Source organism: Schistocerca cancellata, chromosome 6 (genome assembly GCF_023864275.1).
Source record: "Schistocerca cancellata isolate TAMUIC-IGC-003103 chromosome 6, iqSchCanc2.1, whole genome shotgun sequence".
In the NCBI taxonomy this organism is placed as follows: Eukaryota; Metazoa; Arthropoda; class Insecta; order Orthoptera; family Acrididae; genus Schistocerca; species Schistocerca cancellata.
Genome location: NC_064631.1, coordinates 18,658,748 through 18,730,836, shown reverse-complemented (window position 1 = coordinate 18,730,836; position 72,089 = coordinate 18,658,748). Strand labels below are relative to the sequence as shown.

The following is a 72,089-nucleotide window of genomic DNA, read 5'->3' as shown; positions in this document are numbered from 1 at the left end:
TTTTATTTCTTCTCCATGGATTTTAATTCCTACTCCGAATGTTTCTTTTGTTTCCTTTACTGCTTGCTCAATATGCAGATTGAATAACATCAGGGATAGGCTACAACCCTGTCTCACTCCCTTCCCAACCACTGCTTCTCTTTCATGCCCCTCAACTCTTATAACTGCCATCTGGTTTCTGTACAAATTCTAAATAGCCTTTCGCTCCCTGTATTTTACCCCTGCCATCTACAGTATTTGAAAGAGAGTATTCCAGTCAATATTGTCAAAAGCTTTCTCTAAGTCTACAAATACTAGAAATGTAGGTTTGCCTTTCCTTAATCTATCTTCTAAGATAAGTCGTAGAGTCGGTAAAAATATATGATATTTTGTGAAAATATTGATTGAAAATGCTACTTGGATGTTATAATCATTTGCAATAACAACAATATGAACCATATTTTCAATATAGGAAAATAGCCTGTCATAAACTAATTCACCTGTTACAAAAATTAACAAAATTATTAAATAAAGTCGGTAACCTTCTGAATTTTTCTTAAGTCTGCTTTCCATCACCATAGGAAATATAACCAGACACATAATTATGTTCTGCTTGGTTTTTTAATCAACTCAGACCCATATGTTTCATCTTTAGGCCAGTTGCTACATTTTCTTTTAGCTGACTAATACCAGGACTTAATTTCACAAAACTTGTGACTGGTTTCTCAAATCTATGCCTGTAACTACTGGGCTATGGTCCTGTCATGGTTACCATCTACCAACAAAACTCTTCTTTTCCTGTCTTTTTTTTCTCTTGACATATTTTTAGAAGTGTCAACATTGTGTTCCTGCACTCTCCATTCTTTTGCATTCATAAGAGGTCCTAGTTTCTCTCACTCACAAGCCAAGTCATGAGGTTTTTATCTTTTACCTGCATCCCTTCTCTTTCCAGATTAACTATCATCTCCAGTTTCACAATTTTCTGTTATTGAACAGAGCATTGCATTTTATCTGTCAGTTCCAGTTTGACATCTCTGACAGTACTGTGGTCAGCAAACACATATAGAAACATAAACTTTGCAGATTAAGTAGCATCTGACATCAATTGTGACAGGTGGCTCATTACTATCCTTTCAGTGATAGGGCCATCAATAAGAGAAAATGAACAATACATGAGAGATTGTGCTGCTCACTTACAGTATCCAGTCACAAGGTACACGCTACAGCATGATTGCTGCAACCTTGGTGACTACCCAACCATGCAGGTGATTTGGATCTTCCTCCTCACACCAGAATCAGAGTACATACATGGAGAATTTACTCCATTGCATTAGCTCAGGTCGGTCACACTCCTTGTCTCGTCTGATTTTGCACTAATCTCCACTGCTGCCATTCATCACCTTCTCAAACCTTGTCCTTACAGCTTCCTCCCCCACCCCAAGCCATTTGATTGATTGCTATTGCTGTACTTCAGCCCAGTTCCTGCTTGTTTATTTTCTGTAATCCTTGCATTTTTTTCTGATCTATGCTCCTAGTTATAGCTTCTAGCTTCCACATCTCTAATATATCAACTGCTCTTTCTGACACAACTCCTAAAATTTTCAAATCTTATACATTTATTGTTAACTTGTCTCTCATATTGTCTGGTGGTGCGTCCCTTGACCTGTGATCCTGTGTGGCTTTTCTAATTAACAGCAGAATAAAATAGTTGTCTCCAATCATTTTCTCTTCCTCCAAATGAAAAACAACTGATTCCTCCAAAAAAAAAAAAAAAAACCAGCATCGTGATTGTAAAGTTCTTTCCACTTTCAGAAGGGTAATAGGACAAATAGCAACAGTGTGCCCACTGCATTTGCTGATACTTATTGAAGTTTCTGAAAAAAAAAAAAAATATATATATATATATATATATATATATATATATATATAAAAATAGAGGGAACCATTCCACATGGGAAAAATATATCTAAAAAGAAAGATGATGAGACTTACCAAACAAAAGCGCTGGCAGGTCGATAGACACACAAACAAACACAAACATACACACAAAATTCTAGCTTTCGCAACCAACGGTTGCCTCGTCAGGAAAGAGGGAAGGAGAGGGAAAGACAAAAGGATTTGGGTTTTAAGGGAGAGGGTAAGGAGTCATTCCAATCCCGGGAGCGGAAAGACTTACCTTAGGGGGAAAAAAGGACAGGTATACACTCGCACACACACACATATCCATCCGCATATACACAGACACAAACAGACAAACTCTTTGCCTTTACAAATGTCTGTTTGTGTCTGTGTATATGCGGATGGATATGTGTGTGTGTGTGTGTGTGTGTGTGCGAGTGTATACCTGTCCTTTTTTCCCCCTAAGGTAAGTCTTTCCGCTCCCGGGATTGGAATGACTCCTTACCCTCTCCCTTAAAACCCAAATCCTTTCGTCTTTCCCTCTTCTTCCCTCTTTCCTGACGAGGCAACCGTTGGTTGTGAAAGCTAGAATTTTGTGTGTATGTTTGTGTTTGTTTGTGTGTCTATCGACCTGCCAGCGCTTTTGTTTGGTAAGTCTCATCATCTTTCTTTAGAAATATTTTTCCCACGTGGAATGTTTCCCTCTATTATATTCATATCATTAATTTGAACCCAACAATCACGTTTGTTATTGTTATCGTTATTGTTATTGTCACTGTTACATTTCGTAGTCTTTTCTGTCGTCTTATTTCCTCCTTTTGTTTTTGCCAGCAGTTTCACTTTCTATTCACCTTCTCCTTTTTTACCGTAATCCAGTATACAATTTTATCCCGCCGATATATACTCAATAATACGTAATAATACATAACCCACTTCCAAACCATAATCAAAAAAATTTTTTCCGCTTTGCTGCTGTAAAATCCACCGTTTCCAGTTCACAAACAGTTCCTTTTAGCTATTAAACAACCTTTTCGGCTAGTTTTAATAACTTTTGCTTTATTTCCATTTCCGTTTTTCTCACATCACCGATCATTTTTAGCCGCTTCCCACAGGTTTTAACTTCATTATTTCTTCTTCAGACAATTGTTAGCTTCATTTCCATAATCTGCCACCACCAAACCACTCCTTTTAATACATCCTCACGTAGTTTTTTCGAAATTTTCCCGTATTTCTCCACCCTTTAACGTGTTTTGGCGGCAACACAATCACCTAACCTTTATGCACATCATTATCTACCTACACAAGTTCACCACAGGATCAACATAGCCCAGCTCTAACCAACCCTTTTTCGCCTTTTTTCACACCAGATCTCCATTTGCTTTCTAGTTTTACCTTTATCTCTCCCCATATATTTTTATACTTATTTTCATTTTCATTTCAGCCTCGTGTTCCACTTTCCACCTTCTAGTACCATGTCACCCTCACAACACCTCCACAAAGACCCCATTAAGTTTTATTTACATTCCCTCCGCAAACATGCCTTCGCCCTAGCCAGATTACACTCCCATATTTTATTTTCTCAGGCTTGTCTGACATTTGGCATCACCCCCAAAGGCCTCACACTTAAAGTTCCCATCTCTGGCTGCAACCCTTCTTTCCATCAGTCCCTATACCAGTTCCAAACCGAACAATCCATTGCCCTCACCCACCTAATCCTTCACCTACACATCCACTCAGCCAATCAACACACCCATCAACTCCTATCCTTAATAAAAGTCCTCAATCTTTCCTCTCCCACATCCACACCGGTTGTTCAGAGCATCCTCCTACAGGCCAACCGCAAATTAGAACAGCATGCCACCCTCCACCTTAAAAAACTATCCAATCTCCTGGTTTCCCACCTCCGAAAAGGCAACTCACTCACCCTTCACAACCTTTCCAGCAAACCTCAACCTCCTCTCATTGCACACAAACCCAGTCTCTCCCACCTACTCAATCTCCCACTTCCAGCTCCACTCCCTCCAAAACCTCAAAAGTCCAATCAACACAATCTGGAACCACAACACCCCAATTCAGTAGTTAACCTTTCCTCCAAACCTCTCTCCCAATCCGAAACCTCTGTCCTATCCAAATGTCTCACCTTCAGCCCCACTCCCAGATTTAACCAAACAGCCCTCGTCAAAGATTTACTGTCCTACACCCGTACTCTCTGCTGGAAATATCACTTTGCCACGAAGAAAAATGATCCTAATCCTACTCCTAATGATCCAACTCCCCAAGACACTATCCAAATTGAACCATGCCTGGAACAGTTCCGTCCTCCGTCACAGCGGGACCCACCTCCTCTTCCTCAAAATCACCCTCTCCTAACCTTCCAGGAATTTCTGACTTCCAGCCTTGCCTCTCAATCCTTCTTAAAAAACCTTAATCCTACTCCCAATATCACCACTGCTGAAGCCCAGGCTATCCGTGATCTGAAGGCTGACCGATCCATCGTCATTCTTCCGGCGGACAAGGGTTCCACGACTGTGGTACTTGATCGTCGGGAGTATGTGGCTGAGGGACTGCGACAGCTTTCAGACAACACCACTTACAAAGTTTGCCAAGATAATCCCATTCCTGATGTCCAGGTGGAGCTTCAAGGAATCCTCAGAACCTTAGGCCCCCTACAAAACCTTTCACCTGACTCCATCAACCTCCTGACCCCACCAACACCCCGCACCCCTACCTTCTACCTTCTTCCTAAAATTCACAAACCCAATCATCCCGGCCGTCCCATTGTAGCTGGTTACCAAGCCCCCACAGAACGCATCTCTGCCTACGTAGATCAACACCTTCAACCCATTACATGCAGTCTCCCATCCTTCATCAAAGACACCAACCACTTTCTCAAACGCCTGGAATCCCTACCTAGTCTGTTACCTCCGGAAACCATCCTTGTAACCATTGATGCCACTTCCTTATACACAAATATTCCGCATGTCCAGGGCCTCGCTGCGATGGAGCACTTCCTTTCACGCCGATCACCTGCCGCCCTACCTAAAACCTCTTTCCTCATTACCTTAGCCAGCTTCATCCTGACCCACAACTTCTTCACTTTTGAAGGCCAGGCATACCAACAATTAAAGGGAACAGCCATGGGTACCAGGATGGCCCCCTCATACGCCAACCTATTCATGGGTCGCTTAGAGGAAGCCTTCTTGGTTACCCAGGCCTGCAAACCCAAAGTTTGGTACAGATTTATTGATGACATTTTCATGATCTGGACTCACAGTGAAGAAGAACTCCAGAATTTCCTCTCCAACCTCAACTCCTTTGGTTCCATCAGATTCACCTGGTCCTACTCTAAATCCCATGCCACTTTCCTTGATGTTGACCTCCACCTGTCCAATGACCAGCTTCACACGTCCGTCCACATCAAACCCACCAACAAGCAACAGTACCTCCATTATGACAGCTGCCACCCATTCCACATCAAACGGTCCCTTCCCTACAGCCTAGGTCTTCGTGGCAAACGAATCTGCTCCAGTCCGGAATCCTTGAACCGTTACACCAACAACCTGAAAACAGCTTTTGCATCCCGTAACTACCCTCCCGACCCAGTACAGAAGCAAATAACCAGAGCCACTTCCTCATCTCCTCAAACCCGGAACCTTCCACAGAAGAACCCCAAAAGTGCCCCACTTGTGACAGGATACTTTCCGGTACTGGATCAGATTCTGAATGTGGCTCTCCAGCAGGGATACGACTTCCTCAAATCCTGCCCTGAAATGAGATCCATCCTTCATGAAATCCTCCCCACTCCACCAAGAGTGTCTTTCCGCCGTCCACCTAACCTTCGTAACCTCTTAGTTCATCCCTATGAAATCCCCAAACCACCTTCCCTACCCTCTGGCTCCTACCCTTGTAACCGCCCCCGGTGTAAAACCTGTCCCATGCACCCTCCCACCACCACCTATTCCAGTCCTGTAACCAGGAAGGTGTACACGATCAAAGGCAGAGCCACGTGTGAAAGCACCCACGTGATTTACCAACTGACCTGCCTACACTGTGAAGCGTTCTATGTGGGAATGACCAGCAACAAACTGTCCATTCGCATGAATGGACACAGGCAGACAGTGTTTGTTGGTAATGAGGATCACCCTGTGGCTAAACATGCCTTGGTGCATGGCCAGCACATCTTGGCACAGTGTTACACCGTCCGGGTTATCTGGATACTTCCCACTAACACCAACCTGTCAGAACTCCGGAGATGGGAACTTGCCCTTCAGCATATCCTCTCTTCTCGCTATCCGCCAGGCCTCAATCTCCGCTAATTTCTAATTTCAATTTGCCGCCGCTCATACCTCACCTGTCTTTCATCTTTGCCTCTGTACTTCCGCCCCGACTGACATCTCTGCCCAAACTCTTTGCCTTTACAAATGTCTGCTTGTGTCTGTGTATATGCGAATGGATATGTGTGTGTGTGCGAGTGTATACCTGTCCTTTTTTTCCCCCTAAGGTAAGTCTTTCCGCTCCCGGGATTGGAATGACTCTTTACCCTCTCCCTTAAAACCCAAATCCTTTTGTCTTTCCCTCTCCTTCCCTCTTTCCTGACGAGGCAACCGTTGGTTGCGAAAGCTAGAATTTTGTGTGTATGTTTGTGTTTGTTTGTGTGTCTATCGACCTGCCAGCGCTTTTGTTTGGTAAGTCTCATCATCTTTCTTTTCAGAAGTTTTCCACATCTGCATGACCACAATTTCAAATGTAAAACAACCTTCATGTGACAAGGTGTGACGGCATATCCACGCAATGTGCCACCATAGTGTCTGAATCTGGTGCCAGCAGCAGACCTGGCTAAACAAGTAAGCCACTGTCGCCTGTGGCCAGTGACCTGGCCGGCAAATACAATCGCATCAGGCTGCTGCCAGTGAGGCCTCATCCACTTGTATCTTCTCCATGATATGCAAACATTCTCAAGTCCGACCAGCTCCATGCCAGCATGCATTCAGTTTCAGTGATAGGAGTCTGCTTAAACAGTTACTAGGTGTGTTAATGTTTCTCTATCCTCCTCATTATTCAGCATACAGTTATCAGCATACATAATTTTTTGTGTATGTAGCAGTTGTCAGTAAAGACTGTAGCTACATCAGTTTTGGTGACAAAGCAGTTTGTTCTGTGCAGGTCTTTCACAAGTGAAATGGATCTGGAATTGGTTCAACTGCTACAACAGCAGCAGCAATAGCTTGAGCAACAACAGCAGCAGTTAGTCTTGTTTCGTCAGTTATTTAGAAATTCACTGAGAGCACTGGCATCCGGCCACTGCCGCATGTGTGTCCATAATGCAACTGTGCCCCCCCCCCCCCCCCCTTCCCTACACCCACACCCAGCTTTTCCACTGTTGCGAGAAAGATTAGGACACATATGTGCAATGTCTGAAACAGTATTTCAAGTGCAGGATCCATCCTTGCAAAAAGCTTTTTCTTGTCGTGTATTTTTAATGTTTCACTTGCTTTAAAAAATTCTCCCATTGAAAGACCCATCAGCATTGTCATTTTATTATTATATTATTTATACTATAATTATATTATTATCTTATATAAATCCACATGATGGTTTCCCACATTGAGTTCCGTCAGCAGCAAAAGAAAATGAGCCAGTCCTATCAAGCGTGGGTAGGCAACCTCCATGGGCTAAGCACAAAATGTAAATTTTGTATGTGCTCCCTGCCAACACTCTATGCCAATTCTCTGGTTCCCTTCACTGTTTGTTCCGTCCCAGACAGAGAGGTCCATCACAAGGTGTTGTGTTTAGAAGATCTAGCGATTGAGGTGGTTTAGGATATAGCTAATGCTTTCAAAGTGCCACACGCATTGCGTCAGTGCGCTTGTTGGCACAACATCAGCGGCACTCTCTCCATGCAATTGACTTGTTCCTCTAATTAATTTGGGTTGCAATCGGACATTGCTGTTTTCTGCCGCAGTTTCCTATTGTGTCTTAACTGTTTCTGCGTACATTCCTGGTGTTACTGCATGCACAGGTGTGCTGTGTGTTGCGCTTGCTGTAAACAATGCCAGGTGACTGCATACAGCTGGGCCTCAGACACGGATGTGGAGTTCATGGAAATGTATAGTGATTTGCCAGTCCATGCCCGTGAACTCCAAGCCCCAGCAAGATTTACATTATGCTGTTGATTCAGCAACAACCGTTCCATTTCCATATGACACTGGATCCTCTGTGTTCCTCATGAGCCTGGAAACTTATCATCATTTGGGCCGACCACCACTCTCCTCCATAAATCATCATTTGGTCAGTCATGAAATCCAGCCCATTCCTGTTCAAGGAGAATTCACTATTGAGGGTCGAGTAGCAATTCATCATGATGTTGATCAGGTTGATGGCAGTAGATAATGTGACATCAGGGAGCATTTTTGGTCTCGATGCTCTCACGGTCTTTGAATTTCAAATTCAGGAACTGGACGACCTCTGCTGTAAGTTTGGTCCTATTCTTGCCAGGTTTGGGGACAGCAAAGGAGTTTGAAGCACACATCACCCTCAAACTGACAAAAAAAATGGTTCAAATGGCTCTGAGCACTATGCGACTTAATTTCTGAGGTCATCAGTCACCTAGAACTTAGAACTAATTAAACCTAACTAACCTAAGGACATCATGCACATCCATGCCCGAGGCAGGATTCGAACCTGCGACTGTAGCAGTCGCTCGGCTCCAGAGTGTAGCGCCTAGAACCGCACAGCCACTCCGGCCGGCTCAAACTTACAGCCACACCTAAATTTTGTCATGATCGGCCTCTCCCCTTCACCCGGAGATTAGCAGTCCAGGAGGAACTTGACAGGTTGCAGGGCCTAGGTATCACTGAACTGGTCACCTCTCACTAACAGGTTAGCGATTGATTGTTAATCACAAACCTTCAAGGGTGCTTCGTTTGTGTGAAGATTTCAAATCCACCATTAATGCTCTGTCAGTAGTGGATTTTTAATCCAGTTCCATGGACCGACAAAATTCTCATGAAACTGCCAGCTGATGAATGTTTTTCAAAAACTGATTTGGCAGAGGCGTACCTACAGGTTCGTCCGGATTCCGCTTCCCACCATATTATGATTATAAACACACTGCTCGGGTTATGCCGTTATATGCATTTGCCTTTTGGCATCATGAGTGTACCCATTATTTTTCAGTGATTCTTAGAACAGTTAATATGCCATAGCCCCTGTTGTGCAACCTACCTAGATGACATTATTTCCACAGGGTCTTCATGCCAGGAACGTCTTGACAACCTTCAGCTTCTTTCCACTGAACTGCAAGAGTCAGGCCTCAAGTGCAATCTGCAGAAGTCAAAGTTTTTTCAGGCAGAAGCAGAATATGTGAGCCATCTTCTTTCGAAGGATGTCATCTGTCCAATGCAGCAACATCTGTGGCTACTGCCAGTCTTCCTAAACCATGAAACCTGAAAGAATTCCAAGCAGTTTTGGGAAAAAGTTAGTTATTATTCAAAATTTATCCCCAATCCGATGGACGTCATTCATCCTTTAAACAACTGGGCGAAGGAAAGCATTTCTTTTGCTTGGTTGATGTGTACTGTGGCAAGGCGTTCACTCACGTCAATTTGTTGCTACTATCTTCCCCATCTCTTGGTAAATTGCTGTTTCTTGCCACAGATGCATCCCAGTAAGGACTTGGAGCAGTTTTGTCTCACAGGCAAGCTGGTGGATCTGAACAACTGCTGCCATATGCCTCAAAGGCATTGACAGTTGCTCAACACAGTTATTCAGAATTAGAAAAGGAAGCACTGCGCAGTCGGCAAGTTTCACACTTTCTTTCATGGAAACAAATTCCATCTTATCACCAACCATTACATGCTTGTGGTGCTTTTTGGCTCCCATTCTCAGCTTCCTGACAGGACCACACAAAGACTTCAGCGGTGGGGTTTATTTTTGAGTGTGAATCAGTACGAGATTCATTATCATCCCACTGCTTGTCTGCCAACAGGAAAGCATTTCTTTTGCTTGGTTGATGTGTACTGTGGCAAGGCGTTCACTCACTCAGTTACGACTGACTTAGCCGCTGCAGCGCGCCTATATATATTTACTAGACTATGTTGCGCGAAAATCAAGTTTGTGATTGCGCAATGCTGTGTTCTTCTTACGGAGTTTTACCGGAAGTGCTTGATTGATAAGAGAGTATCAAAGAAAATTAAGAATTCAAGTGCAGCAACAGAGTCTCTAGTATTACTAGGACTCTGTTGCACTTAATTCATGTTTAGGCTTAAGTAAGCACTTAAGGTAGATGTTAATAGAGCCTCAATAAATTAAAAACCTCAAAGTCCTTCTCAGACGCACAGCCGTAGGCCATCCTATGAAATGGCCTCACGGTAAGTGAGGTCTCCTTCTCAGAAGATATGCAAGGAGGAGCAGAATGCCAATTTACAAGACTGTTTTCAGCTTTGATGAGACACCAAATGATGTTTCTCAACAGGAGATTCTCAGTGGGCCAATAACTTTTGTTGGTTGTAAAATTAATTTCTCTTGTACAACAAATGAAGTTGTACCTGGTAATTCATGGATGACCATTGCTGTAGTGAGGGGTGATGAGAAGCCTAAAGCTGGATTGGAGTCGTACTATGACAGAGATATTATTGGAGTCGTACTATGAGATATTATTGGAGTCGTACTATGACAGAGATATTATCTGTTATAGAACATTTGGAATTGGAGTAGTCGCAGATAGAAATTATGGTACCTGTGTTGTGACTTAGCCGCTGCAGCGCGCCTATATATATTTACTAGACTATGTTGCGCGAAAATCAAGTTTGTGATTGCGCAATGCTGTGTTCTTCTTACGGAGTTTTACCGGAAGTGCTTGATTGATAAGAGAGTATCAAAGAAAATTAAGCACTTCCGGTAAAACTCCGTAAGAAGAACACAGCATTGCGCAATCACAAACATATCGAAATAGACGACAGAGGGATAGAGAAACAATTAAAATCGCTCAAAAGAGGAAAGGCCTCTGGACCTGATGGGATACCAGTTCAATTTTACACAGAGTACGCGAAGGAACTTGCCCCCCTTCTTGCAGCGGTGTACCGTAGGTCTCTAGAAGAGCATAGCGTTCCAAAGGATTGGAAAAGGGCACAGGTCATCCCCGTTTTCAAGAAGGGACGTCGAACAGATGTGCAGAACTATAGACCTATATCTCTAACGTCGATCAGTTGTAGAATTTTGGAACACGTATTGTGTTCGAGTATAATGACTTTTCTGGAGACTAGAAATCTACTCTGTAGGAATCAGCATGGGTTTCGAAAAAGACGGTCATGTGAAACCCAGCTCGCGCTATTCGTCCACGAGACTCAGAGGGCCATAGACACGGGTTCACAGGTAGATGCCGTGTTTCTTGACTTCCGCAAGGCGTTCGATACAGTTCCCCACAGTCGTTTATTGAACAAAGTAAGAGCATATGGACTATCAGACCAATTGTGTGATTGGATTGAGGAGTTCCTAGATAACAGGACGCAGCATGTTATTCTCAATGGAGAGAAGTCTTCCGAAGTAAGAGTAATTTCAGGTGTGCCGCAGGGGAGTGTCATAGGACCGTTGCTATTCACAATATACATAAATGACCTGGTGGATGACATCGGAAGTTCACTGAGGCTTTTTGCAGATGATGCTGTGGTGTATCGAGAGGTTGTAACAATGGAAAATTGTACTGAAATGCAGGAGGATCTGCAGCGAATTGACGCATGGTGCAGGGAATGGCAACTGAATCTCAATGTAGACAAGTGTAATGTGCTGCGAATACACAGAAAGATAGATCCTTTATCATTTAGCTACAAAATAGCAGGTCAGCAACTGGAAGCAGTTAATACCATAAATTATCTGGGAGTACGCATTAGGAGTGATTTAAAATGGAATGATCATATAATGTTGATTGTCGGTAAAGCAGATGCCAGACTGAGATTCATTGGAAGAATCCTAAGGAAATGCAATCCGAAAACAAAGGAAGTAGGTTACAGTACGCTTGTTCGCCCACTGCTTGAATACTGCTCAGCAGTGTGGGATCCGTACCAGATAGGGTTGATACAAGACATAGAGAAGATCCAACGGAGAGCAGCGCGCTTCGTTACAGGATCATTTAGTAATCGCGAAAGCGTTACGGAGATGATAGATAAACTCCAGTGGAAGACTCTGCAGGAGAGACGCTCAGTAGCTCGGTACGGGCTTTTGTCAAAGTTTCGAGAACATACCTTCACCGAAGAGTCAAGCAGTATATTGCTCCCTCCTACGTATATCTCGCGAAGAGACCATGAGGATAAAATCAGAGAGATTAGAGCCCACACAGAGGCATACCGACAATCCTTCTTTCCATGAACAATACGAGACTGGAATAGAAGGGAGAACCGATAGAGGTACTGAAGGTACCCTCCGCCACACACCGTCAGGTGGCTTGCGGAGTATGAATGTAGATGTAGATGTAGATACTGTCGCATTTACCCACTGATCCTGACCAAGAATTTGGTAAAACAGAATTGTGTTTCCAAATCAATGATTATGTGCAGTATGCATTAGATAGGCTCCCAGTCACAGCAAAGTGCATAGGGAAAGCCAGTTGGCATTATCCAGAGCTCTGTCAGGTGTCTCACTTTTGTGTTGAAAGGTTGGCCTGAACAGCTCCCACTAAGGAGTCACACCTACCCCATAATTTATGTAATTTATTCCTTCTTCGTAATCAGCTGGCAGAAGTTGATGGACCATTCCTCCTTAGTACAGATTTGGATGAAGTCCATGTTGTCATTCTACTGGTCATGCAGTCTCGGATTCTTCCACTTCTCCACTATGGCCACTGGAGCATAACCAACATGAAAATGCTAACGAGGTGTTTTGTCAACTGACTCAGCACTGATTCCATGATTGAGAAGCTTGCCCAAAGGTGCAAACAGTGTGTTGAGCATCAGGCAGGTCTCCTATGTCAAGTGTATGCACTCCACCTCGGTGGGCTTTAAAGCAGATTTTTGTGATTGAAGAACTGCCATGGACAAGTGTCTCCAATAACAGCCCGCAGTTTGCCTCAGTTTTTTTCCATGATTTATGCATCCGGAATTATATTACTCACTTCACGTCTGCACCATTTCACACCCAATCAAATGGCGTGGCGGAATGTATTATGTGTACATTTAAAACACAACTGGCAAAGCGCTTGGCAGGCTCGCCTGCTGATACAGTGGAGCCTCTGATCCTAAGAAATCTACAGGACCACCATGCTGAACGGCCAGCAGAGGTTCCCCATGGCAGACAATCCCAGATGCTACCACACCTACTCCAACCTGTGCCATGGCTTGTGGCGTGGCCACACCCTTCACGATATGCTGTGAGTGATCCAGTCTGGGTGTGCATCTTCGGTCAGCAGATGGGTTAGGCACCAGCTGTGTTTCGGCAGATGCGTGGCCAGTGAATGTTCACCACAGATGCCAGTGGGGTGACACTCTCTCACCACTGGAATCACCTATAACCACAGTGAGGCATAAACCCACTGCAGTGGACACCATTGGAGGGACCTTCTCTCCAGGTGCCACCCCCCCCTCCCCCCCCCCCCCCCCCTGTCAGGGCCAGGCACCACATGAGTCTCCTTCCCTGGATGTGCTAATGGGCATCAACGATATTGAGATGGAGCCTCTGCCTGCCCGAGACCAACAACTGGTACTTGATCGCAGCTGCCCAAACACTGCCCACTCACTAGAGCACCAGACAGATGTTACCTTGTTGTCGATGCCTCCATTTCTTGCTGCTGCATGGTCCACAGAGCTCCCACATGCGGGGTTGGCTCCACAGACAGTGCCCCACCATCCAGGCCACTTCTTCCCATATACAGCACAGGAGCAGAGACAGATTACAGCCAATCCATGCTAGGGCAATGCCTCTTCGAATGATGATGAGCCGATGGACACCAACTTTGTTACTGTGCAGCTGCCATTGTACCACTGCCACCACCACCACCGTAATCATCGTCGAGTCATCTGAGTAGGTCGGGTGGCTTCCTCATCCATGTTGGCTTTCTGCCAGCAGTGATCCAGCCAGCATGCTCTGCTCCTCTGTTTGCGAGGGCTGCTGCCCGTGCCATCAGCTCTGTAGAAGGAAGGAGGGATGTGGTGCCCTGCCCATACAATCCACCACTATAGAGTTTTTGTCCAGCATCAGCAATGGGTAGCTGGAACAAGCACAGCATAATCACCCACAGCCAGAGTCCCAGCCAGCAAATATGAACACACTGGGCCAAAGCCAGTGGGGCCTCATCCATTTGCATCTTCACTACAATATGCAAACATTTGCATCTCAGATTAGTTCTGCACCAGTGAACATTCTATTGTCAGTGATAGCACTCTGCACTTGGACAGTTAATGTTTCTCCAATCTTGTCGTTATTCAGCATCCAGTTATCGGCCGATGTAATTTTTGTATATGTTGTTATTGTCAATAAAGAGTATAGATTTACTGTCCACTTTTAGACACCTAACATAAAGAATCAGCATACAGGGAACAAATATGCATGTTTGGCTAATTGTGATAAGAGACCTATAAAGAAGTGATGATTTAGGAAAACCATGAATAGTAAGTTGCAGAAGCTACCTACTTGTGGCATCTCTACAATACCTGATCTACGTGAGTTACACCTATCTCATACCGGGCAAGAAAAGCAATTATTTCTTTCTCCTGATAATGCATGTGTTGTAATAAATTCAAACTATCAGAAAGTACTGGAAAAAACAGTAACTACATTGATTTCTTAATTCATTTGAGATGACACCTGAGTCTCACTCAGGCACTGGCATTCCAGATCCATCTGCAGTGTGTTAAAATACCTATAAAGAAGTGATGATTTAGGAAAACCATGAATAGTAAGTTGCAGAAGCTACCTACTTGTGGCATCTCTACAATACCTGATCTACATGAGTTACACCTATCTCATACCGGGCAAGAAAAGCAATTATTTCTTTCTCCTGATAATGCATGTGTTGTAATAAATTCAAACTATCAGAAAGTACTGGAAAAAACAGTAACTACATTGATTTCTTAATTCATTTGAGATGACACCTGAGTCTCACTCAGGCACTGGCATTCCAGATCCATCTGCAGTGTGTTAAAATACCTATAAAGAAGTGATGATTTAGGAAAACCATGAATAGTAAGTTGCAGAAGCTACCTACTTGTGGCATCTCTACAATACCTGATCTACATGAGTTACACCTATCTCATACCGGGCAAGAAAAGCAATTATTTCTTTCTCCTGATAATGCATGTGTTGTAATAAATTCAAACTATCAGAAAGTACTGGAAAAAACAGTAACTACATTGATTTCTTAATTCATTTGAGATGACACCTGAGTCTCACTCAGGCACTGGCATTCCAGATCCATCTGCAGTGTGTTAAAATACCTATAAAGAAGTGATGATTTAGGAAAACCATGAATAGTAAGTTGCAGAAGCTACCTACTTGTGGCATCTCTACAATACCTGATCTACATGAGTTACACCTATCTCATACCGGGCAAGAAAAGCAATTATTTCTTTCTCCTGATAATGCATGTGTTGTAATAAATTCAAACTATCAGAAAGTACTGGAAAAAACAGTAACTACATTGATTTCTTAATTCATTTGAGATGACACCTGAGTCTCACTCAGGCACTGGCATTCCAGATCCATCTGCAGTGTGTTAAAATAATATTAACCTTTGCCTGTAAATGGTTGTCACTAAATTTTGGTACATCACAGGATACTCCCCACTCAAAAGTATCCTGAAAAAAATAATTTCAGAAGTAATAAATTTCAGAAAAATACGCTATTCATTGTCAAACTTTCACTACAAAATTATATTCTGTCTGGAAACACAAAGTTTACCTAAAACATCTGATGAATGAACCAATATTTAAATGCTAACATGTGTTAGAAATTTGTGCATGTGCAATTACCTGTAAAGATGTGTCTGAACAATATCATACAGTGTTTAACACACCAAAATGAAGGACTTGTGTCGAAGGTATTTGTCTGGAGTGAAGCCTTGTATGGATTTGAAAAGTGGATAATAAGTAGTTCAGGCAAGAAGCAATAGAAATCTTTAAAAGGTCATGCTACAGAAGAATGCTGGAGATTGGTGGGTAGAGCTAACTACTGAGGAAGTAATGGTTAGAAACTGGGAGAAAAGATATTTGTGGCATAACTTGACTTGAAAGATGAATGTTGTGGTGGAAGCGCTTCTTGTGATTTGTTGATGTCATTCTAATATTTCGAGTGTCCATTTAATCTTATAGACTGAAACCTGAGAAGTGCTTTCTATATTTGATGTGCAATTGCATTAACTGTAGTCTGTAAGCTTTGGTCACTTACAATCATTGCAGAGTGTGGTCTAATTCTCTGCAGTCTCTCTACCTTTTCTGATGTTATGTTGCCATAGTTATTCAGAGGTGAAAAGGCAAAGGATAGAATAGCGTGAAAAGCTGCATGAAACCAGTCTTCAGACTGAAGACCACAAAAACATGTCTGCATTGGTCAGTAAAAAGCACCAAAAGTAGAAACATTTATTCTAACAATGACACAAGATAAACATAAGATTTGTAGTACACTGGAAAATGAGCAACACAGACACACAAAAATGTTGTCAGAAATCTATGGAACAGGTATCATAAGCACAAAGGATGTTGATGGATTGTTCAGGCTATGTCCAGACAGAAAGTAAACTGGACATTGATGAGTGTAGTGTTAACATACCATTGACAAGGATTTGCATAATCAAAAGATTTGTTCCCCATCTGTACCATGCAAATAGCTTCTTCAGGGATATCAACACAGGTGGAAACTCAATGAGATTGCACTGAGCATGTAACTGTCAGGAATTTTATTTGTAATGACTATAAGTCTACACTGGCTGCACAGAAGCCAAGCCAACTTTTACTCATAAAAAATGAAGATTCTGAGTTGCGTGTGAAGTGCAGCATGCCAGTTATATTAGTCTGGAGATAAATGAGTATATTTTGTTATTATCTTCCATTTTATTTGCTATTTGATACAAATCACCAAATGTTTTGAACACACATTGCATTACTGGCAGAGTACTGACCTAAGATTCTTAAGGAGTAGTCCAACTTAATACAAGACTTTTCAGATCATGTAAAGTATTTAAAAAAAAGCTGAAAAACCTGAACTCTAAGAATGGAGGAGGGGAAACTCATATCTAGCGAAAAATTAAAAGTGAAATCTCAAGAGTTAGATAGAGAATTTTCATAACATTCAACACAAATCAATACATACATCCATCAGATCTATTTCCCTATTACTTCCTCTTCTGTTTGGTCTTTCCTATCTTATCTGTCATTATGATCTAGTGAAAGAGTCAGATTAAATTTAGACAACTAAAACATGTTATAATCAGCACAACAGCAGTCTAACTGGGTATATAAAACACACGAAATTCAAAAACTAAGCACATCAATAAACCTGAGTGAGGCCTTTTAAAAGTAGAATTTATTTTTCACTCTGCGGCAAAGTGTGTGACGATATGAAAAAGTAATTTTCAAGTCATCATAAAATAGACTCTCAAATGGGTTCAGTTACATGTGGAAGACAATGTGAGGTTTAAAGAAAAGTTCAGAAAATTTCAAAAAATATATATTTCAATTATACAAAATGACAAGAGAATTAACTACAATATTTTCACAAAACAGTGCATGAGTACCTAAATAATTCATAGAAATCTCAAGTTTCTGTGATAAATATATATAGGTGACTAGAAAAGAAGCATCATGCATCCCTCTTAAAGTTCTTGCGTGTCTTTTGATTTGAGTTTCTTTTTATATGCCCTCTGGACTTTCTTCATTGTAGTTATTATATTTGAAACATCAGAATAGAAATACTTATATGCTTCACTGCCTCCCTCATTATAAAACTCTGGCCTCACTTCACCATCTGGACCTGGCAAAATAATAACAATAACTATACAACACTCTTTATGTTAAAACCAGTCAAAAATTACAAATTTAAGGATAATTTGCAGTACAGTTTTGTGGACAAATATCAATGATATCACGACATATACATCAATTTTAGTGAGAGAGATGCAAGATGTTTAATAAACTCACTCATGAAAATGATGCGTGGAATATATTCTCCATCTGGGGCAAATGAACTGCCTACCACTTTATCATCATCACCAACATTTACCATCACAAAATTGCTACTCAATTCTTCTATTTCTTTGGACTCTGCAAACTGAGGTTTCAAAGCTGAAAACATAAAATATTGCTCACAAATGGACAGTGATTGCTTACATCGAAGCTAATACAATATTCAATACATTATTTACAACATTAATTAATTGTTCATTTTCTCACATATTATTTTTCAATGATACATCAAAGCTAATACAATATTCAATACATTATTTACAACATAAATTAATTGTTCATTTACTCACATATTATTTTTCCAATGATATTAGACTTATCAACTTTATACACTACTAGCAAACCAGACAATGCTTCGCAACTGCTAAATATGTATGGGATTGGGTATGCATCCTACTCTCCTTCTCCTTCTCTCCTCTCTTGCTGTCCATCACCTTCTCCACCCTCCCTCTGTCCACCTCTTCCTCATCACCTACCCCCCACCACCACCTCATCCTCTGTCTATTCCCCCACCCCCCTCCTCCTCCTCTTTCCATCTCCTCTTCCCACACCTCACAGACCTTGAGCCTTGTTTATTGTTATTGGCAACAAAGCCTTGACTAGGAACTGAAATAATTTACAATACATGGGTAAATCAGTTGGGAACATTGGTATATGGGGTACGAGAGACCTCTCCCGCCACTAAGCTTGTGAGGATAGAAGCTTCGATGAGTGTATTTCGCATAGTTTTAATCTACAAATGGGATGGATAACAAAGATTTGGACTATTCAGATTCCATAGTAGTATTCTAATCATAAGTTGATAATCCAGAGATACAACTTTCCCATTCTCTATTAAAACTGACAGCAAGAAAGAAAACAAAACAGCACTTAGTTGTGTATTCAGTTTTTGTTTATATGTAAGGAGAAAGTGTGTGTGTATGTGTACTTATACATATTTTAAATGAATTACCGTACTGTGCAAGAAAGAACACAAAAATTCACGTTTTCAAAGCATAGTATGGCACAGCATTTTCTTTCTTATAATTGGTTTTAACAGAAAACCTGTACATTGTTGTTTAAAAAATATATAGCCTATGTCTTTCTGGATGTTTATTACAGTATTGTGTAAAAATCTGAAGTGCACTGATCCATAACTTTTCGAGAGTTTCGCTAACAGCGTTTCCCCTTTACACAATACACTGATATTTATATACCATACATATTTAAAACATATGTAGCCTCTGAAGCTATATCCAAATGAACGTAACAATGTTAAACAACAACTTGTCTTTATATAGTAGTATAGACTGAAACTTAATTAACAGTTAAACATGCACATGATCAACTACAGGTCTGGATAATTCCAAAACTAATGTTATACTATTTATTCACATCTCATCATAACATTTCACTGCACACACTGAACAAACAAAGCTGTCCAACTAACATTAGGACCATTATTATACCCCTGCCTCATTTTAACAGAACCTTCCATCGGTTCTTGGCAGAACAACATTATAATAAATGAAAAGCACCAGTTTGCTTTTGTTCCTGCCTCATTCTTAGCACATTCATTTGTCTGTCTGCAATTCTGAGTCGGCATGCCACACATTATAGGAGATACCGAGTTCATGACCATCACAGATCTAAGATACACAATTTTCCAGTAACAGAGATTATACTCTAAAAGAGTGTTTCAGAATGACAGACACACATCATTTTTAAATTTTTATCAACCCTTATTATTTTTATTAATCACATATTTGTGACATTTAAGCAGTAATTTACAGTACAGTATCTCTTATTTAAAACGCATGCATTTTTGAAAACATTTATGTTAGTTTTTACTTTAAGCAATTTATTGTATAGTCTGATTACTTGGTAGAATTTATTGTTTTAATTTTTAAGTTTCATCAAAACACATTCATGAAAAAAGCTGTTAATGTGATAAGTGCTAATGTTTTCTTACTGTGAATAACACTGGCTGTGTAGATGTACTCAGGATTTCCTGGTATAATCCCCAACTCTTTAAAGAGATTTTTACAACGAGTTCAATTCTTGTTTTTAATTGACTGAGTAGCAATGAAAATTTAGCTCCACAAGAAGAATAAAATACAGCTGCTCCACAAAATTTTGGGAGAACTGCCGGATGTTTGTAACTTCCTGCCACAATATTTCGGCGCAGTCTTCTGGGCATCTTCACGTGACACTGGCAAAAGCTCCCTGAGGTCTGGTATTTAAGGCGCCTCCGGCACATGTGTGGTGGATTCACTTGGCATTGCACATGCGCTACTTGAGCGCATTCAATTCTGCTGTGCTGCGTGCCCTCCGTTGTGAAAACTCACTGCACCGATATCAATTCGATTAGCTTCCTGCAGTTCCATCACAGAACTACGCCGCCTACAGAGGCTATGAAGTGTTTCGATGATTGGATTCCAGGCCAAATTTATTTGCAAACCGCCGTCACGATTAATAAGAGACTCACTGTCAGACAGCCATATTTCCAAGGACTCATTAATACTAGAACTCCAAAAGTTAGACGTATGGGCAACAATTTTTCTCTCATTGTAATTCATGACACAACCAATGGAATTACAGTGTTCGGCGATGGAAGGCTTATAAGGCTGAAGAAGGCGAGTATGCCACTGATGTTCCACAATGCGATCCTGCACAGTACGCGTCGTTTGCCTTATATAAGATCTGCTGCATTCACATGGAATCCTGAAAACACCTGCCTTGCCCAGCTCTAGGTCATCTTTGACAGGTCTCAACAGTGACAAAATTTTTGCAAGAGGGCAAAAGATTGCTTTCACTTTATATTTTCTTAGTATTCTGCCTATTTGCGCTGAAATATTACCAATATATGGTAAATAGGCAGTCATTTTAAAGGCCTCTTTCTCTTCTTTGCTCTGTCATTTACAGGTCTGCAGTGCTCTCTCCACTTGCTGGGACGAAAACCCATTCTTCAGAAATACAGTCTGAAGGTGCTCCAGTTCTGTTTGCAAACTATCGGTGTCAGAGATGACGTGGACTCGGTGAAGCAATGTCCTCAAAACACCCATTCTTTGTGCTGGATGGTGGAAACTAGCTGCTTGTAAGTAAAGGTCTGTGTGAGTGGGCTTTCTGTATACTGGATGACCAAGTGTGTTATTGCTCTTACGTCACTCCAAGATGTCTAAAAACGGCAGGCAACCCTTCTTCTCCAACTCCAAAGTAAATTTTATGTTTTCATGTATGGAGTTTAGATGTTGTAGGAACTCTAGCAGACTATCTAAACCATGAGGCCAAACTATTAAATTATCATCAACATATCGCCAAAATACTGTTGGTTTAAAAGCGGCTGAAACGAGTGGTCACTCCTCAAAATCTTCCATCAAAAGATTGGCCACCAGGGGAGACAAAGGACTCCCCTTGGCATCACCATCCGATTGCTCATAAAACTCATTGTTAAATAAAAAATATGTAGAGGAGAGGGTGTGCTCAAATAGTGCTGTAATGTCAGTTCCAAATCTATTGTCTATGAGATGTAGTGAGTCCACAAGAGGTACATTTGTAAAAAGTGAAACTATGTCAAAACTGTTCCATAAAAACACGGGAGAACTGCCGGATATCAGTAACTTCCTGCCACGATATTTTGGCGCAGAGTCTTCTGGCCATCTTCAGGTGAATGCCACTGTAGTAATACCGGCGAGTACGCGCTGAGCTCCGCTATTTACAGCCTTCTGAGGTGACATTGCGCATGCGCTGCTCAGCGCGCGCGTTCATAACGGCTCCGTGCGCTGCGCCTCGCGCCCTCCACTGTGAAAGCCTGGCGTATCGGTGTCAGGTCGATTTCCATCTTTATGCAGATAACTACGTCGACTACGAAGTTTCTCTATAACAGGATTCCAAGCAGAGTTCAGCTGATAACCGCTATCTCGATTGATGAGAGTCTCGTTGTCAGACACTCTTATTTCCACAGATTCATTGATAATCGAGCTCCAAAAGTTTGATGTATGGGCCAAAATTTTTGTGTTGTTGTAATTCATGGAATGGTCTGTGGAAATACAATGTTCGGCGATTGCGGACTTGGTGGGTTGGAGAAGGCGAGTATGCCGTTGGTGTTCCACAATGCGTTCCTGCACAGTTCGTGTTGTTTGCCCTATATATGATTTGCCGCATTCACATGGAATTTTGTAAACACCTGGTTTACGCAGGCCCAGGTCGTCTTTAACGGATCCCACCAGTGATGAAATTTTGGAAGGAGGGCGAAAGATGACTCTCACTTGATACTTTCTCAATATTCTGCCTATCTGTGAAGAAATATTCCCAATAAATGGTAGATAAACAGTCGACCTGAAGGCCTCTTTCTCTTCCTTGTTCCGTCGTTTGTAGGTCTTCATCACTTTGTTCACTTGCCTAGGTGAAAAGCCATTTTTCAAAAATACTTTTTGCAGGTGTTCCAGTTCCGCTTGAAGACTGTCGGCGTCAGAGATAGTATGGGCACGGTGGACCAAGGTTTTGAGAACGCCCATTGTTTGTGCTGGATGGTGGCAACTAGTAGCTTGTAGATACAGGTCTGTATGAGTGGGCTTTCTGTACACCGAGTGACCAAGTGTGCCATCACTCTTCCGTCGTACCAAGACGTCTAAAAATGGCAGACAACCATCTCTCTCTATCTCCATGGTAAATTTTATGTTTTCATGTACGGAGTTCATGTGACGTAAAAATTCTTGGAGACGGTCTAGACCATGAGGCCACACTATAAAAGTGTCGTCAACGTACCGCCAAAATACTGTCGGTTTAAAAGTGGCAGAGTCGAGTGCTCTCTCCTCAAAATCCTCCATAAAAACTGACCAAAACTGACCAAAAAGTCATAACTTTGCAGCTGCAATAACTTAAGTCTGCTGATAAAAATCACTAGAATTCCTTATGTGATGTGGACACTTTTCTACCATTGATTTGAGCAAAGACGCCAAATACTTTGCTAAGTCCTAAGTGGCTGCTCCAATATTACTCACAATTGGATGTAGTGGCACGTTATCCTTGTGGATCTTCGGCAATCCATATAGCCTAGGTGGAACTGAACTATTTGGTTTCAGTGTCTTAATTACCTCCTTTGGTAAGGAACTGTTAGTTAGAAGTTCTGCTGTTTTCCGCACCACGTGGGTAGTAGGATCCTTATCTATTTTGCAATATGTTGAGTTGCTTAATAAAACATTGATCTTGTAAGACTGCCATCGCCGAGCACTGTATTTCCACTGCTCATGTCATGAATTACAATGAAACAAAAATTGTGGCCCATACGTCTAACTTTTGGATTTCTATTATTAATGAGTCCTTGGAAATATGGCTGTCTGACAGTGAGTCTCTTATTAATCGTGACAATGGTTTCCCAATGAATTTGGCCTGGAATCCAATCATCGAAACACTTCATGGCCTCTGTAGCCGGCATAGTTCTGTGATGGAACTGCAGGAAGATAACTGAATTGATATTGGTGCAGTGAGTTTTCACAACAGAGGGCGCGCAGCGCAGCAGAATTGAATGCGCTCAAGTAGCGTATGTGCATTGCCATGTGAATCCACCAAGCATGTGCCGGCGGGGCCTTAAATACCAGAGCTCAGGGAGTTTTTGCCAGTATCACCTTAAGATGGCTAGAAGATACTGCACCGAAATATTGCGGCAGGAAGTTACAAACATCCAGCAGTTCTTCAGAAATTTTATGGAACAATATGTATGCTGTGAAAGTTTTAAATCTCACATAAAATACAGCTGTTTACAAAGGTAGACACAATTCAATAAGTTTAATCATCTTCACTACTAACATTTATAAGATCAAATATCTACTGCATAAAAGCTGATACCATAATAAATAAAATTATGAGCAGATACTCAAAGACTTTTCAGTCACTACTTGACTTAACATTGAGGTTAACTGAAATACGAGAGTCACATATATGAAAGCTTGAAAAGTGCAATAACAATGCAATATATTACAACAGTACGATGATAGAAATTATGTGAATAATCCTACATGAGGCAGCAAAATGAAAATATGCCATAACAGTTGTAGTGTAAAGTTGTGGGTCTAACTGGGATTCATGTGAAACAAGACCAATAACATTATTCCAAATATATATGAATGAAACGACTTATTTGTGAGAATTATCACATGTGATGAAACCAGAGGCCACAATTAGGAAATGGAAGTAAAGTCAGTGCAAGCAATGAGCGGCATCAACCATATTCACCAAATCCAAGGAAGTTTAAGAGACAACTTGCAGCCAGGACTATAATCACTCTCCTTTACAATAATGAAAGCTTCACATTGGACCAACACATGCACAGAGAGCTCACAGTCTCTGTGCACCATTTGCAGATACCTGGAAAACAATCTTCATCCTTGAATCAAATAAAAGTGATTTGGATTACTGTCCAGTGGGGTCATCAGGTAGAAAAAAAACATTCAGGGCCTAGTACACTCATGCAGCAGTCGCAACAAAATATGATTCCAGCTGAAAGTAAGTTCCTCACATACCTACCAAATTTAAAACAAATCATATGTCTGGGGCCCTATAAGGGGTAGGTTCAGCACTACTTCTTGATGAAGGCATACTGTACAGTGAATGAGTGGTTCAACATACATCAAAATATTAATGCAAGAATTCACGCACTTTTTTAATATCTGAGAATTTGATTTGTGTGTGTGTGTGTGTGTGTGTGTGTGTGTGTGTGTGTGTGTGTGTGTTGTGGTACAGGGTGGGGAGGGGTCATTGAGAAATCTACCTCATCCCACAAGACTCCATACACCTGCAACAGACCTGCACAACATGCAAGACAATGAAGATCTGGGACTCACTGCCAGCACCCACAAGAGTTAAGTTTCCCAGATGACTCCACTCCCAGTGGCCTTAGAGATCCAGTTGACTCTGGACATCAATCACCACTCCACTAGCCTGACAGAGATGGCACAACATGTTACTTTGTACCCTTGTGTTCTGCTACAGAATGTATCCCAATTAAAATATAATTTACACAAAGTAATAGGTACAAGAAACTGCCCCCATACCATAAGTTGTATGTCTGTAACATACCAGTGGTAACATTCTCACATCTGAACAATCATGTAAGTTAATTTTGTAGCCTATAGATTGCTTAAGGCAACAGCCAACGATCTCTTAACTTCACTTGTAGCTAAGCTGCACCAACGTCTACATTTTTCCACATGTATGCATGTTATTGGAAACTGGATATTATGTGGCTAAATGATAATTTCTTTTGCACATATTGGGACACTTTTGGGACTAGTTTTTGCTAACTGGCATCTAGCTTTCAGACATTATATATCCTGTACGTGTAATAAAGTGTGTTTACACTGCAGATATAAAACTAATGAAAAATTAAGAATGATGTTCACTTTTATAACTGCTCTTCTCTTCTTTCCCTACTCCTGAGAAATTAACCCCACTGAGGAGCTAATGTTCAATATCCAACAGAAGCTCTTTCTGTTGTTAATAGCGATTGTGTTAAGTCACACTTCTATATTTCATTACAAAATTAAATAAAAACTAATGTAATTAAAAATACTGCACCAAGTCATAGTGCTACAAGAAAAAATAAAAATAGATGTAACTGTCAGCATAGCATATACACTCCTGGAAATTGAAATAAGAACACCGTGAATTCATTGTCCCAGGAAGGGGAAACTTTATTGACACATTCCTGGGGTCAGATACATCACATGATCACACTGACAGAACCATAGGCACATAGACACAGGCAACAGAGCATGCACAATGTCGGCACTAGTACAGTGTATATCCACCTTTCGCAGCAATGCAGGCTGCTATTCTCCCATGGAGACGATTGTAGAGATGCTGGATGTAGTCCTGTGGAACGGTTTGCCATGCCATTTCCACCTGGCGCCTCAGTTGGACCAGCGTTCGTGCTGGACGTGCAGACTGCGTGAGACGACGCTTCATCCAGTCCCAAACATGCTCAATGGGGGACAGATCCGGAGATCTTGCTGGCCAGGGTAGTTGACTTACACCTTCTAGAGCACGTTGGGTGGCACGGGATACATGCGGACGTGCATTGTCCTGTTGGAACAGCAAGTTCCCTTGCCAGTCTAGGAATGGTAGAACGATGGGTTCGATGACGGTTTGGATGTACCGTGCACTATTCAGTGTCCCCTCGACGATCACCAGTGGTGTACGGCCAGTGTAGGAGATCGCTCCCCACACCATGATGCCGGTTGTTGGCCCTGTGTGCCTCGGTCGTATGCAGTCCTGATTGTGGCGCTCACCTGCACGGCGCCAAACACGCATACGACCATCATTGGCACCAAGGCAGAAGCGACTCTCATCGCTGAAGACGACACGTCTCCATTTGTCCCTCCATTCACGCCTGTCGCGACACCACTAGAGGCGGGCTGCACGATGTTGGGGCGTGGGTGGAAGACGGCCTAACGGTGTGCGGGACCGTAGCCCAGCTTCATGGAGACGGTTGCGAATGGTCCTCGCCGATACCCCAGGAGCAACAGTGTCCCTAATTTGCTGGGAAGTGGTGGTGCGGTCCCCTACGGCACTGCGTAGGATCCTACGGTCTTGGTGTGCATCCGTGCGTCGCTGCGGTCCGGTCCCAGGTCGACGGGCACGTGCACCTTCCGCCGACCACTGGCGACAACATCGATGTACTGTGGAGACCTCACGCCCCACGTGTTGAGCAATTCGGCGGTACGTCCACCCGGCCTCCCGCATGCCCACTATACGCCCTCGTTCATAGTCCGTCAACTGCACATACGGTTCACTTCCACACTGTCGCGGCATGCTACCAGTGTTAAAGACTGTGATGGAGCTCCGTATGCCACGGCAAACTGGCTGACACTGACGGCGGCGGTGCACAAATGCTGCGCAGCTAGCGCCATTCGACGGCCAACACCGCGGTTCCTGGTGTGTCCGCTGTGCCGTGCGTGTGATCATTGGTTGTACAGCCCTCTCGCAGTGTCCGGAGCAAGTATGGTGGGTCTGACACACCGGTGTCAATGTGTTCTTTTTTCCATTTCCAGGAGTGTATAATGACACACAAAAAATACTGTAACCATAAAGTTAACAACATTAATTTACAAACCCTTGCAATATGTATTATGCAACAAAAATAGAGTGGACAAAAAATTAATGTTATTAAAAGTTACATATACACGGTGTCCCATTTATCTTGCTCACCCAAAATAACTTTTTCTAATGTGTTGAATGAAAAATTGTTTCAATCAATGTTTTTTAGCAACACTGGGTAGTTCTTGCTGAGTTTTTATGTTTTATGCATCTACACAGGTGTAGAAGTTTTAGGGTAGAGGTTAAATTTTAAAAATGGAACCATGTAAAAAATGGTTCAAATGGCTCTGAGCACTATGGGACTTAACATCTGAGGTCATCAGTCCCCTAGAACTTAGAACTACTTAAACCTAACTAACCTAAGGACATCACACACATCCATGCCCGAGGCAGGATTTGAAGCTGCGACCGTAGCGGTCACGCGGTTCCAGACTGGTCGCGCGGTTCCAGACTGAAGTGCCTAGAACCGCTCGGCCACCACGACCGGCTGGAAACATGTACATTTTATTCAAGAATACACTTATCCCCTCCAAGAGCTACTCAGAAGTGTATCACATTGTACCATTTCTGTCAATAAAAGGTAATATGCAAACTATACAGAGTACACAGGTTGTGAAGAAACTGAGCTGTCTACTGCCTTGGTTGTACACATTACACACCTGTTGTACTGCTGCAGTGGAGGTGTGGGTTCATGTCAACACAGGTACGCTTCTCTCCCCCACGCACCTCATTTGTTGTTGGTTTAGTGTACAGTACACTGCAAACCAGTGTTGTCATGCATCAGAGTAACTTAGTAGCTGCTCTGGCGGTAGTACACATTGTGAATACAGGTTTTGTTGTGTAAAGGTGTATGAAGCACACGCATACTGATAAGATAGAAATGCTGCTCATCTACGGAGGAAATACGTTCATAAGAAATGATTTAGTAACTTGCATTTTTACGTTCACTACTGTTACAGAACATTGTGATTATTATGTTATTACGTCTATGTTGCACTCTACTGTACATACCTGAACTGTAATTTGCTGTGGGCGGGCGAAATTCTTTTCAGGCACAAATACTATACAGCAGATGACTCCCTCACCTTCTTCCTGAACGTTCAATGATCTCATTTTTCATCTACGTAAAACAGGAAGCTTAAATACAAGTCCTCAAAACTGTTTTTAGAACATGAACAGACAAAGCTGTTAAGTCACTGTGCTCGCTGCTGCAGATGTGAATCCTCAAGTCAGCACATGATGAATTCAACATGAAGTTGTTGTTATGAAAATAAGTGCACATCACATTCAGCAATGCCATAAGTTTCATCCTTACTATGTTCATTTACACCAAGAACTTCATGGAAATGATTTCAACAATAGGGATCAATTTTGGCAGTGGGCTCACAACAACTTCTGACTGATCCTACTTTCTTCTCAGATGTTCTTTTAGTGACAAGGCATCATTCGCCATCACCCCCCCGAAGGTGAATGGTCAGCATGACAAATTGCCATCCTAAGGGCCTGGGTTCGATTCCTGGCTGGGTCGGGGATTTTCTCCACTCAGGGACTGGGTGTTGTGTTGTCTTAATCATCGTTTCATCCCCATCCGGCCCGCAGGTCACCCATTGTGGCATTTAACGTAATAAATAAATAAGACCTGCACCAAGGCGGCCGGACCTGCACCGCAAGGGGCCTCCCGGCCAATGATGCCAAACACTCATTTCCATTTTCCATTCTCCAACAAAGGAATTTCCAATATGAGAAATTCCAACAAAGGAATTGCCAATATGAGAAATGTGCATCATTGCTCCATCAAGAACCCATGACAGCTCTGACAGGTAGAGCTTCAATGTCCATGGAACATTAATGTTTGGTGCAGAATTATTGGATATACTGTTATTGGAACTTTCTTTGTAAATGACAACTAATATGGCAGACAATATGCCTGATTTTTTAAGACACATTTTTCCTGCTCTTTTAGACACTGAACCTCTGAATCAGAGTGTGATCATGTGGTATCAGCACAATGGATGCCCTGCACATAATGCCTTATGAGCACAACAAATTCTGGACTGTACACACCCTTGTACGTGGATTGGACATATTGGGCCAGTTAAATGGCTGCCCCATCTCTGGACCTTAAACCACTGGATTTTTTTTTTCTGTGGTCGGCAGTTAAGGATGCTGTCTACCTAATGTTCCAACAACACCAGAAGACATGCAGCAACATAATACTGATGATTGTACAGCCATCACAGAAGAAGTAGTAGCACAATGTAGGGCATCCTTCATCTACAGAGTGACCCGTGTATGAATGCCAATGGTCACTAATTTGAGCATGCACTGTAAACGCTGCTTTTCGTGTAATGATAGTATCACAGTAAAACTTACTGAAAGGGCAATGTAACTTCCACATTGTTGTAAGTACTGTAATACACTACTGTACAATATCAAGACCCAATTACTCTACAGTGCAGTACTGTTGCATTCATTGTTTATTGGTAATTTGTAAAATGTTCAAATGTCCCTTGAAAAGGTTAAGTGATTTAGTTAATGAAATGCACTGAAGTGATTAATTAGAGAAGTTATGTATTGTTTATCATTTCCTTAATACTAGTTTTGTGGATAAAACGGTACAGTGTGATACATTTTTGAATAGCTCTTGGAGAGGGAGAGTCGATTGTGGAATAAAATGTTCATGGTTGTACTAAAAAATTTAACCTCTAGCCCATATCGCCTATATCCGTGGAGTTACATAAAATATATACCCTCAGCAAGAACTACCCAATGATGTTAAAAACATTGGTTGAAACAATTTTTCATTCAACATATTAGAAAAAAGTTATTTTGGGTGAGCAAGATATATGTGATATCGCATAGGAATACATAACTTGCTCTGCACTATACACGACAATTAGATATGGGTGAGCAAGATATATAAGACACCCCATATATGAATACAGAACACCAGTACACTTGCTCTGTGCTATACACAAAATTAGATCCAAATTTTTTTACACATCATGTTTCTCATCTTCATTTATAACTTCAATCATTCATAATGAATACAGAATTTGTGAGGAGATGCGACCTATCTCGTATGCCTAAATGCCCACCTACCCCAGTTTGCACTAAAGGGATAGTCAACCATTTGGTTGACACTTAAATATTATACTAAAGAAAACTCTGTCCGAACAGGCCAGGAAGGCCCAACAGTACCAACCAGCCACCGATTCATCGTTAGCCCACAGGCATCACTGGATGCAGATATGGAAGGGCATATGGTCAGCACATCACTCTCCTGGCCCTATGGCAGTTTACAAGATCAGAGTTGCTACTTCTTAATCAAGTACCTCCTCAGTTTTTCCTCACAAGAGATGAGTGCACCCTGCTTGCCAACAGTGGTCAGCAAACTGGATGGTCACCTATCCAAGTGCTAGACCACCTCGACAGCACTTAACTTCACTGATCAGATGGGAACCGGTGTTACCACTGTGGCTAGACCGTTGCAAATATTATACTAGTATGGGGTAATTATTAGACTAGCATGTATGTGATGAATCAGACTGCAGTACTGTGACATTAAAAAGGAAGGGAAGGTTGGAGCTAGACATACTTTTCAATATGAAGTCATGAGAACTGGAGCACTACCTAATTTGGCAGAGAATAGGTAAAAAACAATATGCTATTTATAAAAACCACAGAAAAATGGAATAAAGATGGTAGCATAGGAATAAGGGCAGTAATCGCATTGGGAATGATGTAGTTACTGTCAGAAGCAGTTCACTACAGATCTAGTAGATTAATAAATTTAAAAAAGAGCAAGATAAAAGCATAGAAAGTATCACATGAAAATATAAAAGGAAGGAAGTGGTTTTTTAAATGTGTTTGTACAGAGAAGTGTGGCTCATTGATTAAGTGAGACTCTGGATCCAAAATCTGTTGCTCAATACCCAGTTAGTTCAATGATTTTTATCAGTCATTAGTGTGAAAAGTACCAAACTGCACTGTGGTTCAGAATCCACATCAAACTGTACATCCCCCCATACTGGCTGGATAAGTCAGTTCAGAGATTGCAAGAAGGTAAGAAAAAGAGCATTGTCTAGTAACACACTGCAGCACCTTCAGGTTTGTGATTTTAGATTGTCCTGGCATATAATTATTTTGTACTCCTCACTGGTATTCAACCATATGGCATCATTCAGATGGCGCAAAATTTTGACAAACTGACTTGTTCCACTCCCCGATTAATTCTGTTGAGCACCTTCTTAACATCCCCTCCTCCTTGCTGTCAATCATGGGCCGGCATTGTGTGGGCACAGCTCAAATGTAAGATTGAGGAGGGAAGTACATGACGGGATTTGAACTGCTTTCCCGAGTCCCTGTGTCGCTACTACCATGCCAGTGTGGGAAAATGTATGTAGGGCAGATGAACCATACTGCACAAGAAAGATGCACAGAGCATAAGCATCACAAGGATAAAGAACAATCAACAAAGTCAACTGTTACAGAATACTGTATCTCTAAAAGACATACTGTGACTTATGATGACATCAACCTGTTACAACAAGCTACCACATTCTGTGATTACATCTAACAATAATCTTTATAGATTCAAGTAAACAATGAATTTATAAATAAAGACAGTGATTCCCAAGTATGTAAGGCTTTGGATCCAGCCTTGAGTATACTCAAAGCACAATTGCAATCTATGGGAAAATCAATGCAAGTCCTGATAACTGAAGAGCTGATAATGCACCATCCAGTGAAAAGTATGCACCAAAGGTAAAATATAAAATGGAATGCTCAATCACCCTGTTATTCTCTCTCTCACTCATAATGACACTTTGACACAAAAGACCAAAAAATGAATCCCTCAAGGCAATTTGTGATTAAAGTACACAAACAATAACTATTAAATAATTTAAATAACTTAATTACAAACTATGTAGGAAAATTAATCCAACAGCAATAGAGTGTTTTTTAAAAATTGTCAAGGAACAAGAGTGGCAGGATGTTTATAGTGCCAATAACATAGATGATAAATACAATGCTTTCTCACACTCTTTGAGAGTTGCTTTCCATTAGAACATTCTCAATGGGGTACTAGCAGTAATGGGCAGCCCGGGTGGCTGACTAGTGGGATAAGGGTATCATGTAGAACAAAGCGGGAATTATATCAAAATGTTAGAAGTAGTCACAATCAAGCTACAGTAGCCCATTACAAAAAGTATTGTAAGGTGCTTAAAAATGTTATTAGGAAGGCAAAGAGTATGTGGTATGCAAATAGAATAGCTAATTCACAGGATAAAATTAAAACCATATGGTCAGTTGTGAAGGAAGTGTCTGGTCAGCAGCACAAGGTCGACGATATAAAGTTAGTTCGCAGTAAAAATATTTCTGTTACTGATAAATCAGATATATGTACAGTATTTAACAATCATTTTCTGAACATTTCTGGTGAATTAAATAAAAATTTGGCTTCTACAGGAAATCATACAACTTACTTGGCAAATGCCTTTCCGAAATTGATGTCTGAAATACTCCTTTGCGATACAGACAAGAAGGAGATTGAGTCAATAATTAAATCACTGAAGACTAAGGACTCTCATGGTTATGTACAGTATTTAACAATCACAGTTATGATGGAGTGTCTAGCAGAATATTAAAGTACTGTGATGCACATGTTAGCCCTGTATTTAGGCATATTTGTAATTTTTCCTTTAGGAATGGTCAGTTTCATGAACGATTAAAGTACTCAGTAGTAAAGCCGCTTTATAAAAAGGGAGAAAGGGATGATATAGATAATTTTAGACCTATTTCTATGCCATCAGTGTTTGCAAAAGTTATTGAAAAGGCTGTGTATGTAAGAATAATTGATCATTTTATATCATACGATTTCCTATCAAATGTACAGTTCAGCTTTAGAAATCGTTTAACAACTGAAAATGCTATATTCTCTTTTCTCTGTGAGGTACTGGATGGGCTAAACAAAAAGTTTCGAACTCTTGGCATATTTTTTTTATTTAACTAAGGCATTTGATTGTGTTGATCACAAAATATTGCTACAGGAGTTGGACCATTATGGAATACGGGGAGTAGCTCACAATTGGTTCACCTCTTACTTTAGCAACAGGCAGCAAGGTCATTATTCACAATGTTGATAACGGGTGTGATGTGGGATCTGAGTGGGGTACTGTCAAGTGGGGGGTGCCCCAGGGATCAGTGTTGTGGCCACTCCCGTTCCTTATTTATATAAATGATATGCCTTCTAGTATTACAGGTAACTCTAACATATTTCTGTTTGCTGATGACACTAACTTGGTAGTAAAGGATGTTGTGTGCAACATTGGCACGGTTTCAAATAGTGCAGTACATGACCTCAGTTAATGGTTTGTAGAAAATAAACTAATGTTAAATCGCAGTAAGACTCAGTTTTTGCAGTTTCTAACACACAATTCAACAAAACCTGACATTTTAATTTCACAGAACGAGCATATGATTAGTGAAACTGAACAGTTCAAATTTCTAGATGTTCAGATAGATAGTACGCTGTCGTGGAAAGCCCATGTTCAAGATCTTGTTCAAAGACTTAATACTGCCATTTTTACTATTCGAACAGTATCAGAAGTGAGTGATACTTTGACACAAAAATTAGTCTACTTTGCTTATTTTCATTTGCTTATGTCGTATGGTATTATATTTTGGGGTAACTCTTCCATTCTACAGGGATATTTACGGCTTAGAAATAGGCGGTTCGGGCAATAAGTGGCTTGAGTTCACAAACCTCTTGTCGACCTCTGTTCACGAGTCTAGGTATTTTGACATTGGCCTCTCAATATGTATATTCCTTATTGTAATTTCTTGTTATCAATGTTAGTTTATTCCCAAGAATAAACGGCTCGGTTAATACTCGGCAGAAATCAAACCTGCATTTGGATCGGACTTCCTTAACTCTAGTGCAAAAAGGTGTGCAGTATACTGCTGTATCCACTTTCAAGAAGCTGCCACTGGAATTCAAAAATATTAGCAGTAATCCACGCACTTTCAAATCAAAACTGAAGAGTTTCCTCATGGATCACTCCTCCTATTCTGTCGTGGAGTTCCTGATTCTTATTGTATCGCTGATAGTGTTTACTTAAACTTATGGACTGACTTTTTCCAGGTTCATGAACATTTATTTTTATACTTTTACGTTGTAATCTCATGTACTGACACGTTCGATGACCTTGGAGATTTACACTTGACATGCAAATAAAAAAAAAATAAAAAACAACATCTAAAATAATGTAACAGGGAACAGGACTTGGCACATAAATTGGAAAATGAAATATGACTCAATTATCCTGGAAACATAATGAAATCTTCAACCTAAGAAATTATTGAGAATGTTGGACATCACACAGAATCTTTATCTATTCAAAAAACAAACCTTCACATTTGATTCACCATTCACTGTCTCCTAAAATGGAGGGAAGAGGGCAGATCAGTTTTCCACAGCCCTCGCAGCTTGGTACAAAACACATTCAGTTAAAATGGAGTGTACAGATATCTGTACACCATATGCACTGCATACTGGTGGATTCTCCAGTGAGAGAAGGAATCCATGTGTCTGAGGACAGCTCCCCACCCGGATGTGCGTTAAGAGTACTTCCTCTCACCCCAGTGCCAGGAGGAGGAACTCAATGGCTATTGTCATTGGTTTCATTGACTGCAGGTTATTGTTTCTCAGTCATAAACACTCATCCTCCCACTTAGACGCATTATCTTATGCTTCAACAGTGAGGTACTTGCATGTACACATGCAGCGCATTCGGAAACTGAGTTTTCTGAGCAGGCATTCTAAGCTCCTTCATTACCCTGAATTCCAAAATTTCCTTGTCCTGTCTCTGTAAGTGGAAAAAGGTGTTGTGGATCAGCTGAATATGCTTTTATGCTGTGTACATGTGATGTATAGCCTGAAGTGAACTTAGGGAGCCTGTGCAGATGAGGAATTTTGTACCAGGAAAACACAGCATCTGCTTCTGCACCCTCAAGGTCACATGTAATTCAGCATCACACACTGTGAATGTATCAGGTAACCAAATCTCGAGAACGGAAATAATAGAGTACAGCCAATGGAATTCCGCTGTTTACGTCATCAGGGTAAACTACAACACAGTCATTATGCTCAGATAAAATTCTGTAAAACACTGATTAAAAATTATTATGTACACTGATAAATCTAAAACAATTGCAGATATCAGATATCATTAAACAGGACAGCAAACGATTCCAGTCTCAACGAAGCACAGAAATACCGGATTAAGAGCCACTATGTCTCCTACTCACGAATTCCAAATGGCCTCATTGCTCTCAGTCTATTTCCAAGTAGTCGCTCCATTGGAGGACGATGTCAATAACTGTGGGGTTGGGAGGAGGGTGTGTACACGGTGCATCGTGAGGATCTGCATCAGGCGAGGAGAGGTGGCTCACCAGCCTCAACAAAGAGACTAGGAATCAGACTTGTCCTGCATGCTCCTGTTGCCAACCCAGTCCCCTCTGGGGAACAGCTTCGATGATTTTCAGTTAAGATGGCTTATCTGAGCCACAAGCTGTGCATTCGTAGTCACGGCAGTATCGCACAAACACCTTGTAAAACTGGAGCAGACACGTTCAGTCTAATCCCCGTGACCTGTGGCTGAGTCATTTTAAAATATTCAATGCCTTTAGGCCTTTTGCCTTTATATGCTTCAGACACGGTAACCATGTCACCCACTCTTCAAATGTGTGAAACAGAAACCTCACAGAACTTGAGAACATTGTCCCTCATTTTAAGAACAGGCACATTAAAAGGACAGGTACGTTAAAAGAACAAGACAATTAAAATAAAAAAACTACATTTCTCTGAGAAAAATTTAAAACTTGTGCTATCTGTCCACTGCTCAAAGTGTCTTATCATCAGCTGCACCTGGCGAGTGGCTGTTACAAGGCTGGAGAAGGAACAGAATATGGTAACACCACCCACAAACAATGAACACTGAACAGGAGACTTAACTGTGGATGTAATACTGCTGATGGCAATAGCAAACTGGGTTATGCTCCCTGAAGGACATCATTCTCTCACTCGAATCACTTGCAAAGAGCATCATCAATGCCGTATCTAAAATATCGCCTTGAAAGGAAGAACTATATGAATATATGTAATCACCTCAGAATTTGATGTTTTTCCAAGTAGTGTCATAGGCACTCTCACGACTAAAGAAGATATCTATCAAGTGCTGTATGCATAGAAAAGACTGTTGTATTTCCACGTCCATTAGGGTGAGGTTGTCGAGGGTCGAATGATACCTCGCAAACCAAACTCAGATTGACCAAGTAGTTCCCACAATCCTATGATGCAAATCAGACAATAGTTGACCACCCATTCTATCACCTTTCCTATTCAGCTCATGAGGGCAATGGTATGATAACTACTGGACAACATTTGGTCCTCCCCTGGTTTCAGAAGGACACTAACCTCTTTCTGAGAATCAGGAAAATCCTCTATCAACAAAATTTTATTTAAAATGGATAGGAGGATTTCCTTTGAATAATGTTTGAGGTACTGGAACATGCTGTACAGGATTTGATTGTTACCTAGTACAGTCTCCTTGGTTGGAGACAATGCACGCTCAAGCTCCCACATAGAAATGGGGCAATTTTAGTCCTTGGTAGTGTTGGAATGGAAATTCCAACCACCCCTCTACATTGGTGCCAGATGGCAGTGGAAAGCTGGATGCTGGTCTACAGTAGCAGTGATACTGAGTTACTCTGTCATTGCCTGTGTGATGTTCCCACGTGTACAATGGAGACAACAGTACAACAGTTATAAGTCTCTGAAACGTTTGTAAGATACCTTCCTTACAGCATCCCATTGCTTTGAAAAGCTAGTGCCATGTCCTTTTCTTGCTCTCTTTAATTTCCCTTTGTTCCTTTGCCCTTGTGACCCGAAAGGCTGTGAGGATCGTAGCAGATGTTTGGTATTTCAACTGCTGCAAAGTCACGTATCTAACCTCATCATTTCCACATGGGACATGTCGCCTCTACAGTTGGCTTGCAGACTTTGGGACACATGCATCTGCAGCACAGTGGATCATGCCGGTAATGTGATCCACCCAGTACTGCCTGCTATCTCAGCGTTCAAGCACAGCTAGTTGGCTGTGCAGTATCAAGTTTGCTCTGCTGAGCATCCACTGTGGTGGCTACCTTTCAGGGATAGCTCTGTATGAAAGGTGGACTAGATAGGAAAGTGGTCACTTGAATGAAAGACACCAGACTACCTGAGTTAACAAGACATAGCTCTTCTGACACAATGAGGCTTTTGGCAACTCATCCCCTGGGGCAGGCTGATTTAGATCCCTGTAGCACATTATGTGCATTAAAATCTCCTTCTTGTAGGAGTGGTTGGGGGAGCTGTGAAATCATGTCAAAAAAAGCCAATCTATCAAAAATTTCATTGGTGGCAGATACACTTTATAAACTGTAATATCGAATGGCATGTGCATGTCAGTAGCAACTGAATGAATAGCTGTTCTGAAAGGGGCAGATGTTGAGGATAAGTGTCAGTGTACAAAGACAGCTACTACTCCTTTAATCCTGTCCTCACTCAGGTCGTCTTTTTGGTGCAGGCCATATCCTGAGCAAGGTGTGTCACTATGTTTAAAATGTGTTTCCTGTAGACAGTTTCACCTCCTCCACATGTGTTCTGAACCCACTCATGTTTATTGTGGGGTACACCTTCTTCAATTCAGCATGTAGTATGCATTTAGTCACCCACAATTTGTGGATTTTTTTTAACATCTTTCACTCCCTGCTCCACGCTGGATGTTGACATGAGCAATTGAAATTGAAGTCAGGGGAGGTACATGTAGTTCCTTCAACAACGGCAGCCAGGAGTTGGAAAGTATGGTCTGGCTTTTAGCCTTAAATATCCACCTTTAATATTATCTGGTAGAATTGGCAAACTGAATATCATGCAAGCGATCCCAAGTTTTCCAGTGTTTCATTCACACAATGCATTACATTTTACACTTCAATGACCCTTTCTTCAGCCCAGTCCTCCTCAAGCTCTGCAGTATCCACATGCATGATGTCACTGCAAGTTACTAATCCTCGATTGTAGTTAAAGGTATGGTGCAGTTCAACGCAATAGCTTACTTACCCACATGTTTTGACTTCAGGAGCTGGGTGCCTTGCTGTGATGTTGCTGTTTTAACCAGTAATGTTCAAATAAGTAGTCAGTTAACAGTTTGTTGGATTCCAGTCAATGCACGGAGCCCTTTCTGTATATAAACCCCCCCCCCTCTCTTAGCATCACAAGAAAGACATTTTGAGATGATGGGCATGCCCTGTTATGAATTATTGACTTAACTTTAGATGAAACCCACTCAGGGGGACTACCCTCCCACACTCTGTAGAATGGGTGTTGTTACTGCCCAATGGACTATCCAAACCATCAGAATCTAGTGTTCAAGAAGTCGTAGTTGCTAGGGTGTTCCCATGACCAGCTAAGGAAACAAACAATCCACCCAAATAAAGCCACACTTGCTTTATACAACTGTGGCATAGCAGGATCCCAAAAGTCACCCACTAGTGACTGTTCTGCCTCAACAGTAATCCAGAACATCCTAGCACATCTTGAGGTTGCTTTTTTTTTTTTTTTTTTTTTTTTTTTTTAAATACAGAGGCTTGTACCACCATCATGATCTGGGTGGTTAAGACAAGATCCTTGTTCCCTGTGACACTCAATATTCCATTGCCATGTGGTGGTCACTGCACTGAAGCATGTCCAGATCTTATGGTGACAGACAACTGGCAACACTAATCAGTCCACAGCTCAGGAAATCCCGGTTCACCAAGCCCATAACCAGCAAACACTGTGCTCCCTCATGTGCTCGCAATTTAGAATGGCCCTGGGGGGCACATGTGGCTTTATGAAACATACCACAGACTTAATGAGTACTGACTAACTTGCGGGCGGCACTCTTGTTTCAATATGTTAGATGAAACAGGCATCAGTTTCTTTAGAACATACAGGTCCAGTCACTTCATATCAGCAGAACATGAATCCTAATTTTGATGACAGTTTGTGGCAACCCAAACTGTTAATATATAGATTACTTTTGTAATAAGCTATTTGACATGTCGATCTGGAAAGGATAGAGGCTTTTCTAAATCAAAAGAAAAGGCATACTAGGAGCTATTATAAACAGACTTTTCAGTGGACTACCGAGTTTTTTTTAGCCTTACATAGATGCGATTCATGGTATCGATGAAGTTGTGTCTTTTCTTTTCCATCTGTTGAATGCTTGAGTTTATTAGCAAGAATATAAAGTTGACTGACATGCCAAATAGATTGTACAAAAGTAATCTATATGCCTTCAAGTTGGGTTGCCAGAAACTTGTCATCAGTGTTAAGATTCATGTTCTGTTGAGATGTAGTGACTGGATCTATAGGTTCTAAAGAAACTGGTGCCTGTTTTGTCAAACACATAGAAACAAGACTGCTGCCCACAAACATGCTGTAATGTACAGTGCTATTTGTACAGGACAGAACAGATATCTGGGGTTAATGCTTATTGAACCTGTGGTATTTTTAATAAAGCCACATGTGACCCCAACGCGCCTGGAGTGCAGTCTGGACCTACCAGTCGGGGAGTTGCGACGCGGCACTAGTGCAGTGGGTTGGAGCAACAGTGAGGTCCGCGTCGACATGCTTCGCCCGACCATTGCTGCCACGCATCACTTGCCCCTCACCCATCCCAGCCACTTAAGCCCCAGGGCCATTCTAAATAGGGAGCACACCAGGAAGCTCAGTATTTTTTTACTGGGTATGGGCTTTGCGAACCCGAGTTTCCTGGGCTGGGCCTGGTTAGTGCCATCCGTTCTCTGTCACCATAAGCTTTGGGCATGCTTCAGCGAGCACCACATGGTGGTGGAACAATGTGTGTCACAGGGAACAAGGATCTTTTCTTAACCACTCTTATTACGACAGTGTAACGAACCTCCGGAAAGAAAAAAAAAATCATCATAAAGAAACTATGTGTTCAAAAACTTTGTTTAGCTTCTTATAGTCTCACTTTACAGCATGATAATGAATTAGTTATTTTTCCTTTATTGGACACAGTTATTATGATGTTTAAAAATTAAGAAACCTACAGCACTTCACTCAGAGAATTTGCAGTGAAAAACATGGCTGTTTGATCAATGGACTTTAGGTCATGTGTTATTATACGATAAATGACAGTCATGGCAGAAACTGTGGAGGTATACTGCAAGGCAAATTAGGTAAAAAATTCAGTGTGCAAAGTATTATAAAACCTGGTGCACCAATTAAGGGAATTGTGAAATAAAGACAAATTAACTGATAACTTGTCCATTAATAATACATTAATCGTTGTTGGTGGCACAAATGACACTGAAAAGCCTCTGGAAGAATTTCAGAAGAACATGATAGATTCTTTGCAAAATATACTTAAACTCACGCACAAAATAAATGCAATAAGTCATCCAATACAGCTTAGACATGAAGCACAAGGTCTGAATGAAAAAAATCAGATCTTTAAATCGTATTATGTTAGAAAAAATTGACACTGCCATAGGCACATGTAGGAAAAGATTATCTGTGAATTCTGAGATCGAACGCCGGAGAAGAAATGAATATACAACTCATGGCTTACACCTAAACAAACAAGGAAAGATTTGTAACAGGCTTGCTTCTTTCATACACGTGCCAAAAACTGAAAAAACCAAGTACCGGTACAGGGAAAAAGCATATGCAAATGGACAATCAGATAAAAAGTGCCAGTAGCAAAGTTCTTGAAATGAAAGTGCAACCCATGAAAAAACAGACAGTTATGGACCAGTATATAACAGAAAATAAGCTCAAAGAAAGTCACACTTACTAGGTTAAATTTCAAGCCATCAAATGTAGCAACAAGGCAGTCGTTAATGGACAGATGGGTGAAAAAGGATGAAAAAAAGTGGAAATTAGGAATATTTCAACAGAAGGAAGGTGGGAACCCACATATGGTGCACCAGCAAGCCATACATTAAACACCATGAATACCATCTCTGGAAAACATGAGTTTTTTTTCCCTACTAAATACACTAGGTCAAATAGTGAGGTAACTCAAATAAACTAAATGAAATATAAATAGTGTTAAATGGCATAAATATTTCTGTACTATGGTTTACAGAACACTGGCTCAAAACATGATGTGTTAGAGCAAACATACATTCCTCAGTTCAAACTTGCAAGCAAGTTTTGTAGGAAAATATTCAAGTCATGGGGGTACCTGTGTATATGTTAGAGAAAATATTGAATTCAATATTGAATTCACCATAAACTGCCCTGCGAAAAAGATATAGCTGAACTACCAAGGCAAAATACAGTTATTATTTGGGTATACAGGTCACCAGTTGGAGACAAAAAAGTATTTTACAATCGCATGGAGGAACTCTTGCAAGAAATTCACTCTCCCGAGAAAAATATAATTATATGTGGTGACTTTATCATTGATTTCTTGAAACCCAATAAATTCAGAGATGACATTATAAATCTACTACAATCGTTCAACATCAGTGCAACGGTAACTGAACCAACTCGAGAAACACCAACCTCTGCATCTATTTTGATCAGATCTTGATAAATATGTGTAAATATGCCTATAACATACAAGTTGTAAACGTGGGTTTTAGTGACCACAATGCTCAAATACTTGCATCAAATATTCCCAGTAGAATACAACACACTGTAAGGAATTTCAGTACAAAAAATGTGGAATATTTTTGTTCTCTCCTAAAGGGTGAAAGCTGGAAAGATGTATATGACTGTAATGATACCTATGAGGAATATGGTAAGTTTATGGCTACATTCAAACTTTTTTTTGAAATGGGTTTTCCCAAGAAAATAACTATGTTTAACTCTACTCAAGAACCAAACAAGTGGGTTACAAAAGGGATAAGGATATCATGTCAAAATAAAAGGACATTGTATGAGTACTCCAAGCAAAATACTAATCCTGACTTTATTACATATTTCCAAGACACAAAAGAATACTATCAAGGGTTATTTCAAAAGCAACAAAACTAGAAAATGACAAAATATTGTGTAATTCCAAGAATAAAAATAAAGCAACCTGGCAAATTATAAGGAAAGAAATGGGCACCAGCCCAGTTAATCGCAGTAATGTAGAGCTGATTAATAATAAAAATAAACTAACTGACCCCAAACATGTGGCTACTGCTTTCAATAATTATTTCTCTAATATAGCATGGCAGTTAATAAATATACACCTTGACAAATAGCCAGTCAGTCACTAAGATCAAAAATTCATTCAAACACGTTATTCTTTTATCCAGCAAACACCTCAGGAACTGTCATCAATCCTAAAACAATTACCTAATAAATATTCAGTGGGTATTGATGAAATACCAGATGCTATTATCAAAGTCAGCGCAACATCTATTGTGGAACCATTAACAGACATAGTAAATCCATCTTTTGAGAGTGGTGTGTTTCCAAACAATCTAAAAACTGCAAAAGTAACACCTTTGCACAAGAAGGGTGCAAAAAGTGATATTGTTAATTATAGGCAGTTTGAGTATTGTCAGGCTCCAGCGAAAGTATGGAAAAATGTTCCTTGGAAGATTAACAGTTTTCTTAAATAAAGAGAGGCTGATAAGTGACACCCAACATGGATTCAGAGCTGGAAAGTCAACTCAAGACAGCAAATTTTGCCTTCTTAAATGAAGTATTAAAAGCAGTGAATGATAAGCAACATGTATCTGGGATATTTCTGGATCTAAGTAAAGCCTTCAATGTTATTAATCATCGCATTCTCTTGCATAAATTAAATAATTATGGAATTAGAGGCCAGCCTGAAAGGTGGCTCCAGTCATACCTCAGCAATCGTCAGCAAATTACAGAAATAAAACACAAAGACAGTGAATCTCACAAAATTTCTAGTTTTTACAGTTATGATGAGAAAATCAAGTATGGAGTCCCACAAGGGCCAGTTCTGAGACCTGTCCAATTTCTGCTTTATATAAATGACTTGGCTACTAAAGTACATGATATAACCATTGTACCCTTTGCATATGACACCAATATTCTAATTAAATCACAGAATGAGGAAAATCTGCAGGAGGCTGCAATATCAGTTATGCATACCTTCATGCACTGGTTCAGGACCAATAGACTCATCATAAATTCTGAAAAAACTGTGGCAGTTAACTTCAATACCACACGAAACCTCCATCCTGCAAAAACTGTTTTCACTGTTGAAGGAAAAAATGTGTCGAAGGTCAGTCATACAAAAGTTCTAGGCATTCATGTTCAGGCAGATCTGAAGTGGGAGGTGCACTTAAACAATTTACATAAGACACTGAATTCACTAGCATATGCTGTTACGATCCTCACTCAGAATACAAGCTGCACATCAGTACCATTCTAGTATACAGTCGCTACTTATGTACGGAATAATTTTGGGGGGAATTATACAAATTGTACAAAAACATTTAAAATACAGAAAAAGATTATCAGGGTGATAAAAAAAGGCTAAATGCAAGGATTCCTGTAGACCCCTTTTGAAAACTCTAAAAAAATATTGCCGCTGCTTTGCTTGTATATATACGAAATACTGATTCTCACAGAAAGGAGCATTTTAAAAAAATAAAATCTCTCCAGACACCACTATGATTTACACACATATGAAACTAGGCAGAAGATGAACCTACACATGAACACAGTAAATACAAACTTATGCAAAAGAGGAGTCTATCATACTGTAGCTATGTTATATAACCACTTGCCTTTTTACCTAAAATGCATACCAACATTGCATGCATTTAAAATAAAGTTAAAACAGTTTTTGCTTGACCAATGCTTCTATTCTTTGTCTGAATTTATGAAACACCATAATAAGTAAAGCTCATTCCCAAATTTTACTAACTGTCAATTCATAATATAGCTTGCGTTGTGCTTATCTTGTCATTTCACTTAATAACTGCTATCTCACATGTAGAAGCAATGTAGTACACCAACTTACATTATTATGCATTTTGATTATGTCAACAATGTAGTCAAAATCACTACTGTATTGTAAAATAATTAGGTTTACCGCTGTTCTATATCACATGTACAAATAATGTAATAAAATGATTCTTGGACAGATAAATAAATAAATAAATGCAGCCATTATACGAAAAAATTAAGGTTGAAAAATGTGGAATAAATATATTTCACCCAGTCATGGTATGCAGCTGCATACCATAGTTGAAGCTGTTCCGCAAGTAATGCTTAATTCATTTGCGTTTTTGGTGTTCCTTTCATCGAGCAATTTATCAGATCAGTCATAGCCACAATCTAAGTTTGCATTCTTATTTTTCTCTAAGTAAATTATGTTCTTGATGACATATGGTCATAAAATGGATTGCTCTCATTCTAGTTAGTACTAAACTTTTATCAGTTAAACAATTACTTAAACTGAATGAACATACAAAAACTGATAGTTTACATAAATATTGCTTTCCTTGGTTTTCAAACAATTGAAAATACAGGACGGAATAACAATTTTATAGAAAGAACAGATTACTACTCACCCCACAGAGGAAGCATTGAGTCACAGACTTCACCCCCCACCCCCAAGCCCCACCCCCAAGCCCCACCCCCTGTACTGTCTCCAACACATCCCTGCAACTTCCACCACTCCTACCCAACTATCTCTCCCTCTCCTCACCCCATATTGCTTTTATAATTCTCAATACTCCATTAAAAAAGCAAATGAAAATAGAAAGAAAAAAAAAAGATCGGGACTTAGCTTAACCATGTGTGTGAGTTGGGTTTGTGTGAGAGTTTTCTTCATCTGACAAAGGAGATAGTCTGATAGTTGAATATATCTAGCATTCTTTGAGTTGGGGTTGTGTGAGAGTTTTCTTCATCTGATTAAGGAGATAGTCTGATAGCTGAATATATCCAGCATTCTTTTTCATTCTGCCTGTCTAGAACTCAGCACCTCCTGTGTGTGGTGAGTAGCAACCTATCCTTTCAATATTATTCTTTTGTTTTAGTTATTGGTTGCTGCACTAAAATGAAACAGAGATTTGTCTTGACTAAAAGCAAACAGAATTTGGACAAGTGAATCGTTCTGTAGTTCTTACTGCTACCAAAGAAAATACATCTAATTTCAGAGTAATATCAATAATGTGGTGTACATGATTCAGCAAACAATATGGCCACAGGATCCTCAGCCTGCTATCATATAACTGCCATTTTAACTGCATTGAACTAATAATGAGTTCAAGTTAAGGGTTATGTGGCAAGGAACAATTCAACAATGCATGCTGAAAGAAATGTGAAGACTGACAAGTGATGCTATGAACCAAACTTGCACTGGTATAATGTTGTAAGCGACACAAAGGAAGTAATGATGGAAGCATAGAAGAATTAATGTATAATGGAAAACAATAATTAAGAACTTATTATGCTATTACATTTATTTAATTATTTATATTATATTTCATTAAATTCTGTCATCAGTTCTAGTTGCACACAGACAATGTGAAAGTGATACAGACATAACAGGTGTGCTTCCATTTGTTGTACAGTGTCAACAAAAATTCAATCGCAAATGCATTCACTTTTTACAAATTTTTTTCCCACGTCTTTAGAGATCTTGTTACTGTGCAACACAGGTGTGACTTAATGCTCATTTTACTGTTGTTATCACCTTTAAACATGTGACTATGGCACTGTACTATGCCTTGCTGTACCTAAAGCTGCTGTGGCCACAACCACTGACCTTCCCATTAACAATGAAGATAATGACAACGGGGCGTAAATACTTGCTTTTTTCTGGTGCTAGTGCACACATTGACTACATGACCACACAGCATGTTGTGTACTAGCCGGCAATTCGACTCGCCATCACTGACATCTGTCACCACAAAATTATTTTAATCAAAGTGTAACAGGCGCACACAATTTTACTACTGTGATGGTTTTTGGCTTTGTGTCCATCTTGGCAATAATAATGTGTTCACTATGCTGTCACTCTAGTTCACCCACATCCCCCTTTGCTTACTCATCATATTAGACCCCCATATAATTTCTTGTTGATAACCCTTTACTCAGCTCACCAGAAATTTTGTTCTTCCTACCATTGTGCTACACTAACTCATATTATAACTTAACTCAACATGTCCTCTTCTCTTTTCAGGTTGTCTAACCTAACCACCCAGTTAAGGGATCTATCATTTCATACTTCAATCTAGAATGAAAGATTTGTTTTTCTAATGACATCATTCTCCTGAGTAGTCCTGTCCGAACATCTGAATGGGAGACTTTTAGCTGTAGAATATTTTATCCAAGAGAATGTCATCATTATTAATCCAAACAGTGGAGATGCATGCACTTGGGAAATGTAATGGCTGTAAATCCCCTTGCTTTCAGCTGAGCATAGTACCAATATAGCAAGGCCAAGTTGACTAATGTTTCAAAGTCAGATAAGTCACCCCTCAGATATGGCTGCAACTATCGTACAACCGTCTGTATCACTGAGGTGCACCAACCCCCCTCCCCCTTTCACATTACAGTCAATGGTTTGTGAGGAGAGTCACAATTCTAATACATGAAACAGACATGCTTATCATATCATACTGGGTAATGAAAGAGCATTGTAATCCATTTGCTGCTGGAAGATATTTCACTAATAGGATGCCACATTGTGTACAGCACCTTCACGAAAATCAAAAAGGCACTTCAAAACAGTTTTCATTGGAAAATGTATACTATTATATTTTTATGCAGGTTAAAAAAATGGTCCAAATGGCTCTGAGCACTATGGGACTTAACATCTGAGGTCATCAGTCCCCTAGAACTTAGAACTACTTAAACCTAACTAACCTAAGGACATCACACACATCCATGCCCGAGGCAGGATTCGAACCTGCGACTGTAGCGGCCGCGTGTTTCCAGACTGAAGCGTCTAGAACTGCTCGGCCACAGTGGCCGGCATGCAGGTCTAGAACATTATCAGTAGCTAATGTTTGCTTACTGATATCTTATGTGTAATGTGTTTTCCTCTTGCTTTATTTCATACCTATTAAATTTCAGTATTAGTGATATGATTTATTAATGTGAATATACAAAATAATGATATTGTCCATGACTCTAAAGCTATTATGGGCAAATAAAAATTATTATTATCTTCTTTCCTTTCTCAGACCTTAGGTCTGGTTAAAAATGGAAAGTGACGCGGACCTTGATCAAGCGTGACTTCCTTTTAACTGTACGGTATATGTTATATTGCATTTAGGAACTTCCGGGTGATTGAACATGTATCAATAATTACAGATTTCTGTAGTTGTATACATAAGTTTGGATGTAGCTGTATTGCGTTGATGTACTGGTGGATATTGTGTGGTATGACTCCTGTAGTTGATAGTATAATTGGTATAATGTCAACTTTATCCTGATGCCACATGTCCTTGACTTCCTCAGCCAGTTGGATGTATTTTTCAATTTTTTCTCCTGTTTTCTTTTGTATATTTGTTGTATTGGGTATGGATATTATTATTTTTATTATCATTATTTGAAACATCCAACCTGACCCTGAAATTTGTGAATTCAGTTTAAAGACATAGCTGAAAATCATACAAAACTTCAAGGTCCATTGGTAATTAACAGTAAATTTATTTTTCTATAATCTAACAATGTGAATGAAACACTGACTACAATTAAGTACCTTAAACCAAAATTCTCCTTTCGCATTGACAACATGCCATGATATATAGTTTAAAGTAACATGCTATCTCTGTAGCAAAGACCCTTTAGACCTCCAACTATTTGCTGTCAGATGACGCAGTACCAGAAAATCGAAACATAACATTTACATCTCTTAGAAATAGGTTAAGGACAGGTAAACCTATGTTTATAGCATTTGTAAACTTAGAGAAAGTCTTTGACAATGTTGACTGGAATACTCTCTTTGAAATTCTGAAGGTAGCAGGTGTAAAATACACGGGGGGTTACACTATTCACAACTCATACAGAAACCAAATGGCAGTTATAAGAATTGATGAACATGAAAAGGGGAGCAATGGTTGAGATATAAGTGAGCAAGGGTTGTAGCCTATCCCCGATGTTTTCACTCTGTACACTGAACAAACAGTATACAAAACAAAAGAAAAATTTGGAGTAAGAATTAAAGTTCAGGGAGAAGAAATAAAAATTTTGAGGTTGCCAGTGGCATTGTAATTCTGTAGGACACTACAAAAAAACCTGGAAGAGCAGTTGAACGGAACGAACAGCATTTTGAAAGGAGGATATAAGATGAGCAACAACAAAAACAAAACAAGGATATATTGGGAGAATTAGGTCAGGAAATGAGGAACTGAAAGTAATAGATGAGGTTTGCTATTAGGAAATCAAAATAACTGATGATGGCCGAAGTAGAGAGGATATAAAACATAGGCTGGCAATGGCAAGAAAAGCATATCTGAAGAAGAGAAATTTGTAAACATTGAATATGGATTTAAATGTTTAGAAATCTTTCCTGGAGGTATCTATCTAGAGTATAGGCATGTATGGACAACAAACAGCTTAAACAAGGAGACAAAAAGAGGCTTTTGAAATTTGGTGTTACAGAAGAATGCTGAAGATTAGATAGGTAGATTATGTAACTAATGATGACACATCCTAAGATGTCAAGGGATCATCAGTTTAGCATTGGAGGGAAATGTGGGGCATAAAAATCATAGAGGGAAACCAATAGATGAATACAGTAAGTAGATTCAGAAGGATGTAGATTGCAGCAGTTTCGGATATGAAGAGGCTTGCACAGGATAGAGCAGCATGGAGAGCTGAATCAAACCAGTCTACCGACTGAAGACCACAACAATGACTTCAAACCACATTGTTTCTACAAAACCTTTCACACAATAGTTAGGCCTATTGATATTAATAGGTCTAGTTACTTCTGTAACTCAATGTAACTTCCATATATCAAAATTTACCAAGAGAGCCATTTTTTGTTTGTGAATAAAAATTTAAAGGTAACTGACAATTAAGAGCAGAATTAAAAATAATTTTTATACCTTTCATAGGCATTTGACTTCTCAGGCTACACTGTCTTTGTATCAAACTAGAATATGTTAGCAGTGAGAGAACAGGCAACAAATTCATATCTGCAAAACACAGAATAGATAGCTGAACTCCTCTAAGAATAAAAAAACATTCCAACTACACAGAAAAGTATGTGACCAAGAACCTGCCATGCCACATATACACCAAATTCGTAAAAGACCAAAATTTCTAAGAAAATACCCAAGAGTTACAGAATGGAATTAAAAAGTGAATCTGACACATCGGTTTTCTGGAGACAATCTGATTACAAACACACAAAAACCAGTTACAATGTACTAACATATTAGCTAATAATGTAAAACAACCCTCCATTACAGAAGAACAAAGATCTAATTATTAGATTTACAACTGTAAACATGAACTGCAAGCAAAAATGTTATGTACAAAAATTGAAATAACATGATGAATATCTGAATCTTTTGCTATTAAAATATTGTCAGTGTCAACGATGCACATTCTGTAAATGGAGCTGGTTGCACCAACAATATATTGTTTACATGGAAGAAATGATGGGTAATGTTAACAAAAAGCCATCCATTGAGGCAAACATTAGCAATATGTGTTTCACGGCAAAAGTGTTGACAGCCCCTCAATTTTTTATTGAAATGATTAAAAGGTTCAGTAAAGCACAGCACAATACTTTCTGCTGGTAGTATGGTGTCAGATGAACCTACGATACCAGATGTCTACTTTGCCCTGTGAACAATGATATTGTCGTGCGCGACATCATACATGAAAAGAGACAGAACAAAATAATGAAAATGTACATTTTGATTCTATGTTATTTTTTTGAAATATGTAGGTTGTAGTGACAAAGACCTGAAGTGTAGTACAAGGTCTAGTTATTTTGGTAGCAATTGCAGCCTATGTCCTCAATTATTTGCTGCAAGTATTCCAATCTCTGTCTTCCTCTACAGTTTATTCATATGAGTAGTTTATGTCTGCTATTTTGATCATCTCATGAGTGGTATTGGCAGGTTCAATATTTCTGTAATGTCAGTTTTTTTTAAACTGATTTCATATGTTCTACACAATTTACTATGTGAATTTGAGAAATCCAAGAGTGCATGTAGATTGAAGTAATTAGCAAAACCAAAGAATCAATTTTTTTGCAACTTATACAGAAATTATGTTACTACAAATACCTGAGCATGCTGTACACCATGATTTATGAATAATAACCATAATTGGTTTCTGGGTCAATCTCGAAACTTCTATTGCCTTTTCCAAATCTAGCCACTGATATTGAGGCCCAAAACCTGAAACGACCAAAAAAAAAATTAAAATTGACATTTGAAGAGACAATTATTTGTATTACTTGTTCAAATGAGATTCGCAGCCAGTAAGAAAATATACTTAATGATTTCTGCACTTCAAACTTTGTTTCCTTAATATTGTGATTCCGGGATTGATATATATTCTCTTACACAGTTTACATATTTTATTAATTCCGTAAATCATTTTTAGCAATGAGATATAAAAATACTGATAATAATGTAAAAAGAAACCAAAAACATGGGAAGCAATACACAAACAAATGTTAACTAACAAGGTAGATGCAGATATTTGATGGCTTTTACAAACTCATCTTTTATAACTGGTCATTAGGCACACTATACCTATACTTCATGTATTAGAAAACTTACCAGTATTCTAGACCTGCAATTCACATGGGTGACGAATATGGCTAAAACTGCAAAAGAGATAGAAAAAGCGAACCAAAAATTTACTTGTCTTAAATGATCATTGTCCACGTCACTGAATATTTCATTAATGAATTTTCACTTTGCAGGACAGTATGTGCTGATTTTAAATGTCATAGCAGATTAAAACTGTGTCAAACCAAAACTTGAACACTGCCATACATAATGAGTGATGTTGGAATAGTTCAGTGAGCGGAATATTTGCGTGAGAAAGGCAAGGAACCCAGGATCAAGTCTCAGTCTAGAGCACAGTTTTAATCTGTCAGAAAGTATCGAGTCATCACACACTCCACTGCAGAGTGGAAATCATCTAGGCTGTCGCTACGTCAATTCTCCATTATAATGTTGCTTCCAGGAGTGCTAGTTTCAAAGGTATGCAGGAGAACTTATATGAAGTTTGGAAGTTAGGAGGGGGTAAGGCACAAGCGAAGCTGTGAAGGTAGATCAGGCTTCAATAGCTCAGTCAGTAGAGCACTTGCATGTGAAAAGCAAAAATTAAAGTCTATAGTCCTAGTCCAGACAACTGTTTTAATCTGCCAGACAGTTTCTACTGAATATCATTTTTACAGATCTATAACCAATGTGATACTGTGAGCAGGTTCAAATGCATATAGACTCTTTGTTATGCAGAGATGATGAGACTTGCACAGGTCAAGTTGCATAAAACCAGTCTTTGGACTGAAAACAACAGCAAAAAAGTGATTGACACCTGCTGCCAATAAATGTCCAATGACAACTGTTGTGTTTCGTTCTTCAATTTTTACTTTTCCTTAGTTTTAAAAACCAACTGCTATTCTGGTATGGCCTGGTACAAAATGTATATTAGAGTGATTGTACCACAAGTATGAATATTAGCATGGGCATTAGTTGAAAAGTAATACCTCCAAATTTATGTGAACAATCTTTTTTTTTTTTTTTTTTTTTTTTTTTTTTTTTTTTTTTTTTTTTTTTTTAAATAATAATCACCAACTGTGTTCTTCCCTGGGGCAGGTCTTCACATGTAACTCTGCATACAGTTCTATCATTAGCTAACCTCTTTTGTTTTCTCATAATTGTTAAATATCTTTATACTATCCAAGATCTGGCACCTTCTTCTTCTTCTTCTTCTTCTTCTTCTTCTTCCATTCACCATTCCTTCCATAGCACCCATCGGTAAACAATCTTCTCATCCATGTCCAACCCAATTGTGTTTCCACTTTCAGATTACCTTTAAAATTTCTCTCTCTTCCCCAACTCTTCTTAACACCTCATTTCTCACTTTGTCTACCCATTTTATCCCTTTCATCCTCCTCCAAATCCACATCTCAAATGCTTCTGCTCTTCTTTTAAATAAAAAAAAATATTACACTATAAATCTTATTTTTTATGCCTACATACCTATATTCTTGTGTCGATAGAGCACCAAATTGTAGCACATAACATTCCAGAATGTAAGGTAAACGCATGAGAAACAGTGTGCTGTAATCAAGTTTCGAATTTGAAGAGTTCATCCACAATCGAGCACCCTCTTTCTCAGCTTGACAATGCCACACAAGCACCACTACATCTGCAACAATCCAACGCCTTAGGTTCACTGTCGTCATCATCCATACATTTCCAACTTGGCCCCATCCCCCCCCCCCCCCATCCAATTTTCATCTGTTATAAAAGTTAAGGAACACCTTTGAGGACTTCACTTTCATAGTAGTGAAGTGGTGCAAGCAGAAGTGAGACTGTGGCTCCATCAATGAAGTCAAGTCTTCTACAATGACAGTAACAACAAACTGGTCTCTTGCGAGAAATATATTCATTGTGACGGTGTGGAATAAAGACATAGACATGAAGAATAAAGATATAGATGTTAATAATGTTTGTTCTGTTTCAAAAGCTTTAAGAATTTTCACATAAAAAATTTGGAGGCATTACGAGGTGCATTCAAGTTCTAAGGCCTCCAATTTTTTTTCTAATTAACTACTCACCCGAAATCGATGAAACTGGCATTACTTCTTGACGTAATCGCCCTGCAGACATACACATTTTTCACAACGCTGACACCAAGATTCAATGGCAGCGGCGAAGGCTTCTTCAGGAGTCTGTTTTGACCACTGGAAAATCGCTGAGGCAATAGCAGCATGGCTGGTGAATGTGGGGCCACGGAGAATGTCTTTCATTGTTGGAAAAAGCCAAAAGTCACTAGGAGCCAACTTCAAAGTTGTTATCATGAAGAAACTGTTGCGTAACATTAGCTTGATGTGCGGGTGCGTTGTCTTGGTGAAACAGCACAAGCGCAGCCCTTCCCGGACGTTTTTGTTGCAGTGCAGGAAGGAATTTGTTCTTCAAAACATTTTCGTAGGATGCACCTGTTACCGTAGTGCCCTTTGGAACGCAATGGGTAAGGATTACACCCTCGCTGTCCCAGAACATGGACACCATCATTTTTTCAGCACTGGCGGTTACCCAAAATTTTTTTGGTGGCGGTGAATCTGTGTGCTTCCATTGAGCTGACTGGCGCTTTGTTTCTGGATTGAAAAATGGTATCCATGTCTCATCCATTGTCACAACCGACGAAAAGAAAGTCCCATTCATGCTGTCATTGCACGTCAACATTGCTTGGCAACATGACACATGGGCAGCCATGTGGTCGTCCGTCAGCATTCGTGGCACCCACCTAGATGACACTTTTTGCATTTTCAGGTCGTCATGCAGGATTGTGTGCACAGAACCCACAGAAATGCCAACTCTGGAGGCGATCTGTTCAACAGTCATTCGGCGATCCCCCAAAACAATTCTCTCCACTTTCTCGATCTTGTCGTCAGACCGGCTTGTGCGAGCCCGAGGTTGTTTCGGTTTGTTGTCACACAATGTTCTGCCTTCATTAAACTGTCGCACCCATGAATGCACTTTCGACACATCCATAAGTCCATCACCACATGTCTCCTTCAACTGTCGATGAATTTCAATTGGTTTCACACCACGCAAATTCAGAAAACGAATGATTGCGCGCTGTTCAAGTAAGGAAAACGTCGCCATTCTAAGTATTTAAAACAGTTCTCATTCTCGCCGCTGGCGGTAAAATTCCATCTGCCGTACAGTGCTGCCATCTCTGGGACGTATTGACAATGAACGCGGCCTCATTTTAAAACAATGCGCATGTTTCTATCTCTTTCCAGTCCGGAGAAAAAAAATCAGAGGCCTTAGAACTTGAATGCACCTCGTACTTTTCAGCACACCCTTGTACATACATTAAACAATGCCAAAGAACATTTAAATACATCCTACCCCACAACACTGGTGCATCCTGAATTAGATCAGAACAGAGTCAGGCAGATGTGCAGCATTGCTGCACCAATGGGGATGGAAGTCCTCCTTGGAATATCACTGCAGTGAAGAGCACCAAACAGAAAGTTACGTATCATTTTAATGTTCCTTCAGAGCATTCAAAGGAACAATGAAACACCTTTACAATTTGTCTACAGGAGCTTATGACCCGATTCCCAGCCTCGACTTAAGCGCTATGAACACATACTGAACTTAAGATTGTGTTATCTGTATAGAAATGTATATATTTGTAGTAAATAGTTGTCTGTATTTCTCAGTCATCAAACAATAAATAAATAAAATATACTACTATATAGTAAAAGTGTCTTCTGAAAAATTCTAGCATGAGCCTTCAAAAATCTTTTCGCTCACACCTATGTTCACGTTTTACACTGAGCACATGAATTCTTAATTTGATAAAGAAGTGGGGGAAAGAAACAAAAAGTGAATAGAAGTTGTGATACCAATGGAAACCTCCACCATCCTCCAATATAACATGGAAATGGAGCTATGGAACTGTGTCACACCATTTACACATTATTGTCAGTTCTAGTGCGATAAAGTACTGCCCCTTAAAGTCTTAGCTGTGATGACAGACTGATCTGCAGTGTAGCCTGGTGTCTACGTAAGGTCGGAAGGTCACAATTTAATGAGTTACTGTAACCAACAGATGTGAATACAAAATAAAGATTTTGTTAGCCTTGATCGATAGCATAGCCTGAGCACTATATTTGCGCACTTTTCAGTAAAAAGAACTAAAACTACAAGGTACATTGAGAAAAGCTGTATCTCATAATAAACAAACCCAATGAATCTTTAGGTACATATTCTGTACGTATGTTGTGCATAAACTATAAAATAAATGCAACATAATAAATTTCAGATTTGGATGAAATGTGGAACAGTGGATTGTAACAAACAAAGTACACACAATTTCCACACAATGTAGCTGTCAATAAGTCAAAGACAATTTCTGTACTACAATCCACGTTTTTTTCTTCAGTAGCATACAAGAAATTGGGAATTCTTGGAGAAATGGAAGTGTTGCTCTATCAAAAACTTTCTCTGCAACTGACCATAAAAACACTTCAGTTTGGCTGAGAGTTTAAGAATTGGTATGTAATACCTCAAGTAACCTCCTTTTATACTTTAAATCACAGAATCTTGCTTCTAACATGAGGGATTCCGAGTTACTCTCACGGTTTCTTTTCATAAACAGTAATTGATCATAATGATGTGAAACGAGTCATTTTACATTCACATTACACAATCTTTTTAAATATATGGCTATATCTGATCATCTACAACTTACTTATTTTTTGAGTAGTGTTATGAATTAATAATTCCTAACATCACCTTTTACACATCACAAAATTAGAAATTCTTCCATGAAACAGGAGCTGTCAAGGAGAAACTTTTCAGTTTATAAATTTAACTCTGCAGTCTGTCTGACATTTTGTATCACTGGATAAGTTATCAAAAAGTTTGCTGGCAAAACTGTGCACCCCTTATCTGTCCGTGGATCATTTCTTACAATGATATTGGACACTTCATGTTTACATAAATCTTGCATATACATAGCTAGTTACAAAAAGACAGTACATACACATATATTTAATAGAATTTTCACGGAAAAAGTCATTAAACTACATTGCAAAAAATGTATACTGACACACTGTTTAATTGTTTATTTCAAGATATTCTTTAACACTGTAAGGGCAAATATTGATCAGATGTCTTTTTAATTTTCTTTTTAAAAGAGACATACTTTCTATCATCTTTACACATTGTGGTAATCCATTGTACAGTATGCACCCACCATTTACAGGTTCTTTGTTAATTTTAGCCTACTTTCTTCTATATTATAAGTATTTTTTATTCTTGTATTATGTTCGTGATATTTTCCGTTTAGCAATGCAGTGCGGTTAATTTATAAGTAGATAATTGTTTCATATATATACTGATGCTACTGTTAAAATTTTTAGCTCCCTGAATTTATTTCTGCAGGATTCTCTAGGTGATACTTTCGCGATGCATCATATGGCTCTTTTTTGTAATCTTAATACCCTTTGTGTGTGCACATTTGCAGCATTTCCCCAAGACAGGGTGCCATATGAGAGGTGTGGATGGACTAGTCCATAGTACATTGTTTTTTGTATGTGTCTGTTTACCGACTTTGACATTTTTCTCATCAGAAATATGCTTGCAACTATGTGCCCGACTGTGATGTTGTCCAAAGTGTGTTTTTTGTTTGCATGTATCTGCATATAAGTTGTTTTGTTTCCATTTATAAAGAGATTGTTTTCCCTGAAATAATTGTTTCCACTTTTTCATATTTAGCGAAGCCTTCTCTTGCAGGTCATCTGTTGTAGGACTGGTAACAACAAATGAAATGTCATCTGCATACATGACTATACTATTAGATACTGATTTGGTCATATTATTGACATACAAAATCAATAGTAGTGGACCAAGGATGGATCCTTGAGGAACTCCATATTTCACGATTTAAAAATTTGAAAAGGCACCTGTAATATTATTTTTCACTTTTGCTTTATTTCTACACACCGCCTTCTATTTTCCAAGAAAGATTTAATGATATCTACTGCCTTCCCCCTTATACCATGACAATGAAGCTTTTCTAATAGGATATCATGATGTACACAATCAGATGCTTTAGATAGGTCCAGGAATATACCACAATTCTGTAAGTAGGCCTTGGATTACAAAAGGTATAAAACAGTCATGTAAAACAAAAAGGGAAACTTTTGCTGCAGTAAGATTATCTAAAGATATAGAAAAATGGGAACACTATAGATTATACTGTAAAATTTTAAAGGAACTAATACAGAAATCAAAAGCCCTTTATTATGAGGAGAAAATAGATAATTCTAACAATAAAATAAAAACAATTTGGAGCAAAAAAGAAAAAAAAAGAAACAGGAAGAGATACAACAAGCAAAGAAGATGTAAATAAAATCAGATATGAAGGTACCCTAGTAGATAAACCCGAAAATGTAACTGAGATTTTTAATGAAGACTTCCTAACAGTAACTCAACAGACTGGTTGCAAGCCCAATGTTGATGAAGCTGTACCTCTTTGTCAAGCTGTATATCAAACACAATTTCAGAAATGTACCTTAATCCTGTCATTGTAGATGAAATTCAAAACATCATCATGTCTCTAAAAAGAAGAACTCTGCAGGGGTTGACAATATTTCTAGTAATTTCTTGAAATGTTCTTATGTGTGGATAAGGGACATTCTCTATCATATTTTCAATGATTCCCTTCAGAAAGGTGTTGTTCCCAGTAGACTTAAGTATGCCATTGTGAAGTCCCTGTACAAAAAGGGCGATAAAACTGAACTAACTATCAACCTATCTCTTTGCTGACAGCTTTTTCTAAAATTCTAGAAAAGCTAATACATGTAAGAATTACTGATCATCTCATGAAGAATGGAGTTATCAGCAAGAGTCAATTTGGATTTCAAAAGGGCTGTTCAACAGAAGATGCAATCTACGCACTTGCAAAAGAAGTCCTAGAAATCCTTAATGAAAAATGCTAGCACTTGGTGTCTTCTGTGAATTGTTCTGTGTCGATCACCAGATTCTCTTGCAAAATTAGTAGAAATAAGTGGTGTTGCAGGCAACTGGCTACAGTCGTATCTCCAAGACAGGAAACAAAAGTTGTCTTGAATAGCTCAGGTGGAGTATGTGATGTTTCCTCACATTCTGAATGGAGTTCCGTTACATGTGGAGTGCCTCAGGGCTCAATTCTTGGGCCACTATTATTCCTGATTTTTATAAATGATCTACCACCATGTACAAGCCTGCTGCTACTTTATTTGCTCATCATACCACAATTTTTATGAGCAGTATAACAGATAGTAATCTTGAGGAATCCATTAATCACATACTCTCATATGTGGTCAATTGGTTGAAGGTGAATGGTCTCTCATTTATTCAGTTCTGTACAAAAACAGAAAAAGAGAGAGAGATAAGTGTGACATGTGGTAATCAGCCAATAGAAAGAATGGAAACAACAAAATTTCTTAGAGTGCACATTGACAAGAAAATAAGCTGGTCTTCGCATATTATAGATCTCTGTAAGAGGCTTAGCTCTGCTACGTATGCTTTACGAGTTGTCGCTACATGTGTTTAACCTAACACAGCAAAAGTGGCATACTATCGCTATTTTCACACACTTCTTGAATATGGCATTATTTTTCAGGGCAACCAGCCATTAGCAAGGAAAGTGTAAGTGTTCATTGCTCAGAAGCAAGCTTCAAGAGTTATATGTGGACTGCGCCCAAGAGACTCATGTAGAAATAGCTTTTGAAAACTTAAAATACACACAACTACATGCCAATATATTTTTTCTCTCATGTGTTTTGTCTGTAAAAAAATACAGATATTTCAACCAAACAGTAATTATCACAAGCATAACACATGGAGGGAGAATGACATACACAGCGAGCATAGAAATTTGAGCTTGGCACAAAAGGGTGTCCACTACACTGGAACAAAATTCTTCAATGCTCTTCCTCCTAAATAAAGACAGAGATTCATAATGAGAGTAAACTTAAGAAAGCACTAAAAATATTTCTGCTAGAAAAAGCTTTTTACTGTCTAGATGAATTTTTAAATAAATAAAATTGTAAAATTTTAATATTATATAATACAAGTTGACATAATGCCACTAAGAATGTTATTTAACTTGAGCTCTGCATCTGTTTTTCCATAGTGCTTTAGTGATTCTAAGAAAATATGTATCGTCTTTTTTCTGTATCGCTGCTCAAAGAAGGTACTGTGTAATTTTTTATATAATTATCTACTCAAACGTCTGTTTATGCTGCAAGATTATCAACTGACTCACTCCACGTCCTTGTGAACCCAACACAGTTGGACCTATGGAACACAAAATCAAATCAAACCACAGACTTTCTTCTGTTCATCAAGTGCTTTAGTTACGAGTGTTATGAATTCAGCTATTGCTGTTTTGGTAGATTTGCCCTTTCTGAATCCATGTTGTTCATTATTAAGCATATTGCATGTTTGTATAAAATTTAATATTCTGTCTATTATTATGGTTTCTATTATTTTCGAGAGTACAGATGTAATAGTTACATGTCTGTAATTTCCTGGGCCTTTTTTACAGCCTCCTTTATTTATAGGGATTACTTTACTCTTTTTCAGGCACATTGGAAATATTCCTTTTTCTATAGATAAGTTTATCAGACAGGCTAATGGACTAATAAAGTCATTTTATCTTATGGTATTGTAATTATGTACATCATTCTCTTATGAACTGCAGTGAATTTTTTACAACAAACATCATGAGGGACTAAATATACTGCAAAGTAGTACTCAAAATACTGATGTCTACAAGATGACTGTGGGTTAACACCACATATTATTCTTAGAACACGTTTTTGGGCAATGAAGACTTCCTTTCTTTCTTAAAGATGAGTCACCCCAGAACAATATTCCATATGACATTACTGAATGAAAATGTGCAAAATAAGTCAACTTACTGACTTCTCTCCCTAAATTTGTAATGATTCAAAGTGCGAATGTGGCTGAACTAAGCTGCTTTAGAAGTTACAATTTTTTTTTTATGTTTCTACAGTAGAACAAAAGCAAACTGGTGCTCTTCATTTATTATAATGTTGTTCTACCCACCAGAACTGATGGAAGATTCTATTAATATGTTGTTGTTTTTTATTTAAATTCTCATCAATATGGACATAAAACTTTTTTGACACTTCCACACTATTTATTTCTATAGCTTGCTGTCAACATTCTGCATCAGACACTCCTGATCATCAGTTTACACTTAAAATTCGCCAGGAAACACTACACTTAAGAATTATCGCAACAAGTTAGGCACAAGACACTTTTCCCAAAACAATATGGAACACTATTATACCGTCCTTTTACATCTTGAATATGCAGCACTTAATGCAAGAACATCACCATACTGTCAAAATCTTTTGACAGTACAGGATGATGAAACTATAAATTATACACTAGTGTCACACTGCACGGAATGAATATCATATCCCCACCATCAAATCAGCTGAGTTCCATAACTGCTTTGCCTGACAAGTGTTTAATTACTAGTATATAAAATTACAAGGAAACTGAATTTCTGCCCATAACTTACCTTCAGGATTCGAAATTCCCATATGGTCCATGTTGTTGTTGTGGTCTTCAGTCCTGAAACTGGTTTGATGCCGCTCTCCATGCTACCCTATCCTGTGCAAGGTTCTTCATCTCCCAGTACTTACTGCAACCTACGTCCTTCTGAACCTGCTTAGTGTATTCATATCTTGGTCTCCCTCTATGATTTTTACCCTCCACGCTGCCCTCCAATACTAAATTGGTGATCCCTTGATGCCTCAGAACATGTCCCACCAACCGGTCCCTTCGTCTTGTCAAGTTGTGCCACAAACTCCTCTTCTCCCCAATTCTATTCAATACTTCCTCATTAGTTATGTGATCTACCCATCTAATCTTCAGCATTCTTCTGTAGCACCACATTTCGAAAGCTTCTATTCTCTTCTTGTCCAAACTATTTATCGTCCATGTTTCACTTCCATACATGGCTACACTCCATACAAATACTTTCAGAAACGACTTCCTGACACTTAAATCTATACTTGATGTTAACAAATTTCTCTTCTTCAGAAACGCTTTGCTTCCCATTGCCAGTCTACATTTTATATCCTCTCTACTTCGACCATCATCAGTTATTTTGCTCCCCAAATAGCAAAACTCCTTTACTACTTTAAGTGTCTCATTTCCTAATCTAATTCCCTCAGCATCACCCGACTTAATTCAACTACATTCCATTATCCTTGTTTTGCTTTTGTTGATGTTCATCTTATATCCTCCTTTCAAGACACTGTCTATTCCGTTCAACTGCTCTTCCAAGTCCTTTGCTGTCCCTGACAGAATTACAATGTCATCGGCGAACCTGAAAGTTTTTATTTCTTCCCCATGGATTTTAATACCTACTCCGAATATTTCTTTTGTTTCCTTTACTGCTTGCTCAATATACAGATTGAACAACATCGGGGAGAGGCTACAACCCTGTCTCACTCCCTTCCCAACCGCTGCTTCCCTTTCATGTCCCTCGACTCTTATAACTGCCATCTGGTTTCTGTACAAATTGTAAATAGCCTTTCGCTCCCTGTATTTTACCCCTGCCACCTTTAGAATTTGAAAGAGAGTATTCCAGTCAACATTGTCAAAAGCTTTCTCTAAGTCTACAAATGCTAGAAACGTAGGTTTGCCTTTCCTTAATCTTTCTTCTAAGATAAGTTGTAAGGTCAGTATTGCCTCACGTGTTCCAATATTTCTACGGAATCCAAACTGATCTTCCCCAAGGTTGGCTTCTACTGGTCATTTACTGCATTTTTATATTTTCTCCTTTCATCAATTAAATTCAATATTTCTTCTGTTTCCCAAGGATTTCATCTAGCCCTCGTCTTTTTACCTACTTGATCCTCTGCTGCCTTCACTCCTTCATCCCTCAGAGTTACCAATTCTTCTTCTACTGTATTTCTTTCCCCCATTCCTCTCAATTGTTCCCTTATGCTCTCCCTGAAACTCTGTACAATCTCTGGTTTAATCAGTTTGTCCAGATCCCATCTCCTCAAATTCCCACCTTTTTGCAGTTTCTTCAGTTTTAATCTACAGCTCATAACCAATAGATTGTGGTCAGAGTCCACATCTTCCCCTGGAAATGTCTTACAATTTAATACCTGGTTCCTAAATCTCTGCGTTACCATTATATAATCTATCTGATACCTTCTAGTATTTCCAGGATTCTTCCATGTGTACAACCTTCTTTTATGATTCTTGAACCAAGTGTTACTTATGATTAAGTTATGCTCTGTGCAAAATTCTAACAGACGGCTTCCTCTTTCATTTCTTTCCCCCATATGGTCCATAGTACTTTGAAACCTAGTCAGCCATACAGTCTCCTTGTATTTTTACATTTTTCTCCAATAAATTCTCCTTTTAATATCAACATCTTCCACAGTAAATAGGTAAAATCAAACAATGGAAACACCTGGTTGGAATGTTAACAATACTGAGACTAGTGCATTTATGCTTAAATAGTATTATGGAAAAAAAATAATTTATGTAATGACAAATGCAAATTAATTTTCTTGTTTCTTTAATTATGTTCCATATGTTACACACACTAATCACTTATAAAGTAGGATGTGTTAGTTTTCATGCAAGCAAGAAAATGGTGACAGCATTATGAGTAACAAGAGAATATAGCCCTAGGAAAGAATTTAAGTGGTGAGATCATGCACAAGCTCGGATTTGACAAAGATAAGGAATGAAACTCTTCATTTCTTTTAAAAGGAACCATTCTGACAGACATTTTAATCGCTAAGCAAACCAGGAAAAACCTAAATCTGGATGCCTAGACAGGGATACGAACAACACTCCTCCCAAATGCAAGTCTACTGCCCTAACAATTACATCACCTTAATTGATAAAGGATATTACACCACTTAAGTTTAATTTTACCATTAATGAAAAACAACAACGAGTGGCATTTTTTAACTGCTTCACCCATACATAAATTATTAAGTTTTCAACCATGAACTTAAAATACTAAGGAACATTCCCCTGTCTATAAAGTTAATCACTGCAAAATTATCTCTTCCTTCACATTTCTACAGACAGAACTGTTTACTAATCAACATGCAAGCAATAGAAAATTATGGAGCAATTATGTACCAATCTCTTACAACTCAGAATACTGCTGTGTATCTCAAATCCAAGTATTCACTATTCACTTAGGCCTAAGACAAATGAAATACATTTAACAATTTTGATCAAAATGGATAATAATTTCATTTCACTCATGGTGATAAACCAATAAATATATTACCATAATAGTGCTGCTTCCCACCTAAGAAAATGAATATGAACACACAGATAGCAACTCAATACTAGCACACTGCTCTGTTACCATTTGATGGTTGATATGTTTTGAAGTATTTGTCTGGAATGTATCCTAGCTTTTGAAATAGGGTGGTACAGAATATTAGATGAGCAGATCGTATAATTAATGAGGTGTTACTGAACAGAATCGAGATGAAAAGAAATTTGTGGCACAACTTGACTAATACAGGTTGATAGGACTGATTCTCCCGAGGCATCAAGAATTCATTAATTTAATACTGGAGCAAAGTCTGTGGCTAAAAATTGTATATGAAGGCAAAAAAGAGCTGAACCAGGTGTCACCAGTAGGCAGGTTCACATGGATGTAGGTTGCTGTAGCTTTTCAGAGATGAAAGGGGTTGGACTGGTTAAACTCTTGTGACGAGTTGCGTCAAACCAATCTTCAGGCAGAAGACAACAGTATCCAGTAACGACTTTCAGTCTGTGGGGATTGCACTACGGCATTACGAGTTTTCGAAAATGAACTCTTTTTTTCGTTGGATGCAAATTCTTTTTCGTGTGAATGCCCACTACTAAAAGAAAGGAATACGCGAACTATGCAGTTATGTACAGACAAGCCCTGTTAACATGATTCAATTACATTCACCTCTATAATTCATCGTTTATATATTCTCCAACATAACGTCATTATTTGTACCCGAGGAAAGCATATGACAACGGTCATGATACAATCGCAATTTTTAACTTTTATGTGTCCTACGTGAGATTACAACTACTTTTGTTGAAGCTCTCCTTTGTATCGTATAAGGTCGGGATACGGACGCTATCTTAATTCGCGGCGACCAATGGTGTACCAAACAAAATTTGAGAGACATCGAACTTTACTTTCGGTGGGTGCAGCCAGGAGTTGTGTTATTATTGTATACCTAATTTATAATCTTTGACAGCTTGACAGAAATCCTAACAGAATTTAATAACCTATCGCTGTCAACATATGAGCGTACGAGTAAAAACTGAGATGACATCTATTTACCTCTTCCATCATTCGCTTGCGGAAATACTATAGGAGGAGGGTGTTTTTGTTCTTTCTTCGCTTCGACGTATTTAATTCCAAGAAGAAAAAAACAATTAGCAATGACTACAAATTTTGAACTACACGCCGTCATTGCCGCCGCAGTGACGCAAACGTCAATACAATCAAAGATGTTACATTATGTTACAGAAATCTGCGTTTTCATAAGCATTGAAAACTTGCACATGGATCCCCTGCATTCTGCAACATGTAGAGCATTGATAGTGTTTCCAAATACCGCTCAACTTTTTTACTGTTAAGAGTTTTTGCATTAACGTCAAAGTAACTCTTGCGGGCGTTATTGTGACTGAGCAAATTTTATATCAAGATCTTAGAAACCTGAACCAGCACTAACAGCTTTCCCTTGCTGCTAATCTGGCCTCACTTCGTTAAGAGACATCATTGAGTTTAGTATATCGTACGCTTCTACATACGAGAAAATACGTGACGCTGAGTGAATGACACGAGACCCAAACCTCAGCACGACGAAAACAACACAAAATGTCGACAACAATGCCAATGCTACCCCGCATGTTCATCGTCATAGGAAGCCAACTACAAGACACTTTTGGATGCTACAATGAGTTTTATTAACTCATAACATACGAACTTACACCAACTGTCAAACGGCAAAAATACAAAGTGCAATCTATACCTCCAAAGAGTAAACGTAATGTCAAACTAAGTCTGTTGCGCAGCTACCCCCCCCCCCCCCTCTTCTAACCCACCCAGCCACGCAACCCCAGCGGTAGAGCTGAGCTCTGGATATGTACAGGTACTTGTACTGCATTTTCTGTTGCTGTTCTGTTCCTTCTTTCCATTCCACCACTGAGGGAACAGTGCCCCCTTCTTTTCATAAACAATTTCTTCATCCAGACGACGGACTTAACTCGTTCTATCGAAAATGTCTGTTGCTTGCCATTACATTGTATTTGTATCATACACTCATCACGTTTTAGTACTTTGTTGGGTCTGCACACGGTGGTTGCAGACAGGGGCATACCACATCTGTCCTCAACATTCCGTTAGGCTGGTAATGGATGTAGCTTGCATGCTTAGGCTTGTACTTGGTGTAGCAAGTACAGCAGACTGGTCAGTTTTGGTTCTGTCTACACGGAAAAAGAATGGTAGGCATAACTTCTCTGTTTGGACCATCTATGCTATTGAAGCTCCTGTACCTTATTTATATGCATTGTCTAGACCTAGCAGTGCGGAGATCCAACTGTGTTTGTGACATATGACTGTGGATTTCACAGTCCTGACCCAGTGTTCCACCAATCTGTTACTTGCCAGATGGTAGCTGATTGCATGATGATGTCAGAAACCACACAGATTACCCAGTTATAGGAACAGTGCTGGTCTGAAGAAATGTGTGATGGGCAGCCGAAACATGGGATCCACTTTGTTAAAGAAAACTTTGCCACAGTCTCCACCAAGATGTCTTTGGTTGGGACTGCCTCTGCCCAACAAGTAAATCAGTCAATAGCTGTTAGCAAGTATCGGGAAATGGTCGTACAATGACCAAATATATATGAGAGAAATGGTCTATCATTTTTGGAAATTCTCCCACTTGCTTGTGGATGTTTCTGCCCACGTTACATATTTGGCACACCACGTACTTTTTTGCCCATCTGTGAGAATCCTTCCTTATACCGTACTCTACAAATTGTTCTGTCATAAGCCTAATGACTATGTTTGTGGTAGGGTGGGATAGTTATGAATTACCTCGAAAACTGTTTTCCTACAGATACAAATAATATGGGTTTGCCTTTTGATATATCATGATTCACTTTGTAAATATCCCCGTAGATGAGCATCAGGCTGCCAGCTGTCTGTAGTCCACCATGTATGAGATAGGTCCAACTCATGAAAAAAAAATCAGTCACTACATTTTTGGCTCATTTAAAATGTCTAATATTTGTAGTAAACTGTCTAACAAACTTGAGTTGTTAGAATTGTCTTAGGGACCAGTTGTTCTTGTATTTGATGAAGATGAAGGTTACAGGCTTGTGGTCCACATACACTGAAGAGCCAAAGAAACTGGTACACCTGCGTAATATCATGGAGGACCCCCACAAGCATGCAGAAGCACAGCAACACAATGTGGCATGGACTCAACTAAAGTCTGAAGTAGTGCTGAAGGGAATTGACACCATGAATCCTGCAGGGCTGTCCATAAATCCGCAAGAGTACGAAGGGGTGGAGATCTCTTCTGAACAGCATGTTGCAAGGCATCCCAATTATGTTCAATAATGTTCATGTCTGGGGATTTTGATGGCTAGCGGAAGTGTTTAAACTCAGAAGAGTGTTCCTGCAGCCACTCTGTAGCAACTCTGGACATGTGGGGTGTCACATTGTCCTGCTGGAATTGCCCAAGTCCATCAGAATGCACAATGGACATGAATGGATGCAGGTGATCAGACAGGATGCGTATGTACCTGTCACCTGTCAGAGTTGTATCTAGATGTATTAGGGGTCCCATCTCACTCCAACTGCACATACACCAGACCATTACAGAGCCTCCACCAGCTTGAACAGTCCCCTGCTAGCCTGCACAATCCACAGATTCATGAGTTGTCTCCATACCTGTGAACGCTCATCTGCTCGATACAATTTGAAATGAGACTTGCCTGACCAGGCAACATGTTTCTGGTCATCAACAGTCCAATGTTGGTGTTGACGGGTCCAGGTGAGGCATAAAGCTTTGCGTCATGGAGTCATCAGTGGCACATAAGCAGGCCTTCAGTTCAGAAAACCCATATCAATGATGTTTCATTGATGGTTCACACACCGACACTTGTTGATGGCCCAGCATAGAAATCTGCAGCAATTTGCAAAAGGGTTGCACTTCTGTCATGTTGAACTATTGTCTTCAGTTGTCATTGGTCTCATTCTTGCAGGATCTTCTCCCAGCTGCAGTGATGTCAGAGATTTGATGTTTTACCGGATTCCTGATATTCACGGTACACTCATGAAATGGTTGTACAAAAAACCCCACTTCATCACTACCTCGGAGATGCTGTGTCCCACCGCTTGTGTACCAACTATAATACCACATTCAAACTCACTTCAATGTTAATAACCTATCATTGTAGCATCAGTAACCAATCTAACAGATGGGCCAGACACTTGTTGTCTTATATAGGTGTTGCTGACCGCAGCGTCATATTCCACCTGACATATCTCTGTATTTGAATATGCATGCCTATATCAGTTTCTTTGGCACTTCAGTGTATATTATGGATAGGCTGGCCTCTACATATCAGCAAAAGTGCCACATTATTTCACACACAGCTAGTAGTTTGCAATCAGATGTGACACATTTAACCTCAGATGTCGTGAGCTTGCAAGAAAAAGCTGAAGGGTTACCAATAACCTTCCACACTCTGGCAGAGTGCAGCTTCAATTGCCTGTTGGTTGGGACTATGACAACTGTTAACAGAGCATCATGTGTGGGACAGGCTAAAAGAATTGCTTTCTGCAAGCTGGCTTTTACCTGGTTGAAGGCTTGTTACATCTGAAGTGTCCACTGCAGTGGCCGTCGACCTGCGGCATCTTTACCCCCTAACACTGTCATCATTGGCACTTGTACCTCAGCCGCTCTTGGTAGATGCCAATGGTAGAAGTTATGACTTCTAAGAATCGTTTTAACTAATGAAAGTCTCTTGGATGAGGCAGAATATTTATGACTAATTTTGCTCTTTGAGGGTTGGATACCATCCACTGCACTTGCATAGCTGAGACAATTCACTTGCTTCTGCCTCAGAGTATGCCTCACTTAGTTGACCACTATGCTGTACTTGTGAATCCAACCAAACATTATGTTGAGGTGTTCCTTGTGCACTACAGCAATCCTGGAAAATAGCAGAAGTCATCCAGATGTACAAAGCAGAAATCTAGCACTCGTAGGACTTTGTCCATGAAATGCTGCCATGTCTGCACAGCATTATTCGACCCAAATGGCATTTGTAAAAACTTGAACAACCTGAATAGAGTTATCACCGTAGTCTTCAGTATGTCTTCTTCTGCCACTGGTCTGACCTGTGAATAATGGCCATATTTCCACAAATTCTGCCTTTGCCACTGGAAACAATTGGACAGTAATCCTCTCTGCCATTGTGAGACTGATTTGCCTGGTCTTGTCTTGATATTGTGCACTGTGTTATGCAACACTCATTTTATCTGCTCCTCAGTACCCATGACACTCACAGCACTTTGGCCTAAAGATGCTGTTACGACCTCTCCATCCATCTTTGTCTGTTTCACTCTTACATTTATCTCAGTCTTCCGCTGCCAAATAAAATCTGCTCCCAGAATGGGCTCTGCTACACCTGCTAGTATTAAATTCCATATGGATTTCCTACTAAATCCCAAATCCTCCTCAACAGAATGATTTCTGTATGTTGCTATGGGCGAACTGTTTATTGCCATGACATAAGTGTGCTTGGCAGGTGTTGCACTTCTTTTTTTACCAACCAGTAATGCACTAACATCAGACCCTTAGTTGATGGGATAGTAACAATCTGCCTTAACATTTCTCATATATAATCTTCGTGACAATGTTAGTAGGCTTGCTTGGTTTTTTGGATCCACTTTGTCTTCAGATTCCTTATCATGACACTCTTGTTGAATTCTGCAGCCTGCCATGTCTACTGCCAGCCACTGGCACTATCTGGGTGTGTCGATGGAGAGGTACACCTTGTGCCCTGCTCACCAAAGTGCTGATGTACCAACACATGGAATATTGCTGATTCTTGTCATATCGTCTACTCTTACTTCGAGCATCTTGTCTGAGTCTATTCTTTTTACCTTCTGCCAGCATGGCTACTTGCCTCTGTAACACTTCTATCTGCTCTTCAGGTAGCCTAAGTGTTTACCATTGTCCATATGTTGCTCTTTTCAGACAGCTGCAGTCTCTTGTGTGTTGTTTTTGTCAGCCACTGTTATTACACTTGACACATTTGCTTTGCCCAATGCTGCATACACCCCATTTTCAATAATGATTACCGAGTTGATGTCGGTTCTTTTATATGTAATTGCAGCTGCTTCTACCATTTCTGGCAGCTGCACCATCCATACATGTTGTAGCACCATGCCCAATAACTCTTCTTCTTCAAAGATGCTTTGCAAATGTTTGCAGAATTCTGAAGGCATTCTACCAGCTATGTGTTTGCTATGCAGCATTTCAATCTACAGTCCATGACTATAGCAGCTACCCTACCATCCAAACTGTTTACCATTTATCACAAATTCTGTTCGATTGTCAGCCATATTGTTCTGTACAAATGCTATTCCTAATATTGCAAATCACAATAGCAGATTTTTCTGGCAAGAACTATCGAGTTTGCACTTTTATACTTGGCTTCACTCTTACCTCATGTTTGTTAGCTTGTCTGCTTATTGAATTTCTGTCACCTCTCAACAATTGTGCACAAATATCTCTGTTATCCTGCATTCCTATTGCAGCCTGATGATCTTTAATCTGTTTCTATGAGTCTTCTTGTAGTTTTAACAACTGCAACTCTGCCTGAGCTTGACTAGCTTCTTGACATGACAATACATGTGACTCTGCATAGTCTTTGCTGTCTGTGAATTTTTCTGCGTTTTTGGGATCACGAGTTTGTAACTATCCTGCATGTTCATCATCTACCTAAAATACATTTTTGGATGTTACAATAAGTTTTATTAATATATAACCTACAAACTTACATAAACTGTCAAACGACAAAAATACAAAGAGTAATATCTAGCTTGAAAGCTAAATGCAATGTCAAACTGATTCTCTGTTCCAAGGTACACAAAAATAGAATGTGCAGTTTACTCTGCCAGTGGTGATTACCACATACACTGCAATGTCTGCTGAGCTAAGATTGGTAGTGACCACAAATAAGATGTGAGTGCTGTCTAAAGTAGTCTTTTATATAAACTAAAATATTTATTATCTACAGATGAAAATCTATCAAACTACAGGGTGGCCAATGGGGTGTAGTACATTTTCATTTGGTTAGTATGAAGTTTAGCATTATCTGCAGCAATATAACATGTAAACAACTGTTCTACACACACTGCCTTCACTGAAAAGCCCAACACAAGTTCATTTCTTAAAATGTAAAACACACAAATTTCTTCTCATTTCTTGAGAAATTGCCTGTATCTCTTGTTGGATTGCAGCCATCTCGGTATTATGGTGTCACTGAGAGGTGGCGGGGGTGGGGGGGGGGGGGGGGGGGGGGGGGGCTTTGTCCTAGAAATAATTCCACAGTTAAATCAGGGAGTGAAAGATTGGAATATCCCACCAGCCATGCTTTCTGTCTGAAAAATATAGGACAGATCCATTCAGAGTAAATTTTCCTCTTAAGGCATCGTGAGACTTGTCTGAAATGCATCATCCCAGTCAATTCTGTCCAAAAATGTTCTGCAGAAATTGTGCCTACTCATTTTATTTCCCAGCTTTGACTGTTGAATCATTTGCAGCTTACAAGGATGAAACTTTAATCCTGTTACACAGTCCTCTGCAAAGACCTGCGAGAGTTTTGTAACACAAAATATTTGATCAGGTGAACATCTGCACTTCAGTTGCTAGTAATTTTTCAAAATTTGTTCCACAACTGGTTTCAAAGCGAACGGCATCTTCTTCAAGTGCCACCAAGTAAAGAAGAACTGTTTTTTGTTACATGGGCACTTCAATTGTTACATGTTGTTGTTCTCCCCTACCCCCTCCCATTCACAAACACTACAATACTACATATTCTTTTTGTGGGATCCTTGATAAATTAATAACCAGTTAATTCTTTTCATACACTTCATAGTAAAACAGTTTATTTTTCTTTCTTATAGTGCTCTTGGACATGTGAACCATCAACTGAAATCTTCTTTCCTATAATCTTGGCTTGGTTTTCAACACAAAAAAGAAATAAAAGTAACTGTGTGATACCAAAATTTAATGTTCCTAAAAATGTTTAACCACATAAAGTGTAGATTACTCACTAAAAAACTTCCGAGCCTATATTACACAATTCATAGATAGTTCCACAAGCCAGTAATTAAGGACAACAAAATTGTTGTTGAAGCCTTCCTTATCTAAAACTCATCTTCTGTCAATTAATAATCACATCACATTTTAAACCACAGATGCAGAAGCTACCAACTGTAAATCGTTTGTCAGTTAATGAAATCATTACACTATTCAGGTTCTGCTAAATAGGTCAGGTGTCCACTACACACAGGAGGTGGCTCCGTGGGTAGCAAGGGCTGTGTGGCATGAACTGGGCAGTTTTTTAGGTTAGACAGTCTCGGGAAAGCTTAAAAAGGGCTCCAGTCTCAAAGGGTACAGGGCAAAGAAACGACGAGAATCGACCAAGAAACAGTCAGTATTGTAGTTGCAAATTGTTGTAGCTGTGTTGGAAAAGTACCAGAGATTCAAGCACTGAAAGAAAGCATTGAAGCTGAAATCGTTATAGGAACAGAAAGCTGGCTAAAGCCAGAGATAAATTCTGCCAAAATTTTTACAGAGGTACAAACTGTGTTCAGAAAGGATAGATTAAATAAAGAAGTGGTGGTGTGTTTGTGTCTGTTGGTAGTAGTTTATCTTGTACTGAAGTTGAAATAGATAGTTCCTGTGAATTACTATGGGTAGAGGTTATACTCAACAGCCGTACCAAAATAATAATTGGCTCCTTCTACCGACCCCCTGACTCCGATGATATAATAGCTGAATGGTTCAAAGAAAGCTTGAATCTCATTACAAATAAGTACCCCACTCATACAGTTGGTGCAGACTTCAATCTACCCTCGATTTGTTGGTGAAAATACATGTT

General features: G+C 39.6%; 1 protein-coding gene across 1 annotated transcript; it reads right to left on the bottom strand.

Annotated features, from left to right (window-relative positions):
- Positions 1 to 17,510: 17,510 nt before the first annotated feature.
- On the bottom strand, positions 17,511 to 64,382 carry LOC126190633 (thioredoxin domain-containing protein 12-like). The gene is made up of 4 exons (XM_049931051.1): positions 64,234 to 64,382; positions 50,412 to 50,525; positions 17,997 to 18,140; positions 17,511 to 17,829 (listed from the first exon to the last, which is right to left on the bottom strand). The coding sequence occupies exons 1-4, from the start codon at positions 64,364 to 64,366 to the stop codon at positions 17,672 to 17,674; spliced, it is 549 nt and encodes a 182-aa protein (XP_049787008.1). The 5' UTR covers positions 64,367 to 64,382; the 3' UTR covers positions 17,511 to 17,671.
- Between the last annotated feature and the right edge of the window lie 7,707 nt (positions 64,383 to 72,089).

Coding starts and splice junctions, on each gene's coding strand:
- LOC126190633 (XM_049931051.1), bottom strand. CDS start 64,366: ATGACGGCGTGTAGTTCAAAATTTGTAGTCATTGCTAATTGTTTTTTT. Junction 18,141..50,411: donor ATGGTGTACAGCATGCTCAG/GTATTTGTAGTA, acceptor TTATGTTTTCAG/CTTTGAAACCTCAGTTTGCA. Junction 17,830..17,996: donor TCCACGCATCATTTTCATGA/GTGAGTTTATTA, acceptor TTATTTTGCCAG/GTCCAGATGGTGAAGTGAGG.